This window comes from Buteo buteo, chromosome 12 (genome assembly GCF_964188355.1).
Source record: "Buteo buteo chromosome 12, bButBut1.hap1.1, whole genome shotgun sequence".
In the NCBI taxonomy this organism is placed as follows: domain Eukaryota; kingdom Metazoa; phylum Chordata; class Aves; order Accipitriformes; family Accipitridae; genus Buteo; species Buteo buteo.
Window position 1 is genome coordinate 9,647,794 of NC_134182.1, and position 69,983 is coordinate 9,717,776.

General features: G+C 39.5%; 1 protein-coding gene across 1 annotated transcript; it reads right to left on the reverse strand.

The window, feature by feature from the left end:
* Positions 1–5,919: 5,919 nt before the first annotated feature.
* On the reverse strand, positions 5,920–28,370 carry RRP15 (ribosomal RNA processing 15 homolog). The gene is made up of 5 exons (XM_075042623.1): positions 28,270–28,370; positions 24,751–25,025; positions 22,758–22,855; positions 21,709–21,910; positions 5,920–6,189 (listed from the first exon to the last, which is right to left on the reverse strand). Exons 1-5 carry the CDS (start codon positions 28,331–28,333, stop codon positions 6,037–6,039), a joined length of 792 nt encoding a protein of 263 aa, XP_074898724.1. The 5' UTR covers positions 28,334–28,370; the 3' UTR covers positions 5,920–6,036.
* Between the last annotated feature and the right edge of the window lie 41,613 nt (positions 28,371–69,983).

Genomic DNA, 69,983 nt, shown 5'->3' on the forward strand with positions numbered 1-69,983 from the left:
GCTTCAACAGTAACTGAACTGAATGATAACCAAAGACAATGGTCTGTCTCCAGTAAGCATAATATTGACATTATAGAAAGACACAAAGGTAATTAATTTCCCTTCTTACTTGAACTATCTTCTTTACAGAAAATGTATTTCAGTTCTGCTTTAATTCTAGGCAATGACACCAAAACTTAAAATAAAATAATGCTCCAGCAGTTTAAAAAAAAAAAAAAAAAAAGACAATAAAGTAACTAATGGAGCAGATGGAGAGAACGGCAGCAGCACTGGCAATCCTGATCTGACCTGCTGATTGTACTGGTACAACGTCAGAAAGGTGTTCAACATCTTGCAAGGCACAACTGGTCCCTTTGCTAATGCAGTCCACAAGAATGAATATCCATATTTCATCTCCCCAAGCTGGATTTGTTTGGTCAATGTGCTTACTAGAAGTATATTTATACTTACGTCTGATACGTTGTTTTGGCAGAGTAACAAGTCCTTAAATTGAGGATCTTGCTTAGTTCTGAAAAGTCTTCATAGTCTTTTTCTGTTATCATGAAGTGACACCCACTTGAGAATTTTATGAAGCCTTTGCTTAATAAAAAAAAAAATTCTTTCATAAGCACATAACAAGATTTCAGCAGGTACTGTCAAGCATTTCACTCAGCTAAAAAACAACTGTGTACAAAACTACACTATTGTTACCAACACGTAGCTGTGTGACATCCTTTATTTATGAACCTTAAGCTCTTTTGAAACTCATTGGGATAACTGAGGAAGCAGACCTACACAATGGTGGAAAGGCTGACAATGTGGTTTTGATCGCCCTTCACCTCTAAGGAGCACTGCGAGGTGGTGACTGTATGGATGTGACAGGCAGGTACGTCAAAGTCTGAGTTACAAAAAGCAGTAAGCTCAGGTACTCAGCCCTCCAGTAACAGTTTTCATTCAGCTGCCTGAGTTCAAGCACCCTTCCTGAAATGGATGCAGACCAGTATTTGACCCTGGACATAGGGTACCCTCAGTACAAGGCTGTTTCAAAAGCATACTCTTAGAAATCTCTGCCATTGGCAGAGCTGGGAATGAAGCCCAGGACTGTTGATACCTCTACGCCTACCGGCAACTTCCTTACTCTCCTAATACATCATTGCCCACAAACTGCGATTTATGGATCACTTGAAAAACAAAATCCTCTTTAAATAAACTGTACACAACCTGAAAGTCAATGCAACATCCACATAATCAAGAAAGCTTTTCACTACCATTTTGCTCGGATCAAGCAACACTTGTATTTCTGTTCTGAACAAGAATGGGAATGTCCTCTTTTACTGGGATAGAAAAACCAAGTTAAAAGCAACAAAGTGACTGAATAGCCACAGGCTCTCAGTCACAATCTCCAAGATTACATTCATAATGCAGTTTATAAACGGCTCATAAATGGCTACTGGAATCTTTAAGTACTTCAATATTCAAACAGGTTTTAAAACTATGGCAAACAACCCTCGCACCTTCTACTTGTGATCACACATGCCTATAACAGACGTGATTTAAAGACAAGATTAGTACGTTAACATCAGCAGGTTGTATGTTTAACCATTTCTAAACTACGCATTAAGTTTCTGATAAGAAGTGTAACCAGTCTATCTTTTAAACGAACTATTTCTATTAATTATTTAGCTACTTCTGAGAACACTTATGTTTGTAAGAAATCCTAGTCATATCAAACATCAATGCAAGCCTGATCCTGGTTAGCAGTTCACAATTAACACCAAATATACTAAAAAGAGAATTAAGAAACACTAAGAAAATGTTGCAAAATAATGCTCAAAAAGTTCACTCACTGGCATGAGAGAATGGGCTATTGAAAAGACTGAGGCACTGTGAAGAAATAATGCTCTTCATGAGTATTCCTAAAATCACCTTCCAAAGTGCCTCCTGGAAGTCATTTGTGCACATGAGGTCACATCTGAAGGCTTGACAAAAGTGCCCCAATTCATCCTACAATTTGATATCCAACAGATTACACATGGATTTAAACAAAAAGAAATCATTCCAAAGGATGAAGCATTACACTAACACAAGCATCTTTGGTGTTGAAGCTAGTCAGTTTGACTGGAGTTTTATTTCAACATATTCCGTAAGACAGAAAAGCAGTTAAAAAGATGAATTTGAAAACAAAATGCTTTGTCTAAGAAGTATTAGCCACCCCTATCAGTCTGAAAAAGCATGATTAAGGAAAAGCCCTTATCTGCTAGATCATCTACAGAGGTGAAACCTTTGAGGTTTGCATACTGACAAAAGCTTAAAAGCCACTGCTTTAGAACTGTAGTAAATGAAATCGAGTCTTCCACCACGTGTTGCCCAAGAACTCGTCTGGTCTCCAGTGTCTGCCACTGAGGTCCTACAGTCTAAGTTTAACAACTTATTTAGCACTAGGATCCTATCTATTTAACAAGATCCTAAGAGTCTTCACTACCTCAAGCTTCTCCTGGCTCTCTTACCCCTTACCTCAGCAAGTCTTGAAGAAATCATTGAGCAATTTGCAGGGGTTGGAAGTGAACAACATTGATGACTGCTCTGTGTGGATATTAACTATGCCAGGACTCATTTCATAAGAATGAGGAGTTTGTCATTTTAAGATGTGCAGAGTGTTGTGTGCCAGATGACTTCTGCCTTCCTCCCTGGAGACTGCTACTGAGCCAGCTATTAACAGATGCAGCTTTACAGACCACCTTCTTCTGGAAGCATCAGATAGTCAAAACACTTTTATGGTCTCCAAACAATTCATTTTTCTCTTCAAAACAAAAACACACACAAAAAAGCCCTATCTCCACTAGGAAGTAGCTTCCAGCACTTTTGTTCTGCTTAACTTGTGAACCCAGGAGAACCTGCCTCACAGCTGCAGAAGTAGGAGCTCTTCCCACCGTATTTTAGCAGGGAAGACGCTGTGCTGCAGTAGCATCAGGCACAACAAGGATATTCCACCACCACTCCCAAAGTGTTTCCCTAACAGCAGGCTGAAGAAAAGCAGGGGGAAGATGGTTCTTTTTTTTTTTTTCATAGGCCAACTCATGCTTTCCTTGCTGAAAAAAGTTCGCACAATTAATGTGAAGAGAAATTAGACCAGAGGGTAAGAGACATGGGGAAGAGCTGACCCTGTGCCTTCTCTTATTAAAAAACCCCTTTGTTTCTTTGCATGCAATCCATAGAATATTAAACTCTACATACTCTGGAGTTGGCTTGAAGCCTAACAAAACTGGAACCACCCCATCCTTATTGGCTTTATATAGATAGGTACAGAAATATACAAAGTTGAGATGATTCATGCTTTCTGGAATGAAGGGCAGTAGCGCAGCTTCGCTTAAGCAGAGATATTCAAGGGAGCAGGCAAAACAGACCGAGTACTCTGACAGCTAGGAAAAGCCGATGAAGGTTGTTCTTGGTAGCTATCAAAAAGGAAGAACATTACTGAAAGAGCAGGTAGGCAGGCAAGTAGGGCAGCTGATCCCACAGCTGAGAGAGAAGACTGGAAGGTGTTGGGGCCAAGGAGGGTTTAGCTCTTCTTCTGAATTGCTAGTCAATTAAAACAAAACTTGTGAAATAAACCAGCTGCCAAATGACCAAAATTAAAATACACCACTCCCACCTGCCATAAGAGTCCTGAGCTTATTATTTCTCTTTGGAGGTAATTACCAACTTAAGTTATTCTGAGTTTCTCTGCATATGGCACAATCAAAGGACAAGGCAAAGACAAGGTACAGTATCAAAATTAAAAACCTATCCAATACACATAAAAATTGGAGTATTATACTTCTTAAAAGGCAAGAAACACTCCACTTATAGGCAAAAAGTACTGCTATGCACTCTAAATGAAATGGAAGCTGAAGATATTTTTAGCAATATCCATATATTCCATGTTTTTCTTAAATACACAAGTGACACTTCAGTGCTTTAACCTACACATTACTTCAAAAATGCACAAATAAAACTCAAACACCCAAGTATTCTTGAAGCATTCTGAAAGGATTTTGAAATTTTTAATAATCACCTCAATATGTCATAGTTCCTAAGAAAAACTTTTCCAAAAGTTTGATCTCAGAGATTGATGATATCAAACTCAAGAACGACTACAGATTTAAGGGTGCTGATGTAATTTTTCCACACAAAGTAACTGAACTCTGTAGAAAGCAAGCTATGTCAGATTAGACTACTACGCTGCTTTATAGACTGAAAATTCAATGTAGTATATTTTTGTACTGCACTAATGAGATGCCAACTCTCACTGAACAGCTATACAGATGTCTAGCCTTCAGAAGCCGGGATAACCATATGTCAAACTTCTGTGGTTTTGCCACTTGATATTTTGGGTGTATGCCTTCGTTTGTGATAATAAATATCAGGCCACAAACTAATGTCTCCTCAGATACCTAATATGTTTAACACTCAAAACAGCTTGAAAGTCTAAACATTTCTGCTGTTAGCTTTGAGTTCTCCTCAAAGAATTATGCTGCAATATATACCAGATGAATAGGCTAGGGATAACACAACCATTGCCAGTTGTTAGGATGGGTTTCTCTGCCATTTTGTATGTGTATTTTTTATCCTGCAGCATACACAAAGTTCAAACCCCCTCCCCTCCTCAATGCCTTCGTTACAAAAATCTGAATCCACTGTCCTACTACACATTTCAATGCTGAAGACTGAAAACCTGAAAGTCGCTCCTAATCCTATCTTGTGTATAAGCAGGTACAAAGAAAGGTTTGTACGTAAGACAGAATAGTACTATGTATTTTAAATTTCAATTAATAGGCCCCAAAGCATTTTCTTCACATAGCAAATGGGTAAATGCAACAGCAAAGTTAAACAAATGACACAGCATTAGACAGCCAGTCTGGAACAGTGAAGGAAGCAGAATTCAGCCCCAGCCTCTCATTTAGAACACCTTAATCACAATGTACTTCCTTCTGTATGCATATGCTTATATAGAATATATTCTTATCATGTATGTTAGCTTCTGCACCTTTACAACCAAACAACTAGGAGAAATTGCTGTAGCTTAAACAAAGCCAACAGTGGTATGCTGGCAGACATCTTCCAAAATTCGGTACTGTTCCAGTACACACCTAAGAGGAAAGACTTTTGTCTGACCCTTTACAGACCTGTGGAATTACCATTATAGCTGACTAAACCCACAGGATGTATCTCAGAGGTCCGGCTCCTTACTGAAAAAGGCCAGAACACCAGAACTGCAAATGAAGCAACACTGCATATAATTTTATGCAGTATTGCTAGAAAAGCCCTCCTTCCCCCAACAAAAACAATAGCAATGACTGTCCTTTCCTCTCTTACCAGTATCTTAGCTTATACAATTTAAGACTTGCACTGCAGAAAAAATACATATGTACATATATATATAAAAAAATATAAAAGCCAATCAGTAGGGTCAAGTCTCTTTTTTTACAGTTATGTTTCCAAAGTTGTCTCCAATCAAACTAATCCTCCAAGACCAGAACTATCACATTAATGGTTACTTTTCTTTATTATCTACAAAACCTTTTCTGGCCAAAGTAGTAAAGACTCTATAGGAGTCCGATAACTTTACAAGGTGACGGCATTTCTGTGTTTATTGTAAGCCATTTCTACTGCGAATCGCTAACAACTTTTCAAAGTGCAACACTGATTTGGAAATGCAGGCACATTAATACATCAATTGCCATGACTAATGTATAAACTTTTAATGACCTTGGCAAAATCTTTCTTTCATTGGGCAGGTGCCACTATTTTGACTGTACAAAATGTTTTGGAAATATGTTGAAAATTATACATGTTTTGGAAAATATTTCAGGATTTCAATATAGCAAATGAAGCTATATTTAATAAAAGTTTGACATGGAGGAGAAAACACTCCGAAGTTGTGCAAGTCTTTTTAAAAAAAAAAAAAAAAAAAAAAAAGAGATATCCTCCAAGTGTTGTACATTCACAGAATGCTGACTTTTTATCCAAACAAAGTTAAGAAGATAAAACATTATCTTGAATGGTTTTCAGTTTCATTCAGTCACTGTCATCTTCTTGTTTCAGACCACCTCCTTGTTCAGTATTGCCCTCTCCATCGCTTTCCTTGTCCCAGTCTTTCATAGATGCTCCCATCATGAAGTCATCACGCAGTATATTCCATTCTGGCCCCTCCTCGGACTTCACTTCACCCTGAATGTTTGAGTGGGGGAGAAGAGGGAACAGAGGAAGATGAGATGAACGTGAAAGGCAGTAAAAGATGGAAGCTCCTCATGCAATCAAATAACACCTCTCACTCTTATAATTTGCATCTGCAGACCTACTGAGGGCTAGCTTTTTATGTAAATGGTACACAGAAAAACACGGGACAATCATAAGTGACTTGATGCTAAAAAGCAAACTTGTTTTAACCAATGAATAAAAGAAATATGGAAACAAAACAATTATTCCTCATAGATGAAACACTCAACCCTGGGCACAGCTTCCTTTATTAAAATCTTTCTTGGCAATCAGAATGGATTCATGATATCATTTATTAACCCCCAGGTGCTGCTTCATTAGAACACTTTTTGGCACATTTCTAAAACACAAATATGGATTTAATAAAAGCTTAAAACCCCCCAAACTTAATATTTAACATATTCTGTGATACGTGAACCAAATCCCCTTTATGTGGATTATTACCTCACTACCTGGGCTTGTCATATGGTGCAAAGCTGCCTCTAAAAGAAACAAAGTTGATCTACCCTCAGCAAGCCAAACAACACCTTACTCCAAATTTCCTACCTCTTGAAAGTGGATAAACAGAGGCCACACTACACAAACTGGTGAATAATAAAGAACAGTGACACGAGTGTAGTTTTAGTTTAGCACTGAAACCAGGGCTTGGATGCAGTTCATCTCAGTGACTGTTCATATTTGGGCAGTGCAACAGCCCCATCCTGTGGCAACAGTTTTAAAGAACAGCTTGCAGCTATTGCTGAAGGAAAATACTAAAAACTGTTCAATATACTGAAGAAGGATTTCAGTGGTTTAAGCTTAGTAGCAAAATACTTCTGAGGAACAACATGTCTCAGTGTCCAGCAGGCAAGCAAAAAATTGTCCTACCAAAACGGTATCAGGGACACTGAAAACTGTAATTTACTTTTGCAGGGTCCTTGAAACAAAGTTAATACAGGCATCTCAGGTGTGCTTTTCCCACTCCCCTGCTCAAAAGGACAGACCTCAACTGACTCACCCTAGTTTAAGTAACCAGCACCTCCTGATACTCTACAGTGGATGGCGGTTATCCTTTACAGCATCCTCTGGAGATGCAGATTTGCCTACTAGATGCAAAACCTGTAGTAAATGTGTGATCACTGTAGACATTTGTTCATGCCTCTAGGAATATGCGATACATAGAATCATAGCATATTTAAGCTGATGTCCGTGCAATCTTTGGGAGAGAGCAGCATACAGAATTCAATAGCAGAAGAAATAAAGAATAGAGAATGCAGGTCCATCACTGTAAATTTAACACATCATATCACACCAACAGAAGTTATGAGTGCAAAAAGTCTGCCAAACAAGATTTGTATTTTTAATAGCTAATCAAAGCAGAAGTGCTAAATGTGACTTCTCCTGCAGTTCTTTTTCAAAGACTACTCTCACAAAAATAGGGTAACAAGTCCCAAAAGGCATCTCCCAGGGCCCAGTTCAAAAAAAGAGAAACTCTACAGCTGTTCCTCAAGATGTTTGCACTGTGTTTTCTTTTGTGTGGTTTTTTTTTGTTGTGTTTTTTTTTTTTTGTCTTCACAGCTGCTCTCATTAATGCCTACTCCTAAGAGTAGCTCTCCCATCCCAACAATACCCCTTTTCCCCAGGGTTGTGTGTCCTAACCACTTTCCACTCTTGCAGCAATTTACTTCAAATGCTATACCACTAAAGCCTGAAATATCTCAGACTGGGTAAACAATTACCTGGAATTAAAGAGTTACAGATTAGATAGATCCCTAGGCAGACCTTAAAATGTTCACATGGGAATAATCTATTTTAGTGCAAACACAGCTACTCTGTTCTGGGACACAAGGAGAGGGTAGCTTCCCCCCCCCCCCCCCCTTTTAACTGTATTTTCAGTTGTTTTATATGTTTACCTTTGCAGAGTACAGAAAAGTCAGAAAGATTACAAAAGTCACCAAGCTTTTTTTTTTTTAATCCCAGACCTTTTATAAATCACTGTCTGAACATGCCACAGAGTAAAATTTGAAATACCTAAATGGAAAAATCCCACCTTCCTTACAAAACAATCCAATTTTCTTATTTTTTTTCAATAATAATAAAACCAACAGAGGTCCGTCGTCCCCCCAAAAATGCACAGAACAGGCATTTTTTTGTTTTGTTTTTTTTAAACAGCACAGAAGCAGTAGATTACTGTCAGCAATGACAGTGAAAGGCTCAGGGTTTAAAAGCCCAATGCTCAAATTCATCACAAGCTACTATTCAGCAACCATTAGCTGTTCTTTCTGGCTATGTCAAGTGAACAACAGAACAAAAGCAGGACCTCAACAAAAGAGGGATGCTGATCCTCCATAGCATTACCGACTATGTAAGGCACCACAAAGGTTTGAATAGTTTTACAACAAGCCCTAAGGAGAAAGACAGAGGTAGCATGTCCATTCCTCAAAGATGAAGATTAAATGCTCGAAAGCAAATATTTAATCAATTTTAAGCATGCTCCCAAGTGAAGAAAACCCCACGTTTAGTATCTTCATTCCTAACTCATTTACTGGTCTATTTTCCTCTCAGAATAAAAACTCCCCAAATCTATCGTATCACAAAACATTCCTGGAGTCAAGAAATTACGCAGCAAGACTATTTGTATAATTAACAATTAGTTCAACTGTAACATTGCTTCCCAACTTGCTTTATGTAAGAATGTTAATACACTTGGTTTTTCAATGCCATAATCTGGTTTCATCTAAATAAAACAAACCTGATTCTTGGCACACGGAAAATAAACCAGCTTTCATTCTATACAACCGCTTTTGAACTTCCCATCAGCTGTTCATCCACACCTCCCACATTTCACTACAACACTGAAGTCCCCTTTGAACATCCCCAAATGAAAACAAAGCAGGCTATATAAACATTAGTGTGTAACACTACATAAAGTGGATCCTTCAGTAAGGCAAGGAGTGAAAAGTTCTGGTGTTGCTTTTTTACCCCTCTCCCTTTTTTTACACATACATTTGAATGGGTTTGCTTTTTGCCTGAAGGTGTGGCAACCTATTTCAAAAGGTCTGAGAGGCAGCAGTTAGTAAAGTATCTCAGGAGTCACTGGTTATATGGTGATGCACTTGTTATCATGAGCTGAAGTAAGACAGACCAAAACGTGCAGTGTGGTTACTCTAGTGCAGATACTTATTTGCTGGGACAGACTGATAGCCCAGTTGAAAAGAGATCATATAAATAAAACAAACACCATCTTGCCTGCTTGGTATGCCACCTAAGCTATCACAGCATTAGCTCAAGTCTGACACAAGTAGGGCTCTGTAGTGGGGACATACTTCCCAAATGAATTCTGGTTTGAAGACATACCCTCTAAAATCTGCACCAGGACAAGATGAACTGAAATTCTTAGCCAAGCCCTAACAAAACAACCCACCCACCCAACAACAAAGCTTAGGTCTGTCACCTAGAACAAACGGCCGTCCCTTGCAGGATCTGGGCTGGAATTGCCTCCTGGATGCTTTGGGAGGAAGCCGTCTATGAAACCCTCATGGCACCAGCAGCAGCTATATGATCAAGATCAAGCTAGAAATCTCCCTGTTTTGGTTCATTTCTTTACCACTGCAAAAATCTGGAGTTAAATAATTCACTCTTGATAACTGACATTACAGTAAGTATCTTCAGCTGAGCCCTGCCAAACTCAACACTGGAGTTGCAGCAGACTGCACTGCCACTCAGGTGGGAGATCGATCCTCTCTACCCCTTCTGAAGTTGTCAGAAGCAGCAGCAGGATACTTGTAACTGCACATAGCTGCTTCAGTCTGCAAATGAGTGCCTTAGCTCAAAGGCTGCTTCCTTTGAAAGCTTAAGGGAATTAAATTCAGTCTAAGTCATAGGATGTTGTCATTTTCATCTGTTGCTTTAATGGCACAGCAACATCCTAAAACCAGAGCAGGAAATTTTGCCAGAGCTTTTCAGAACCTTACGCATAAGCAGACCAAAGTCCCATAATGCTTACTGGTAAGTAACAGCATTAAAAGATATGTCTTGAAATCAGAGCCCACAGATTAAAGACAGCATTTCACTCTGCTTCCCACCAGCTCGTGTCACTTGAACATACCCTAGAGTTTCTGCATCTGTAAAACAGCAACCATACCTACATCACCGTAGAGATTCCCCTACAGCCTGCATCCAGAAGACAATAACTGCAGGGTATTAACAAATGAACATTTTTCAGACCTAGGAATTACAATCAGCACACTGGGCTCCCATGCCTTTGCTCTGTGCACAAGATGAAATGCCAGAGCTTGCAGGGGCATCTCTCTTTACCATTACATACAATAAACGTTTATTTGTACCTGTCAGGGAAGGAATTTCTAACATAAATATCTCTCAAACAACAAATTTAAGCCCTGAGAAAACAATTCTAACATGTCTAATTAATTTGAACTGCCTCCCCAGGTTCCTCTATTTTGCTCAATACAAACATCTAAGACCTTGAAATACAGGGAGGTTTTTATCATGACAAAGAAGTTAAAAAGTGTAACTGCCAAAACGTATTCTCGCATACATATGACAATTACCTTCCCTGCCAGCCTGCATCTTGCTCCAAACAACTGCTGCTATTCTGTTTCTCATCCCCAAGCAAGTTGGTTTAAACCTAGCTCAAAAAAACCCAGGATAGGTATACACTGAGGTATGTTAAATATAAATTTAAAAAAAAAAAAAAAAAAGAAAAAGAAAAAAAATCACTTGGCAGAGAAGCAGAGAGAGGAAATGGAAAACAAAGAACACCAGCATAATCATTCCTCCTAATTCGTTTTCAGGAATATCCAAGATCACAGGCTAAGACAGTAAGTTCCCTCTAGGCTAGGAAGAAATAAAGAAAACTGCAGCTGAAGTATCTAAAGCAGCAATAGAAGCAGAAACATAATGTAATGATTTTTAACAGACAAATGACACTTGGGTTTAATCATCAGTGCCACTTGCTACTTTATCTAATTTGAATTACAGTGAGTTCTTGACTATAAGGTTCCTATGTACGCCTGATCCCAAGCAGACAAAAACACACAGATCTGGAAACCGAGAGCATATCCTGTGCTGCTACTATCTTGAACTTCTGAGCTGAAGTCTCACAGCAACTCACTTTGGGAAGCATTTTCAAGCTTGCAGAACATATGAGCTGCACAACAGAAGTCTATTCTACTGCAGCATAATTCCGCATAATCATTTATTCCTTAGGGTGAGAGGTATTCAATACCCATTTGCATCCTCTCTCAGAAAGAGAAACCAGAGCAACTGAACTAAATTGCCTTAGTGTATCTGAACTGATGCTATACTGTGGATATCAACAGGGGCACAGGAAATTTACTTAGAGCACAAGGTCTCTTGTGCACACCAGAATCTACACTGGCATTTCTAGTAAAAAAAAAAAATCTAAGAATGATTTTTTTTGACAGTGTTTTGAAACCTGCTGTTACTGTTCAAACTTCTTTGCAAGTAACGCACTGGAATTATTACTACAAGCACAACAAATACTCATTTTCCTTTTGAGCACAGCCAAAAGACCACCCAGAGCTTAATGACCTGCATGAGGAATCTCCCCATCCCCACATCCTCCTCACATCCTCCTCTAGGGTTTACTACAACTGGGGATGTATGAATGAGAAGGAATGCTTTGGGTTGGCACGGAGAGGCTTAAACATGCCCCAACCTCAGAGGGGTCAGAACTGAACTACAGAATTTCAAAAAACAAGCATTCATCTGGACTTAAGCAAAGAAGTAAAATCATTAGCATTGTTATTAAATGCTCAGTTGCAAAGAATCACAGAAAGAGCTTATGAGAGAACAGATTTCCTCAGCCTTAGTTCATCAGAAACCTTATAAATCAGTATTTGTCAGAAAAAGCAAAAATATTTTAAGAATTCAAGCGTAACACAGGGCCCTTCTGCCTACAGGACACTCTGGAACTCCTCAAGCCTGTGCTGTGCTCCAGCTCCAATAGCAGCTGTCTCAGAAATCCTTCCGCTGCACAAGGAATTTTACCACACACTGCTGCAAGACAATGCCTGGCCATACTGGCATCAAGATTCCCTTTACACATTTTAATGACAGGATGAACAGCATGGGCATACAATACCCAGGAACTACTCACAGAAAATAAAAGCTCGTAAAATAAAAACTCACCTGAAAATAGGCCTCACCTAATGAAACGATCTTATAGTTAAGCTACAACACAGGTATGAACTGTTGCCTTTACCCATACTAACAATTCTCCTTGTGGAATATATTCTGTAATTTGTAACTCATGTTCTGTAAAATACAAGGAAAAATGACAATGTTGTGAATATCAAGTAACTACATCACTGTCTTTCCAACTGTCAGGCCAAAACATTCCACTGACATAAAAAGGAAAAAAAAAGTCCACAAGCAAGCATTTTTAAGTAGGTACCAAATAAAAATTAGCTGAAAGTAGACTTCAAATTATTACAGAGAAGATACCTGGAAAGAGAGAAATGACACATTCCCTGTATTAAGTTATCAGGCAACACATCAGGACAGAAAGTTTCCAGACAGTATACTCTTTCAGTATGCCATCACTGCTCATTTTCAGTCATGTTTGTTTTTTTCTCCTGTAAAAACAAAACTGCTTCATCATCCTCATCTATGTGCTTTTACCCTCACATCTGCAATGCCTGTTTATCAGCAGTTATACTACTGACAGTAAAATTACTGTCTACCATACTGGCTACTACTATCTCAGTATTCACCTGTTATTCCTACCCTTTCTTCATCTGTAAGTCTCCACACAACTTTCACATTTCATCTACTTGAACGATAGGATCCTTAGAGCAAAGACTGCACAGCACCAAGATCAATTAACTCCCAATGAGTACTGTGGCTGAAAACAACATATGATCAAGACTTCTATTTAAAGCAACAAGTTATACTTTGATTGCTTATCAGACAAAAATTTGTATAGCAAGTCATGGTATTCAAAGTAGCTGAATCATAATTCTGACTTGGAAAAGACAATGCTGTCCATCAGAAAGAATAGCTTTTCATGCTAGCTAGTCATGAGCCTCACGTAAGCAGTCTGCAAAATATTGTTCATTTTGTACCAGGAAGCGAATTGGCTCATTACCAAGAGCAAACTTACATGGAAGTCTCCTTACCAGCTTCCATCGTTATTCCTAAAAGGAAAATAAAGAACCAAGAATTTTTCCTGTTTAGATGGGATTCAAAATCAAGGAAGAAAGAACTTTTCTAGATACTTAGCCTTTCAACCCCAAAAGAAATGCCACACAACTTCTCGCAAGTGATAAAAAAGAATTCTCTCTGCCAGCTGGTCCTACATTTCTTAATGCGTATTTCTTGCAGTACTGAAGACATGACAGAGCTTAAAGATCAGCCTAAACATTACGCAGATGCACAACATCCCTGTTGCAAGTTGCACAGTTCCCAACTCATCAAGTTGTACCTGGAAAATATGCAGATACAGCAAAAGTGCCTAGTAGGAAGCATCCGGTCAAGACTAAGGCCTTCAATGTGCTATCCCTCAGAAGTCAAGTACTAATGTCTTTCAACAGTCTACTTTAGACAAACATTTCCAAGTCACAACAGATTTTTCTCAGATGTCACCCATTTATGCAAGACACTTATGCACTGTCTCAGCTGGGTACCTAAAATTTTCTGCAGGTTTTTATAAAAGCTTGCCTGTTGGCACAGTAAGGAAACACGCAGGCCCACAGCTGTTTGCTGAAATCATCCACTGTTTTTCATTATGATTCAGCAAGAGGCATAACAAAGTGAGTCCCAAAAGGTTGTCTCAAACAACGAAGGCTACAGTAATGACCAAGCCCTTCACTTCCAGCACTTAAGAAATCATCTCACAGAGTAGCTGATGAGGAAGAATTGGGGCTATTAAAAAGCCCCCTCTTCCTGTCTCAGGACTTCCACTTACATTTGAGTCCCAAAACAAGTATAGGGATCCAAAAAACTATGAGGCAGGAGGGGGAGAACAAAAAAAACCCCAACCCACAAAGAACTAGGTTTTGTGTATTTTTTATTACTAAGTATGAAATACTGAAGTTTTTATGACTACTAAGCAGCTTGTCTGGCTAAACCTTCCCTACCCTCATTGCCCCTGCCCCTACTTAAATGGCTTTTGCAACATATCCTAAATGTCTGCAAATCCAAGTCTCTTTGATTTTATATTCCTGTAATTTCCCTCACGCTATCGTGGGTGAGTGGTAAACTCATTAAGGAACAGACCATACCCCTCAACACTCCTAGGCTGCTTTCTAAAAGCAGTTTAAACCTGAAGAGGGAATATGTAAACTGCCGTGATCCCAATCCCTTGCCTTAGCCATTTGGCTACCTTTTCTCTCCATTTCCGACCCTTCCACCTCCTTGTATGTTTCTGTATGGGTTTTCCCAACGCCTGCAGGTAGAGGGAAAAATGACAGAGACCACATGCAGAACACTGTCCAGGGTTCAGCAACAAACCAAAAAGAGGTCAGATCTTCCCAGGAAGACAGCTTTAGTATCCCTTGTAATAACAGTAGGTAAAAAAAAAAAAAAGTATATTTTTCTAAGATTTCAGTAAATTTCAGGAACATTTATTAAAAACTGGCCAGATTTTCCCATAGAAAAAAAATACTGAATTCAGCAACCCTCTAACCATTGGAAGCTAGAAGCAGTTTGACCCACCACTCCTGAAGTTTACCAAGATAAAGAGATGAGTATGAGTAGGTGCCCACAGAGGTCAATTATAATACACATCTGCTAGTTCAACACTCTGGAAATCAGAATTTTTTTACCTTAATACAACTTCAAAGTAAAGGAATCACTTTTCAAGATAATTTCCAATAGAAAATGCTTAGATGGAGGAAACAAACTGGTTAAGACAGACAAACTCCACCCAATCTTTCTTACTTCCAGGGAACATTTTTTTAAAAAATACATTTTTGATACATTTTTGTCTAAGTACACTGCCCTGCCTATAAGAGTTATGAACAAAGCCAAAAGTGGAAAGCTGCTTTTGTAAGGCTTCCAACTCAATTTACCAGATAAAAAGTCTAATAGGATTTGACTTTTTGTGCTTTGTATACTTACAGGAAGATCAAAGAAGATGTATACCACAAGTTTTTCAAATGTGGTTGTTTTAGACATAGTTTTACTGAAAAAAAGCCTTGCAACATCTTCTGGAAAACAGAATACCATGATAGTATCATGTGCACTAATAATCAAATAGCAAGGCAAGTTAGTTTCAAATATGACAGATGGAGCTGTCTCAGTATTGCCTGACATTTCAATCAGAAGTCCCTCTTTATATTCATTTACAAAATTTGCCAAACTTCAACTACTTCAGGCTGAAGCCTTCCACTATGTTTCAACTAAAATCACTTCATCCATTTTCACAGAAAGACGAAATTAAAATATTTTGTCTACAGCTCTAAGGAGGACGGAAAGAGACACTTCCTACAGGCATCCATTAAAACCTTGCATCATTCATTCTTTTTGAACTTAAAAATCAGTTAAGGATGTATTTTGGAGCTGGGAACATGTCTTTTGCTATCTCCACAAACATTTTCCTGGATCTGGCCAAGTAATAAACATCTGGAAGACTGCCCTCCCCAAACCTGAGGTCATCACCTCAGTAGATACGATAGGCATTTAGTATCCAAACTCTCTTAAAATATCTGTCCTCACCGATCACACACTATCTACATCTTAGAAGACAGCATTAAACTAGACCACGCGTGACTCCTGATGACAAACAGGGAACTGGTCTTTCTGTGTGAGCGGTTGTCAGGGCTGCACTCGCATTAGGCACCAGGATGCTGGGCTGCATGCTTGGTCCTCAGGTGCAGGGGGAAAGAACTTGTCAGGAACATAAAACATGAAGAGGATAAAAAAAAGACATTAACAGACACAGAGTGTGAAAATCACAATCTTTTTCCCTTCCTGACTTCTGATCAAGTATTTGAAAAAGAGAGCAGAAAAGGAAATCTTAGGATAGGAAAAAGGGGGAACCTACTGAAATACAGCCGTTACACAGCCCTTAATCCTCTCATCTGGAGTTGAACTCACTGTGTCAAGTTCTTGACATCTATCAATCAAATACACATTTAAATATTGACAAAGATCTACATTCCCATGTTAACACAGATGTGTGTTACCAGCCATGGCAACAGATAGCGAACTGAGCTTGTACATCTTAAAACCTAACCCTGCTGATGACCCAAACTGGGTAAGTCAATGTATCTTCCTGTAAACAGATTTAAAGTAAAAATGTCACCATCAAACAACTTCTAATACTGCACAACAACCCTATACCTTAAAGAATGTAAGAAATTTAGAATATAGCAAACTGGTGGCAGGCTGCAGTGCATTTATCCCTATGGATAAAAATCTGAATACAGCATGCAATTAGGTAGTCAGCAACCTTTTGGTACAAAACCAAAAAACTACATTAAAAGCATCAGCTCCAAACATATATACGTGGTGACCTTCACAAGAATATACATATATTTGGGAAAAACAACTACAAACACACAATTTATAAAGGAATCCAAATTAAAAGTTTCTGTGCATGTGATGGGAAGACATTTATTAAAACTGGGAGAACACATCTACTCTGGCTGCAGCTGAACTAAATTAATACTTGGCTGCCCCCTCAAATCTGCTGGAATACATGCGCACTTGGTTACTCCTTCAATTAGCTCTGTAAAACCAGCACACAACAGCTGTAGTAATAAACTTCTGCTACTCTGCAATGTCATTATCACCTAAGAAAAAAAGTTTCCTTTTAAGATTAAAAGAGGTGTTGATACACCTTACCAAATTTCTAGAAGTCACCTATGCCTTCACCCATACCTCAGAAACAAACTATTTCCTACAGCTGGTTGAAGCAATTGTTCAGACTACTGTCCCTCCAAACAGGTATATGGATGAAAATAATCTGTTGGGATTTTTTCCCCTCCCCATTTCTACACTGTGGAAAAAAGCAGAACATGCCAATGGCCAGTACCTAACGCAGCTGCAAGAATAAGAAAGCAGTCACTGTAACAGGCTTTAAACAGATCTAATTTTTAAGCTGTAAAGCACATTTATATCCCCATCTAACTTGAAAAATGAAAAGCCCCCATGCTACTTCTTGTGTCCCAGCAAGAACAGCAAAGTCAAAAGCACAGAAGTCCTCCTGCCCTTGAACAATCCTCAAACTACTGTTTAAAATTAAAGTATTTATAAATATTAAGTGTCTTACAAACAAAAGAAAAATCTATAGTAAACCTGACTCTAATCACTGTGTTTACAAATAACTTACCAAACACTAGAAGCATTTATAAAATACACTTCAGGCAGAAGGAACTTTTCTGGAAAAGCATTTTATTTCAAGTCTCATATGAGCAATAGCTGATATGAAATAGCGCTTGTATTCTCCGCTCATCTTCCTTCCCACCAATGAATTATTTTAGAATAGGTACTATTTTGAGACCAATACACCAATTTTTTCCAGATGCCATCACAACACAGGACGCAAATTGTACCTCCAAGTCATGTAGTCAGCACAGTTTACAGAAAAATTACCTTGCAGAATTTGGATCATGGCTACTGAAGTAGACCAGGAAATCCTGCTCTCACTTCCACCATTGAAATGCTCTGCAATGGATCTGGTGTAAGAAAACTTACAAGTTGGAGTAAAAACAGGTGATTCAGAAAACCATGCCACAAAGGCCTAATTCAAAATTAAAGGTCAATGAGTGCAGGTTATGCTTATCACGAAGAATATTTGTAACTTCCATGCCAGTTATTTGTATGTCAGTAGAAAATGTTTTACCACCCAGTAATGCTTTACAAGGAGTAGCACAAATGACAAGTGAAAAGTCAAGATCAGAGCTCCCGGAACTGAACGACCCTGTTGTAACTGACATGCAGCAAGGGAGAAGAGTTGAGGCTGTTCCAGTAATGTTAACTCTTAATTTTTTTGTCTTCCTACCATTAAGATTTCAAGACCTCATTAATTCACTACATCAGCCAACACATCTGTGCACCTCTAAGAGAACAGAAACTTCACACAACCCTTCAAGCAAAGGTACTTCCCTAACTCACAATCCTAAGAGCACACAGAAATTTCTTAAGGACCTAAAGAAAACAAAGGATTCCTCAAGGAATCCTTTACCACCACTACCTACTTCTGCATTTCTTCTATAGACATAAAGATGACTTCAGCCTCTAGGGCTGGAAAGACAGCATCTCTGATATGTACCTTTTTTATACCTGTAGTTTAATAACATTTCTTATAGTATCCTACAGGTGGGAAGCTGCAAGATACAACCAACACATACTGAAACAAAAATCTGGTCTGGAAGGATTGTGTTGGACAAGATTGAAAGCTTTCCTATCTCCCAATAAATGCTTCCCCCCAAAATCACCCAAACAACAAACAAGTGGGATTTTTTAAAAAAAGAAAAATATTACATTTTTCTTCCATGCTGCAAGGCTTTCAGATAAGGTGGTGAGGGGAGGTAAATTAGAGGATCTTACCCTGAGGCAAGCATCATGTACAGTATCTTAGAAAAAAACAGGGAAAAATATTACACAAGTCAGCTGGCTCAGCAAGGATTAAGAAATACCTTGATAAACAGCTAATGATATGAAAGGCAAAGCTTTTGGCTCCAGCTCAGAAAAGTAATTACTCCCATCTGGGTACACAAAACCCCAAGAAGGGCTACAGTTTCACATGGCACAGGAAAATTTTCACAGCCTTAGAGTCTTATTTTCATAGCCACATTGGGTGGGTGTACACCGAGTAATATTTAGGCCAATGGCTGAAGGTATACAAGACTATAAACAATGTTCTCACAGGGCACAGCTTACCTGTCCTTCCCATCCACGCATGAATCTGATAGAGAACAAACATTTTTAGGTGGTTGTGCTACCATGAAATCCCACTGCTACTGATTGGCCTTTACAGAGCATTTAATCTCTTTTTCTCATGCACACATATACACAGTCAACCACAGCAAAGCTTTACAAGGGGTTTCTTCAACAACCCCTGACATTTGGAAGAAGCCACCAAGCTTTCAAAAATACGGCAGCAAATCTTGCATTCAAAAACCACTGTAGAATAAGAAAAAGCATTTGCCCATTCTCACAAACAGAGTCAAGTCTCCTTTCATAGTGCAAGGCTTAAGTCAAGAAAGGTTTGCTTTCACTGGTAAAACTTTATTCTGCTATTTTTCCTGCTGACTGCTTGCTTTATGTGGGTGGGGTAGTGTTTTTATTGTTCTGGACTGCATTTTAATTGATGGCAGAGTGCCTGGAGTTTGGGATTGGCATCTCTTCCACTGTTTTTGTTGCGATAAATAAATGTATTTCCCCCCTGTTTGTTAAAAATGAAATACACGCCATACTCTCAAATGCTAAAAACAAAGCAGGCTGCTACAAAAAAAAAAAAAAAAACACACAAAAAACACAAAAAACCCAAACCCACAAAACAAACAAAGACAAGCTTTCAGATGGCACAAACAATCTACCAAGCTCCTGCTGCAAGGAATTCACCACCCAAAAGCCTCATCCCTGCTTACTACTCTCTGAAAAACCCTCAAAGACCAAGAAGTAGAAATATGACAGTGGAGACCAGCAGTACTGTTCAGTGGCTAAATATCTGTGTAATTCTGAGGAAGAGACTGAAGATCAGATTTTGGCCTCAACCTCAGGCATCAACAACTACAAGGATGGGAGCCCGCTAAACGTGTAAGATATGTTCTCAAGAGAAAATAAGACAAATTAAGAACAGCTTGAAAAGGAGTTATTAAAGAGTTTGGTTCAGTACTGAATGGAGAGTCACTGAAGCAAATGCAACAAGGGAGAGACGGAGGGGGGTGGTCTACCCAGGCAGACAGGGCTATTCAAAAAAAGCCAACCCCCTTCCCAAACAAAAAACCAAACCCACAAATATAGACTTATATTAATGAAAAACGCCCAAATCTGAAGTTTTTGTTCACAAGCAATGTGAAAACAGCACCTGTATCAATACTCAAAATCAACACTAACCAGCCAGCATCTAAAGCATCTCCAGAGCACTTCAATGGAAATATGCTGTTACCGATGCTGCCAAAATATGACTTTTTTTTTTGTAGTATAGAAACATTTGTAATCTGTTTTCTGACCTAGTAATTAGAAAATTGCCCTGCTACAATCTGACACAAAGAAAAAAGGGTCCTAGTTTTTTCTCAGCTGTTGATTCAATGCCTACTACAATAGTAGTTGGCACTGCTACTGCTATCACTCTTCTGCTATTCCAGGGGAGGGGGGGAAGTGGGGGAAAGAAGAACCACACACACGCACCCCCCCCCCCCCCCCAAACAAGCAAGCTGGAATTATTTAAGGAGAAATAAAGTGTCAGCACCAAGCTAAATTGTTCTCATTATCCAAAGAATTTTAAAAAAACACTTTAATATTACACTTGCATGAAAATTGTATGAGCTGTTCATGCCAGGCAGTGTTTCAGCATGCTCCCCAAGTGCACACAAACAAAAAACATATGACAAACTGTTGTCTCCCAACTGATTAAAGTATTTCTTTCTGGCACAGAAAAGCACTTAGTTAACTGCTGTGAGTCTCAGCCAACAGAAGTATTCCACCCACTACTAAGCACAAAGTTCAAACCTGAACACAAATACGCTTCAAAAACGTGCAGCTTCTGAAATACGAGAAAGAGTATGTCTGAGCAACTTGTTTTCAACCCTGAGCTACTTGGTGAGTTGAAAGAACCGATAAAGAGTAGCATGAGTCCAACTACACTGTGTCTCTCTTGAGCACATTTGGAAAAAGTGCAATGTGTTAAAATACTTCTTTCCAAAACATCATTACAGCAATAAAGTCACATCAGCCTAACACACACACACAGAATTAGGGAAAGAAAAGCCTACATAGAATGTTTAGTACATCTCAGTTTCTTTCTGTTGTGGTATTCACTTGCATGGCAAAGCCCTTCCATTCCATATACCATAATCATCCAGAGGAAGCGAGTTTGAAACGTCCAAAACTATGGGTACAGAGAAGTAGTAGAGTTTAATACACCATGTAAGATAAAAAGCCCCCACACCTTTAACAATTTTAAAGAGCTGATTAACTACTATTGGCCAAATTCTGAATGTCACAACCCACTAAAATCTAGCAGTTTGTTCTGTGGTTGGTGCAAAATCCAAGATAAAAATCCAATTTTTCATATTCTTTTTTTAAACACACACCTAAACCAAGTTATTTGTACACAAGGTTTGATGTCTTATCAGAAGAGCTTCCAGTGTTTTGTACCTTGACACTCAAAAAGACAAGGAAAACAGGCTAAGAGCTACTTGCTCCCTTCCTAAGTTGTTTCAAAGAAACCCAGGCACTTGGACCACAGGTGTTCTGAAGAGCAGGCACGTTAATGGACAGCAATTATACTGAGAAGGTAACTTGTATGTATTTTTTCTCCCAGACAAAGCCTACCTGTTTACTTTTTGTGGCCTTTCCAGCAGGATTCTTCCTTCCTTTAGCACCTTCCATGTTTCTTAAAACACTGATGAAATCTTTCTTTGACACAGATGACAGTAGTTTAGCACGCTGCCTGTCAGAGCTCCCAGCTTTCTTCACCTTCTCATCAACATTCCTTTGATGTGTCCTCACAGCATTAAATAATTGTACAACACCTCTAGGATGGGGAAAAACAACAACAAAACAAAGTTTTTAACTCAAGTTCCCTTTACGGAAATTAACCCTCTACCAAAGCAACTAATCAGAGCAGATGCTGGATGGTTTCTAACTCCCCAAAATGGTTACTTTGAACCTCATTTCAGTTAAGAAGTAACATTTATTACAATGTAGCAGTCTTTAAATTTTCACTTTTCCTTCACACTTATTGCTAGGATCGAGAAATTAACAAATCCACAAATAACTATTCAGACCCCAACCTAAGCAAAGTAACATGGCACTGAGACCAGTGTAAGAGCATGTTTCGTCCCCAGAAGCATGTTACTCATCTACAATCAGCCATTAAATTCCTCAGGCAAGATCTTAAGAGCAGCTAAAGCCGGGGGACAAGGCAGAGGAATGAGTAAGGAGACAGATACAGACAGCACATCGAGGTGCGTCGCAGAACTAGGGGAACCAAACTACTGCAACACAGAACAGGCAACTGAACTTAAACGTGGATCTGGTGAATCCTCTGCGGAGAAGGAAAAAACAGAGTAGTAGAAACAAATGTTCTCCATTTTTAAAGCATTAAATGAACAAAATGAGGGGATCCAACAAAGCACTTCTGTTAAGCAAACATTACATTCCCATCTAAATTTTTACTCTTTCATAAAGCTTCTGAAATCTTTTGTTGAACTTGATACTGTACAATGCAGACCTGTATATAAATCTCTCTGCTCCTGCTAGTCACCTCTTAAGAGTTCAATCTGATTAGAAACAGATCACCTGCACAGGCCAATTCTTCCCCTTTTCTTCCTTTTTTCACTATACATATATTGAAGGAAAGCACTCAGAAAAACTCTTACCTCGTGGCAATTCTCTGAAGATTTCTTTCTCTGTCTCGGTCTTTGACAACATCTGGCTTCACTCGGCACATCATTTCCCACTCCCGCTTTTTATCAAGCTGCGTTATAAATATTGTTATGTGAAACAACATGGAGCATTGGAGAATGCAGCATACTCTGATAGAGTATGTAGCAAGAGTCAAAAAAAAAAGATAAATCAACAAAACTCAGTTTGGTTTGAGGCTAAGGGGAGTTCCAGTATAGGTCTGGACAACAGGTCTGAGGCAAGTCTCTTGCACTGACACACCAGGGGCCACAGTCAAATCTCAAAGAGTCACTTGCTTTCAGTAACAAAAACCAGAAAAGTTGCACCAGTGTGATGCCTCTGGCTCAAGACAAGCAAAAGGAGTCTAGAAAAATGCAAATGCTTTCACGCTGACTGCTACAAACAAGGAAATTATTCAAAGACATCTTTCAACTCCAAGACTCACAAGTTGATCACAGAGAAATTTACACATAACAAAATCCTGGGTCTATCAAGACAGGTATGTCACATTTTGAGCCTTGGGAATTTGACTTCCCCAGCTGAATTAATTGTGGTACAGCTTTGTGACAGACAGTGATGCATGGCAGTCTGTAAAAGGCAGAACTCAAACACCAGGAAGAGCACCAAGTGCCCACTGGAGAACAACTCCTGTGCACAACACTGATTTTTGTCCTTTTTTTTTTTTTTTGAGGTGCTCTCTTTCAAAAGCAAACTGATACACTTTCCCATTACCAAGGGCCACACCACCACCAGCTTCTTTTCTGCTACAATAGGAGAATACTGTATTTCCCCATCCTCTGCTTCAAGAGTAAGGTAGTGAAATATTTTTTTTCCCCTTTTAACAATTTAACAGTGTTCTAGGTGCGGTGATGTTGCATTAAGTCTGTTTTACGCAAGAAGTCTTTCACGGAATTTCAGAGTCCTTATCTTTGTAATACCAGGCAGACTACCATGCATTTGTGAGTTTATGACCACGTTTTGGCCTTTTATCAAAAGAACTGTCCTATTCTAGCCTCCATCAGCAAGAAATGAATAGAAGGCAGACTGTTCTCACGTTTTTCCAAAGGTAAACAAGACAGTTTGGGGACCTGCAGCCCAACTCTGCTTTGCAGTACTCCCACATATTTACTGGATGAGAACAGGTATTTGGGACAATCATAACTGAGCAGATGCTGTACTGAAGCTCTGTATTTAAAAGGCAGGCCGTGGCCTAACAGCAGCATGTCCCAGACTGTCAGGTGGATAACCTGGTTATTCTATTGAAACAGAACTGGTAAAATGAGACATTAGAACTATTAATGTATTTTTAGCCTGAGGGTAAATTAATCACAGCCTGGAATTAAAAGTTCCACTAAAGACACACAAACAAATGACTTAACTGCCAACATAGTTTTGTTCTCTTCATAACAGTTTCAGAACCAAAAGCAATTTAAGGCACAGACACTGTAACAAAAAACCCCTACCAGGAAAATCATTGAGGGGTGCAAACGACAATTCACAACCACATGAATGATTACTACAGTCTCAACCTAGAGGCCTTTGATTTTGGAAGTCACAGCAGAACTTAAATGAAAGCAGTTTTCTCCTTCTCCCTCTCACTTTCAATGAGAGAGAACTATTTCAACTTGTAATGCCGACAAAGTGAATTATACCCCAAATTAACAAGAGCAATTAGAAAAGTAGCTGCTTTCACCCTCTCAACAACAAAACATCTTAAGCTGACAGACTGGAACAGTCCTGCTGCCAAAGATCAGCCTGCCTGATGGCCCAGAAAAAGCAGTGAAGGAAAAAGCCCTCCAGCATGACTGTCTGGAAAGTAAAAAAATTGAAGCTACTTCACATCACGGTGGAGGAGAGATTCCGAAACAGAAGACAGTCTCAGAGCACTCTCCCAAATCCACCCTGAGGGGATCTTGCATGTACCACATCTGGCTGATTGTACAACAAGATACAGCATCTTTTTCTCACCTTCATTCTCTTCTCCAGCCTTTCTTGTTTTTCCTTTTCTCTCTCCTCCTCCAGTTTTTTATTCTTGGCCAAGATGGTGGACTTATTTTGTGGAATCTTTTTGTTGAGCACTTTTGCCATGGCATCTGCCCAGCCTGCACCTGGGCCAGCTTTGGAGCTTGTTGCCTTTTCAACCACATCACCAAGGGCTGCTGTTTCATCTTCATCATCACCATCCAGGGCTTCACCTCCTGAAGAGTAGCTGTCTTCTGGAAGTCCTGAGCTTAACTCAGAATCTAGGGGTAAAAAAAAAAGGAACAAAAAAAGTATCAGGAGTTCTGTTTCTAGTAAGGATCCATCACTAGCTTAACTTGCTCCATTTGTAAATGTTATCCGAGTTCAGGGCCATGTACTACTTGCTGTTACAATTAATTCCTCAAGCAGGCATACACCACCATAACGCATTTATTAGAAAGTATCCAGTGCAAATGCTTGCTCATCTCAGTGATGATTTAAAGTGATTTAAGAGGTTGGGTAAAAGGGAAAAGGCAGCCTTGAAAATTTATTATTAGATTAATGAATATTTTGACTTTTAGGAGTGGCAAGTTTTGGGAAAAAAACTATGTTTTCCAGTTCAAAAACTATAATTTATAAATGCATATACACACACACATATGTATGCATTTATGTATGCATGTACATACTTATACACAAACTGCAACAGTGACATCTAGTGTTTAAATGCAAACAGCCACATGAATTAAATTGAAGGTAGGGCAGCATTTCTTACACGAAAGCAGAATCTGCTCAAGAAAAATAATGCCAGCAAAAATACAATTACCTAAGCATAATGAACACAGAGGGGAGACTGCTTTGTGAAATAAAGAATCAAGACAGTTGCTGGGTAGTTCAAAAGAAACCAGAAGCACTGAGCTTTTCTGGTATAAGTAACTGTTCAAGGTTTTGAGACAAATAAAACACCCCCAATTTCAAGTTTCCTTACCCTATCCCCCTTCAAAACAAAAAAGAAGGAATTAAAGTTAAAATACTGAAGTTTGGAATCAAGCAACAGCAAGACAGGAGAGAACAGCCAACCAGACAGCAAATCAAACACATGAAGAATACACCACTTCCCTCATTAGTCTGTTCAGTGGGTCAAATACCACAAATAAAGTCTTTAACGGTGCAGATGACTAACTAGAATGAAACAGGCTGCAAGTTTAGGGTCTGCTAAAATATGTTTGGTTATTTCAGTGGACCCACTTTATCACGTAATCAAGAGCAGAGCATAAAAGTGTCCTGCCACTATTAACTACCATTCCACTAATACTTATGCCACTCAAAAGTTTTAAATTAATTATGTTGTATACAACTTTCAAGGCTGCAAATCAAGCACTCGACAGAAGGAGGCTGGTCTCTAACACTGCAAGTCCAACCAGCAAGGGGACAATTCCCCACCAACTCTGAGATACCAGCTGACTGGCTTTCATCCATCTACTACTCTCATACTACTTTAAAACGAGTATTTTAAAATCACAATGTTAAGTACTACTGAGCCAAGTGCTTTACTTTGTAAGCATTACTATATCCCGTGAACTACCTTTATCAAGCAAATTATTAAGAGAATGAATTCAGGACTGCTTCAGCAGATCCATTTTCCGTAAAACCATGTGGACAGCTGTTAATGATCTTCCTTATTAATCAATTGCCTATTTAATTACTTAACAAACATAAATATACACTCTGTTGCCAGACTAACTCTTTACTGTGCCTTCTCCACATGCCTTTTTGAACCAGCAAAAAAACCAACGTAGCAGCAAAACAGTGGTGTTAACCAATTTTAAACAAAGCCTCTAATGCCCAGGCGTATTTAAAGACTGAGGGCATTTAGTTATCGTCATGGAAAGAAGCAAGATTGTATGTTTACATCACAAATGTGGAAGCGAAATACTGAATACTTGCTCATTATCTGTATCAGTACGATTTTTACTACCATGAAGGTGAACAGTGTTGTGTCACGCTCCACACAGGATAAATTACAGGTGTTTTTTCAACAGTCCTTACTAAAATTGGTGATTTACAAGTGGCAAATTTGTTCAACGCATTCAGAAACTACTAAAGACTTCCTTTTTATGATATCAGTATGTCTCCATATCCTGATTGCCAAATTTAAAAAAAAAATTCAAACCGTTGCATGTAAAGAAGTGCATCACCACATCCTGGTTCCTACATGTAAAACAATTTGTCAAGTTTTCACCCCTAAGCCTTGTCCATGACAGAATATTGCTATCTAGTTTTTAAACAAGGAATTAACCCCTGCTTGCAACTTTTTCATACATACAAAAGCTAACAGCTACAAAAGTCCAAACCTGAATTCCACACACTGCTTAGGACCAACTTCCACAGTTAGCCATAAACACCAGATCAGACTTATAAAAAAGAAAGTGCAAAAGCATGTATTAATCTCCTTTACTTGATATTTCCTGGCAATAAAATAGGAGGATAATGCCAGATAATACCAACAACATTTTGCTCTCAACAATTACAGAAAGATGAACAGGGCTTCAACAACCAGCCATGACTTATTCTTTAATACATCCGAGGATCTGTCAACAGCATGACATAAAGCAGAGGTATTTCAAAGTAAACTAGATTAACTCTATCAGAAATAGGAGCTGGGGCTCTATTCTGAATTGCAAAGATTGAAGCCTGGCATAGATTTAATGTAAGAAGTCCCAATGGGGGGGGGGGGGAATAAATATACACATATATCGCCATACTTTATTCTTCTAAACTTGCCTGGTGATCTAGGTGTAGACAGATACAGTTAAAACCAGCAATCGTTCAGAAATGAGCTCTGAAAGAAGCTCTCACACAAGGCCTCCCCTTGAGTTCAGTTTTGACCCTCAAACCAAACAGAACCACTGAGAACTACGGCTCCAATGGCCACAAACTTGATTCCTGCCAGAATAAAGAGTAATAAAAAAAAAAAAAAAAATCCAGTTACATGATATAATTAAGAAGCGATCACAACTAGTTCGGTATACCCTCACAACACACGAAGAAGCAAAAATGAGTGGAGAACCACGTAGAAAGGATGGAGTACGAGCACGTTTATGCTGTGTTTATACTCCGTGCTCTCCTGGCAGGTTACTGTAATTGGCGGATCTCAGGGGTTTCCTCCGGAGCAGGAAGCCGATCCTCGTCTCGTACAGACAGACACACAGCCGGGAAACCCACCCCACCGGAGCCCCGCGGGCACCCCGCGCCCCGCTGCCTCCGCCCCACCGGCAAGCGGCTTCGGCAGGCGGCTGGGCCGGGGCCTTAGCTCCCGCCGTCCCCGACAACCGGCTCCAACCCTCGGGCCAGACTCCCGAGGTGGGGGGAGAAGGGGCTCAGGCCCGCCGGCGGGCTCGGACGGGGCAGAGAGGAGCGGCCGCTCCGGCCCACGGCGGGGGCCGGGGAGGCCTTAGCAGCCCGTCCGAGCAGAGAGGGACCCAAACCCCTTCCCGCTCCCGTTGGGGAAGCGGCGCCCGTTACCGCTGTCCGCCTCCTCGCCCACCGCAGCGCCGCATCCACGTGGGCCCGCCGCGGCAGCCGCCATCTTCCCCGCGGTCCACCCAGTATCGTCTCCCGGCCCGGCCCCCGCGCCGCGAATCTGCGTTCCGTCTCCGAAGGTTCCGGGCAGGCTAGCGGAGCCGCCGGCTTCCGGGGCGGGCCGCGGGCCTGGCGAGGCGCGTAGGCACCTCGGCAAACGTGAGGGGAGAGAGGTCTGCCTGGGCTTCTCGTCTCCCTCAGGCCCGGGGAGGTTCGTGGGTCTCGGGCGCTGGGCTGCTGCTCTTCCCAGGAGCGGGCAAAGCCCAGCGAGACCCTGCGGGCCTCTCCTCCGCCGGCTGTTGGCGGCCTTCAGAGTCGCCATTTTGGGGTCACCGCCACCCCGGCACTGATGCCTGGCCTCGCGTTGCTGTGCACTGAGAAAGGCTGTGTCGGCCAAAGCGTGGGGAGCACCCCCCGCAAAAGCTCAAACCCAGCAAAGCCCGGGCTGGTTATTCTCTGCTGGTTGCTCTCTTCCACCTCTGGGAGCTGCGGTGAACATGGCAATGATAAAAATAAATTGACGTCGTGTTTGCTGTAGATTGCAGAGCGGGAAGAAGAATTTTGAAGTCCTACCTTCACAGTGCTGGCAGCCCTAAGAAAACTTAGGTCAAGGCCCAAAAGGAGGACAATTTTTAGCATGGGGAAGAATGAAAATCTAATTATCTTCTGTTGGCTTTTCTTTCAACTAGATTTAAAAAATCAAAACAAACCAAACCCCCCCAAACATTTATTACACCCTCTTGAAGATATACCATTTGCACAGTCATGCTTCCACATGCTCTTTTGAGTATGGTTTTTCTACACTAGAGATGTTCTCTGAGGCTACTCGTGCAAGGGTGCTCTCAATCTTTAAAGTAACTGCGCTAGCTGATATTTGTGGAGTCAATGGGCTCAAACCCCCTCAGATACCAAAGGCCACATGGGCCCCAGACAGGTGGGTGAGTCCTGGACCCTCTGTAAAGAATTCTGCTTTTGTTCTGCGTATCCAAAAGGACATGGTCCACCACAAGTCTCCTCTGAGGTGTTATCCTTCACATGACAGTTACTGTATTCACCCAAACTACATTGATCTGATGCTTAGCATGAGTAGTTTAAGTCCTAAATCACTGGCTATGCTTTACATTCTTTTACAAATTTTTCAGATTAAGAGTTTAGTATGCTAGAAATTTTTGCAAACTCCTGTTTCATTGATGTACTGAAATCCCTTTCTTTTAATGGTAGTATTTGTTTTTAGCACTGGGTGTTCAGAAGAGCAGGCTGTCCACCATGCGTAGATAAAAAAAAAAAAGTCTCTTACCTTAAGTTAGAGAATTTCTGTCACTTCACAACCAGTAAATGGACACACAGATTTTAAGGCCAGACTGTAGCACTACCAGTTATCCAGATACTCAATTTGATGCATCTCTAAGAAGTACTTCTTGAAAAAAGCACCAGCTAGAACACCAAAACTGTAAGAAAAGCAAATCTTCTTAGGCAACTTCTTACTTAAAAGCACTCTAAACTAAACAAACAAAAGTTGGTTATCAAGAACTGTTGTTATTGTAACAATTAAATATGCTGGTAGGCAGAAGCTGCAGGGTTCCTTGGAGCCCTAAAGGTGCAGTACAAATAACCTTGGACGTTGAAAAGTATGTCTGTAGATAGGAATATAGCCAGTATTGTATCTGAGAAGATTTGCCCAAAACACTTGCTGTCTTAGGTCATAATCATTAAGCATGATCATATGGACAAAATACCACACTCCTCTGCACCTTCACTGACACCTTAGAGAGCCTGTATACATAAATGTGTATTAAAATAAGGAATCATGGCTCATATTGTGAATGAGGTACAAGGCAATGCTATACTTAGATATTAATGATCTCAGACTGGTGATTTGATTTTAAGATGACTTTGTTGTTTTTTAAAGCTCAATTATTGTATGATGGTGCCTTAGAAAAAAATTACTACAGGAGAAAAATGTTACATGTAGAGTATTCTTCAGTATTTTGCAGGTTTTAAAATCTTTGAAATGCTGTTTAATTTCTACAGCTTGTATTTTTGTAAATAAATAATTGTTGTCACTACCCTGCACAGTCAGCGAACCGTGTCTTTGTACTTCTGTCACTCCATGTTTTTTTCCTAATGATGTGGGTGGCAGCCAAGATAGCAAATTCCTTTTGTTATCTCAGTATCAGGTGGAAAAATTAGAAGTTGGAGAGAGATCAGAAAAGAGTGACAGAAATTATTACAAGGCCGGGGAAGCTGTTTCACAAGGAAAGATTATAAAGGCTAAACATGTACGTCTTGGTTAAGTGCTGGCTAAGGACAAACAGTTTTGGACTTACTGTTTCTATCATAAGATGTCCTGCAGAGCAGAGCTATGTGGAAAGAATTTCAGTCCAATTGTTACAAGAAAAGAGAAACCCTGTGCTGAAAAATTTGGGCCTCTGCTATGATCTGCAGAGTAAGAAGGAAACCATAAACATCCTCCTGGGTGTTTAATGAAGAGGCCCAAGCTTTACAGGAGACATAATTCCTAATGTTTTACACTGTAGGATTCAAATCCTAGGGTGTCTGCCAATAACAAGCACTAACCATTTGGTCAAGTCTGCTATGCGATGATAAAGACACTTAACATTTGCTTGGCATGATTCATCTCTGAATCACGTTGCATCAGAAGAGACACTGGTAGGAGAAGGTTATTAAACTGCATAGACAAAGAGCTCTTCCAGTATGGCAATTACAGTGCTCATTTCCTAGTACACACACCTTATTGAACATGTCTTACTCTTGGTAGCATATTTGTCTTGGAAGTATGTCAAAATCTTCAGATTAAGTCCTGTAATGGGTTCCAATAAATGACGGGTCTGAACCTTCTTCCCTCAGACTGAATTAACAAGTCACATCTCTGATAGCATACTTCTCTCCAGAAGCATTATACCGAAGCATTTGTCAGCGAATTTGTTGCCAAACCTCATTTCAAATGACTGTCATTGTCTCCCATCACTCTGGCCTGAATGTTTTTCTGTATTGAAATTGTGGTCTGAGGAATTCTGGAGATAAAACCACCCTACAAAATCTTTCCAGTCCAGACAAAGCAGCAGCTACCCCCCAGTTTATCATTGTCAGAAGCGTATGAAGAGCAGCAGAGGCACAAGCTGGCATTCTGCGTGTACAGGTCCATAGTAAAACCGTGGCTGATGAGACAGTGCATGAAACTTTGATATGTGGATGCAGCAGAGTCAAGGTCTGAAAAAAAAGCTGTAGAAAGCACAGCACAGGGATTTGCAATCCTAACATTTTTTTCCTAAGATTTTAAATGTGTTAAATTTTGGGGGGCTTAAAGTTTAAATATCAACAATACTGGGATACAGCCCAGTTGAAGCGGTTACTGTATATTCCTCATTACAAAAATAGCAGCAGAAAAATGAAGCCAAAATGTCCCTTTGGTTTCTTTTTGGAGTGGTAGAGCTCCTTTCTGCCCTGGTCTGTTCTAGAGTTAGAATGAACACATAGATCCCAGCAACGTGCTAAGCCAAGTGACTGACTTCTGCCATATACCTGTTGTCAGTTTGTCGCTAGGAAGGAAGTTTGCAAGATGCATTTCAACACAAATGTACTGACACACATCCAAATGTGCAGTGGGCTTATGTAAAAGAAAACAAGGTCAGAGAAACATACCTTGTGCTTAAACAAGGTAGTAAAGTTTTGTATGATCCTTAGTCCTTGTGGGACGGTGCTCCACAGACTTGTCTCACTCTGTGCAAAGGTACTCTTGCCTATGCAGACAGAATTACCCTTACTCTAAAAAGTTCAGTCATGCTGTAGTTATCAGCTGTGATCTTCATCCCAGAGTATAGCCTGTCGTGTACCCGGGCACAGGCCACTGAGAGCCTTAAAGGTAGGAGTCCAGGTCTGACTTAATTGGATAGGTGTGGAAGTAAATGCAGAGGCCTGCTGCCTCCAGTGGCCTTTGGATCAAGTTCTTCATGCTGAAATGTCAATAGAATAGAAATGAAAAAATAATGTAATTGTGATAATTTCTAATATAATCCATTGTTCTGTGCTAGAAATTGTTATTGGCATCCCTGAGAACTTAGCACTGTAGCATCCTTCATACATTTCTGTGGTGTTATTCTGAGCTTCCCAAGTATTGAGCCCTTATCCCAACAGAACAGCTCAGTGTTTCTGATCTGTCTGGCTGTGTTTTCTTTTCCAGCTTTCTCCTATGGCTGCTACTGCTCTCTTCCTCTTCACTTTGTGAACAAATTGCCTTGACTTACACATATCCCCCGAACAATTGCCCTTTCAGTTCCAATGAAGGCTGAATCCCAAGCCAGTATACTAAAGTTCAAAATCTTTGCCACTTTTACAGGTCATATTCACAGCCTGATTCCTGCACTAAGAGAGATCAATAACACCGGACAGAAGATGAGCATGATAAAGCTCTCCAGTGCCCCAAGATTTAAACATGTTTATTCTCATTTCCATTTCTTTGGTTTAGCTGATGCCATGTTTTCCCCGCACCTCTGCAGGGTATTTGCAGATGAAGAAAGAACGGCAGTTCATGAGTAAATCACAGAATACTGCACTGTCATATAATAACTACTGCTCTAATCTCATATTCAATAAAACTCATATAAACTGACATTTAATAAATCATAATAAAATACTACCTGGTCCTCTGCAAATGTTTTGCCTCATGAAAGTTGTAGTCCAGCTCCCAGCAAGGTCAGCTAGAAACTTCCTATTTCTTTCTGTCGGTATTCATTTGGCCCCTGAGCCTCACAACCACCAGGGAAGTAAATCTTAATGGGTTTAAGAGGGAGACACAGAGGGGTAAATACAACATTTTCAAACATTTATGCCTATATTTGTGAACATAAATGCATGGGTTTAGCCTTAGCTGAATACTTGTGCAACTGTTAGCTACCTAAGCAATGAAAACCATAGAAAAGCCAAGAAGAACAACTTTCATGTACATAAGAAAATGGGGGTTGATTCTAAGGTTCCGAGTCATGGACTGAAAAATTTTGCTAAAAAGAAATTGTGAAATCATGCCCATTGAATGCAGAAGGTTTTCACATTGCATATGCATGGAGTAATGCTGGGTAATCTTAAATCTGTGTTTTCCTAAATTTAAGTGCTTGAATTTGCAACTATCCATATTATTTGACACAATTTACTCTGCATGTAATTATTGATTATTATATATTGGCTTGCAACCAATACCATGGTGCCATTTGAAATACAGCTTCCTGGTTTAAGAGATATGTTAAGTTTATATGTCATGTGGAGGAGTATTATTTTCTCCCATACCAATATGAGAAAATGAAAGAGATAAAAGGGCTTAATGTACCCAGTAGCTAAATCTTAAATTCCTCTCTGTTTCTTCTTCACTAATTCCATTCATTCATTCAGGCTCAATAGACATTCTTATATTTCATAGGAATGAATTATGGTAGTGATATATTACCTGACATAATTGAGTTCAAAACATGAACTAGTAACTGGAATTTTAGGAATTCGTGTCAGATTTTCTCCATTTTATCAATATCTGAATCACAGGAGTTAGCTGGAGTTACAATGAGCAAATGAGAAAAAGAGCTTGTGCCCAAAAATGTGGGTTTATGTCCTGACTAGATTTTAAATGTTTAAGGACTTGTCAAGGAGGCAGATGGGAGAACAAAACAGTCAATGAATATTTTATCCAGGTCTTTAAGACTCTGGAGGTTTCTTTTTTCGTTTACATTATTGTCAGCCACATTCATCACATCTGATACTTTTAAAGAATTCTCAGTAATGGTTAAAAAAGAGAAAAAGCAAAAATTGTGAGTATGAAAAAGGAGAAAAGCTTAGGTAAGCTTAGAAAGTTGTCTCCAGCTCTCTGGAAATCACAGAAGACACTGTGGCTTGAGCCTGTCTGTAGTAGAAGATAACCCAAATGTTTAATACCCAAATCATAATAAAAGCCTGCAATTGTGACAAATGTGCCAGAATAGTGACTTAGCTTGTATGCACCGAGGGTTGTACAGGGACAGTTCCTGTAAATTCTGACAATGGGAATGTCACACCAGTTATAGAGCAACAAACTACAGAGAAAGATAATTCTGCAAGATGATTAATTTAAAGATGAGTCATTTATTGCTACAGAATAGTCTCAGGAAAGTTTATATACATTTTTATTTAAAATGATTGTCTATTTATTACCTGAATCTTTTAAAATTATACCTAATTGCTACCTCAAATTGTAAAATCTTCCTGAAACTACTTTGTTAATTATTATAACAGTCTTCACAAAACCAGGTGAAGCCTCAGTGCAGTGATTTCACATCAGTCATAAAAGTAATTATAAAATAGAGGTGCAGAAGGGTTAGCCAAAAACAGTATTGTAGCTACAAAGCAAAAACTGTATTGGGAAAATTAAGGAGAATGAGATAATACCCTTGTACAATGGTGTAAGAGCTAAGGAAAGATTTCATGCTAAACTAACTTAAAATTTTCATAATGTGTTTTATTTAAATATAAGACAGGGAAATTCTGGTTTTTAGCTGGACTTGACCTTTACTTTCAAACTTGTTTGCACAAGATCAGCAACTGCATCTATTTTTACACTTCATTTAATATCAGATTTTCATACACCTACCTTCAATAGCACCTGATTACATAAGTTATCCTACTCCAACCAGTAAAAATAAATAAATAAAAATTAAAAAAATGTGACTTCAAAAAGCTTTTCAATCCCTATTCGGCAAGACTCTTTTATCCCTGTGAATTCTCAGCACATGAAATCTTTCCATGAGTACTTGTGAGCTTGAAACGTGCGCTTACTAAGCATGTGTGTAATTACTTTGGTGAAGCCTGAATACGTGAGGTTGTGGGCATGTGAGCTGTAACTGGGTTGTGCTACTTGCACCTGAGTGCTGATGAAAAGCCACGATTCTCATATCAGCAAATCTGTTGTAAAATGATTAAGTTTTAATTTTTTTCTCCTGACAGCTGAAGTGCAATGGGAATTGGTTTACAACTGGTCTGTCATACTCTCAGATTTTCAAGTAATGGTATGTTTTTAAGAACCTGAACTTTGCTAGTAGTAAGGTCGTAGGAACAATTTAAACATAGGAAACTAAACTTTGCATTCGGATGTATTGCTGCAAAGTAATTTATTTCTAAAAATCAATTCCTCCTTCTCCACTCCCTTCTCCTTACAGTGGAGATCATCTACAAATCAGTGAATCCAGCTAATACTCCTTCAGCTGAATGAGAACTTGGCTAACAACTGTAGTTAAGACTCATTTAAACAAGGTGAGATCTATCAAGAACCTTACCATGTCTGGAACATATTCAGAGGGACCTAAATTCTCCAGTGAGAAGTATGTTATGTAAGCTTAGAGATGGAGAAGTAAAGGGGTAGGAAGAGGTGGCTTTGTCAAACAAGAAGCCCATACTGTTAAGATGGCTGCTGGAGAGGTTCATCATCTAAGCTGTCTTCATCAGGTTTTTTTTCCTCTATATGTTCTTGCAATAGGCACCCTTCCAGGTAACATTGGGATTATTTTTTGAAGTGTTTTAGGAAGCTTTCATCTTTAATAAAAGACAAGTGGATAAATCTGTGGTTGCCCTGAAGTCAGTAGTGAATCTCCCACTATGTTCAGGGAAAACAGAATTTCACACTATATTTTTATTCCCTGTGCAAAACCACAACTACTAATGATTGTCAAGTTAATTTTCTTGCCTATAAATCTCTAGTGATCTACCTTGATGATGGAATTACTAATAGACAAACCTGTTACAGTAAAACTACTCTTTCAGTTTTCATCTGAATGCTAGCATTAACTGAACTCGAATCACTTTTTTCTTTTTTTCCTTCTCCAGCCCCAACAGAAATGATTATTGCAAACGATCTCCCTGAATTCACTGAGCAATTTTCCTGTAGATAAAGATACTGACTGGAACAAGGGGCTTGGCTGAACTCATGTACCTGTTTGTCATATTTCAGAGCAAATGGTACTTGGGTCTACTTGCTTTTCTCAGGTCCGTCTTTTATAGAATAAGCTTTGCTACCTTTACCCTCTCTGCAAGCAACCACCTAGCCCAATAGTGCATGTGTCTGTGGGCATGGTGAGCACACTTGGCTTCTATCAAACCTTCAACTTCAGGGCTGTGTGGTCTTTTGGTCATTTGCCTAAGGTTTCATTTGAGCCTCATCACCACATTAATCACATTAATTATGAAGTATTTGAGAAAAAAATAACATTATAGACCTTCATCTGAATCTATAAAGGAACTGGACTGCTTGATTTAGCGTTGTTTTCTTTTGTTGTAATGGGTTTGGATGTTTGGAATGGATCTAAGGAAATTATTGAAAGAATGCAAAGTCAGAGAAATAAGCTTTACTTTAATTTTGAAAGTGGTTAATTCGGTAATTGTTCTTGGTTTTGTTTTGAGAGTGAGTTCTATTGAGTAGATCAGGCTTGTGGAGCTGTTCAGCCTCCTGCCTGATCAAGCCTCCCCATGCTTGCAGGATCTTCATTTGCTCCACAGGAATGGGGCTGCCAGGGCGTACCATGGTGGTAGCAGGAAAAACAACTTGGCTTTCAATATCTGGACAGAAACATTTAGCTAGCCTGGGATTTGTGAAGAGCCAGCGTGGAGGGTTTATGATGATTAACCGATAAATAGACAGACTGCTGCATTTTGTATAAGAGTCGGTTTTCAAGTTGCCTGTCTTCATTTCTGGATTTAAATATCTCATTACTGCCCCTTAAGAAGAAGAAGCAGGGCGGGAACTGGAGAAAAATTAGAAGCCTGGCAGAGGGATGTACGGTCATTTGGGGTTTGGGTGGGGGTTTTTTTTGTTGTTGGGTTTGGTGGGGTTTTTCATTATTTGGAGATAATCTTGACTCTCTCAACCTCATTTTTCAGGTGTGAAGATTCACAATTCTAGAAGGAGTCAAAGTAGGATGTGTATGTGCATTACTACTTAAAACCTGACCCAAGGTTTTTAGTACTGTTGATAGCAATAAAGAAACATACCCACATCTGTCTGAGATGAATGGTGATCCCACATACATGTGTGAGTTTCTAATGAAGCTCTATGGAAGCTCTTTCTGCCTTTAGAAGAAAATGTTTCTGTTTATCCTTAATAGAAATCCATTGCATGTAGCTATGTAATAGAATCTCTCATTTTTTATTTGCATCTGTTAGCTTTTTATTGCAAATAGGGCTCTAAATCTTACTTTAGAAATGACTATTGCACTATATGTCAGTGCATGTGCAAAGGAAGCCATTAATAATGTTCGTTATGAAAACCTGATCATAAGTGTTTTTAGTCCATTAGCCATTCGGCTTTATTTATGTCCTCTTTGAGGAAGATTTTGAAGCCAGAATTCAAAAGATGAAGTTTGGAAAAAGAGCCACACATGAGGTCATAAAATGCTGTAACTTTCAGGATGCTAGAAAATTCTTTTCTTTCTTCAAGGTTTTCAATAACCTTTAGAAAGAGGAATGACTATTCATCATCTATTGCTTTGCCATCATTAAATTACAGTGCTTTTAGGAAACAAAACTCTGGTGAACCAAACTAAAGTAATCTGCTAATTTCACAAAATTAGAATGTGTCCTACTTCTCCAGGCTGTTTAAATGTACTGCAAATAGCAGCTCTTACAGAATCTTAGTCTCTTCCCCTTAAGGCTTACATGATGTAATTTTATTCTTGAGTATTTGTCCTGACTGCCAAAATGTGTAGTTCTCTGATCCCTTTTAGGATACAAAACTTTAAAAATAAAATGCTGAAAACCATGTAGTCAACTTCCTATCTTCATGGACTTACTTCAACTGACCTGCGTTTGTTTTCAGTATTGCTGAAAAAAATTAGGCCCTAGCTCAAAAATGTCCCTTGGTCCTAGTTTGCAAAAGACACCATCAGGAATAAAATTTTGCACTAAAAAAATCCTCATATTACGAGCTGGGTGAAAGCATAATCATATTCAAAAAGGAAAAGACTTTTTCTCTCTCAAATAGCAACTTGATTTCTCTCCCCTTTTCTTTCTTCCTAAAATACTGTGGGATTTGCATGATTTATAAATATAAAACTGCTTGTAGTTGCTGTTTTATCTGAAAATAAAATCACCTCATACACGGAGCTTGAGGGGGAAAAAAAAAAAATGTTTCTTACAACTTCCTTGGAATATAGTTACTGTCAGCTCCTGAGATTTCTCATGTATGTTTACTGTTTTAATGTATCCCTGAAGCTACAACTTGATCCTGTTGCGTTTAGAAGTTGAGTTTGGGATTTGAAATGTCAGCAGAGGGGCTGCTCTCAATGCATCACTACTGCCATAGGTAGCAGTGGCTGTGGCAGCTGCTTTCAGGAGCTGCTGTTGTTCATATTTCACAAAAGCCTGAGGAAAAGAGGCTATGTGAGAAATAGGGCAGTGTAAAAAAGAAATGGTCTCAGCTAATCTGTCTTCATCTTTGGTTAACATAGTAAGAGGCAAGTTAATTGTGTATGATACAAATTATTTCATGATGTATAGGGAGACTTTTTTTCCTATGATTTACATAAAAATGCAATGGTTAGCCTGATGTAATAATTTGGCATTCAGTGTTTTTTCGATCGTCTAACACTGAAAGGCTGAAGTGTTTGCATGAAGAATAGGTCTCTAACTTCTGAATTAATTTCTGTAGGAGACAATATGGATGCAATGTTTTTAAAGCTTAATTTAGATTCAAATTAATGTGAAGACAAGCTCCTTGAGTCACCTAGTCTTTCTCTGTGGAATCATTTCTAATTGAATGTTAAGATCAAAGTTTAAGTTTATAAGAAAGAAAAACAAGTGCAGATAAATAGTTATTATCTGACATCCTTATGAAAATTCATGACCTGCCGCTTTATCAGAGACCTTTTAAGAATTCTAATTGTGAAGTATGCATAACTATTAAATGGCTAGAGCGCTTCAGTCTCTTGATAAGAAGTGAGTTAAATAATTGTCCTGTTTAACTTGTGCTTGTTAACCTTTAAGGTCAACTAGTTTGAACATACGTTTAATGAAATCCTGGAGCCAGAATTTATGATACTGCTGCTGAATGTTAAATTGGACAATTTACATAAGCAGGACATTAACCTTCTGAGCACTAAATAGCATTTTAGCACTTAGCCGCTGGGGACAATAAGGGACATGTTCTATATATTTGTGATTAGCTTGCCTGGAAACTCTCATGATGACCAATTGGCCTACCAAGTTTAGCAGCATAATTAAATGAATGGACTCAGCCTAAGTAAATTATCAGTGCTGTGTACAGTATATCATTATAGTCCTAAGGAAAAAAAAAAAGATATGAATAATTTAATATTGCATTACTAATTTATCAATGCTAAGTGACTGTGAGGAGGCTCTTTGTAATTCGTTGTTTTAAATTTGATATTTGATTTACTGCTGGTGTGATTAAACTTGAACCTACTTCATTTCTTTATCAGAAATTTATGGTAACAGTAGACTTTTTTCTCAGGGTAATGGATGTTTTTTTCATTTTCTTCTGCTTTGACGATAATAGCAAATACAAAGTATTACATATTGCCAAACTTGTAATTAAGCAGTTTGTCATAACAAGGCTTGTGTGTCATCTTTTGGCTGGCAGATCTTGTAGCGGATAAGGGCAGCAGACTTGGAATTGTCAGTGCTCTGAGCTGGAGGAACAGAGTAATAGCTGCTTAGGGTACGTTTTTCTCCCTGAGCTGAAAGATGGAGCATGATATCCATGCTCTGCCCACCCAACTATTCTCTTAGGGCAAGTCAAGGCCGTCTATTGCAAACAAGCAACGTGGATTTTTCGGGGTAGGTGCTGTACTTGTTAGGACAATCGCAGTTTATTCTGAGATGGTGCCTCTTGTCTGTCTTGTGTTAGGTGCTGCACAAACATGACTAATGACATGTTTTGAAGGACAAGTTAGGACCTGAGCCATTTCCCAAGGAGGATGCCAAGGAAGCAGCTGGTTGCTTTTGTTCAGGTGCTTGCATTAGCTGTGAGATGCCTTCACGTGGATGTTACCTCTGGTCAGGGCTCTGCAGGTGATCAGCCCCACACCTGCAGGCAGGAACCACACTGGCAGGCAGCTGCCTTGTGTGCAAGTATATCCAGCTCCAGCTCAGCTCAGCATCTCCGCCCGAGAGGTTACCGTCGGTCAACAGAGATAGGAAGGGGACTTGCGTTCAGGGAACTGGAGCCAAACAGGAGAGGATGGATCTGACTGCCACTTCTGACAGTTGCCTGTACTGCCTGTAGACTGGGAAAGTGCAATTTTTGCAGCTCTCGCTACCCGAAGGCATTGCCACTGGTAAAGTGCTTGCATTACAGTCTGATAAAAAAGGACACTGACTTAGGGGACTCTTCACTGAACAAAAGAATCAGGACAGTGATGGGCATGTAGTAAATTAATAACTCATGGATGTTTCAACACAGAGAAAATAGCCCCAAGATCTAGCTCTGGAGTTGTACAATAACGCTGGCAGAAGATGTGATGGCATTGCTGTCCTTCCCTTACGGGATGGAGGGAGGGAGGCTGCTGAGCTCCACTCTGTGTGCCCTGGGGACTTTGCTGAGGGTGCTGGAGCAGCTGAGCATTACTAGCAAGCCCAGGCTGTGTGTTGGTGGTGGTGGGGAAGAAGCACTCAAGATCTGTGATTTTCTGGCATTCCAGTGTCCTACTTCAAGTTCTGCACTGACCAGTTTCTTCACCTGTAGAGAAAGGATAACAACACTAAGTATGAATTTAGGCATTCTGTTGATGTGCCAGAGGAGTGTAAATTTAACCCACTGGTGAATTTACTGCTGGATGGCTATGTTGTACTCGCAGAGCCTAGATGGATGAGGCTTTTGTGCTCATTCAGCTACACTCACTTCCCTAGCATCATTTGTTGTGCCTGAGAAAGTAACAATATGTGAGAGAAACACGATATAGTTCGTAACTCCATGGATGTTCCTAGATACTGTCTCAGTAAGGAAGAGAAGTGGTTCACATTCGTGGATGCTCTGAAGTTGCCTGGCGTCATCCAGAAGTAAATGAGCACACAGTCAGTGTCTTAACCTTCCCTCCTTTTTATGTCTTTCTGGCAATGCATGGGATGAACAGAAAAGCTGCTTTTCATTAGACAGAGGATCAGACTGGTTTCTTAAGTCCTACTTGTTCCAAGTATTTTTGGTAGCAGGGAAAAGGGAGGAAACCTATGAACTCTGGTGTCTGAAAGAGCACCTCTCCTTACAAATGTAGTTTTGGTTTCTGTAAGTGGTAGAGTATTCATGGGCAGGACAACTTCACAAGATTCCTGCCTGTTTCCCTGGAAACCAGCTGAAATTATTGCTAAAGATGCAATCCTGCCCTTGATATTTTTCTTGAATTTGTAAATATTTCTTGATTCAAAGTAGAATAAATCAGACATTCTGGGAAGCTTGTAACTGGTTAGGAAATTTTAGTGCTTAAAAAAAGACTTAACCAAATCCCTGTGTTTTCAACAGGCTAGACAAATTACTTCTGTTGGTATTTTGGATGCAAGGGCTCTTAGCCCTTTCCTGGCGAGCTGATGCATGCCAGCCTTTTCATTCTCCCTTACTGATTACACTGTAGTTAGAAACTATTAATGATAAAATAGCTGAACAGGAAAAAAACCTTAAAGCCATCAATAGACTTAATATGCCTGACCATATAATTCTGAGGATTATTCAAGGTGTCATCTGGCAGCTGTAGACATTTGGTAAACCTAAGAACCAACTAAGAAGGGAATTATGTGTTTTCAGTAGCTGGTTTGTCTGAAAAGAAAGCTCTTTCAATTGCTGATTGTTCCATATAGACAAACTTGGGTGACCCAAGTTCAGGGCCTTGTTGTGGCAGAGAAGTTCATGTACTGTTGGGCAAGTCACTGAGTTTGAATGCATCAGCTTCTGAGCCCAAGTCCTGCCGTATACAAAATGTAGATAAGTGTTATCCCTCCTTCAAATAATTCTGTGAGGATGAATGCACCAGAACTGTGAGCTACTCTGGTGCTGCCATAATGAAAGCTGTATAAGTAATTCCCCTTTCCAGTAAATAGTAAAACTCAGTGGAAAAAAGTTAACTTTTGTGATGAAGAGGTTTCGGCCTGCTGCATAATAAATACACTTGCATCTGAGGAGAAAAAAAAAGGATGAGAGACAGACAAAGTCACGCACCAGCCCTTTTTAGCCCCAGAGACTCAAACTGTTAAAAAAGATACATTATCGGCACAGCATGCATCTATTTTTCTGCTCCATTTTTGTGGCATCAGTGCTTTCAATCAACCATCACTGGGACTACAAGGTGCAAGGGTCTTCAGAAACAATTTTAAATGAACTCGTCTATATATGACAATCACCTTTCCCCTCCCCTGTTCCTCCTTCTGGATATTTGTCATTTGAGACATTTCTCTATACATTTTCAGAAGAGTTTTACAAATGCAGTCAAAGTTCTTGGCTTCCCATTACTTGCTGTAAAGGAGAGCACAGCCCATACAAAGCACCAACACTGCAGCTGTACAGAGAGGAGAGTCGCAGGGGAGGTGAGAAGGGAGAGCTGACAGAGGAGGACAGAGAGGTTTGAAGAAAGTGCCTGCTAGCACCAGACCTTCAGTATTTTTATTCTTGTAGGAAATTGTTCGTAATAGGTGTGAAGGGAGCAGAACGTAGCTTACTCTACACTCAGGTTGTCCTTAATATTGTGTCTGTGCTGTTTGGTGGATCTGCTGTTGTACAGAGCCAGGGGTGTCGGTGTGTAAGCGACAGGGAGGTGAGAGAGGGACGCTGAGCATGAGACTGTTGGTTATATTACTCCCCAGGTGTTGCCCTTGTAGCCCTTTTTCTTTTCATCAGTCATATTTACTGGTCTGAAATGCTGAAGAGACTGGTGAGGGTGTTAACTGGTATTAAAACTAGGATTTTTAATTTTGTGATCACAGACAATAGGATTACACTGGTGAGATTAAGTCTTGTTTGAATTAGGAACAGATGAAAGAAATGGTGAGTTCAGATAGTACAGCTGGTACAGATGGAAAAAATTAAGGTGATGGTAGCCCACAGATAGTAGAATAGCACAAATCCACATGGGAAAAGATGGGTCTTTTTTAAAAGACTTAGTGGTTATCTCTCACTTAACCTCATCAGCTTTACTCATGGCAAGATTAATTTACACCTCTTCTGTTTTTCTTCTTTTCACACTGTTCAAATTCAATGTAGTTGGACAGCTATGTGGTTTTGGGGTCTGATTCCCATCCAAGTGAATTTAGCCTTTCAATTTTTCTCCTTTGGTAAGCCTAGAAAATCTCCTACCTCCCCTCAGTCTTATTTTAGGATGTTTATCTTGTTTCCACTACATTGGAAAACTTGTGCTCTGGTTCAGTTGTCTTTTTTTCTCCTCTCCATCAAGGAATGTTTTAATTCTTCTGAAGCAGACAATCCCTCTTAGGGAAGTAAACTCACTCAGATCTGTGAGCGTTACACCAGGTGATACTGAGGAGGGATAGAATACCTTTTTTCCCCCCCATTAAATATGTGACTTGATTAAGTAGAAAGACAGACTTTTCCTTCAGTGGACCACTTCCCATAAGTCATGGTGCAACCTGTTTTGCTTAAGTCCTAAGCTATTTGCAAGTATTTAACTTTTCTAGTTTTAAAAATGCAGCAGATATATCATTTGAGTGCATCAGGTGAGAGATTTTTCATCACACCTTTAAAATTGCCTGCACTAATTCACAGCTACAGGAAGCTGCATATTTAAAGTTACTGGCATTGCTTTGTCTTCACTTTTGTATGCATTTTAGATTCCCTGTTTAATGATACCATCAGTTCCTTAAATATCCCTCAGCTTCTATTTAAGCATGCTAATGGCACTATATATGCAGAAACTGATATACATAAAGAGTTGTTTTGTGTTACTGGAAGCAATGGAGTCTCTCTGCATCCTTCTCTCTTCCTCTTACATTTTCTACTTAGTAAAAGGTTGTATATACTATTGCTAGTTAACAGCTGTATGAAATTATATGTTTTTAAAAAGCTTTAAAAAAAATCTAGTCTTAAAGAACTTCTGAAATGAAATAATCTGTGTAGCACTGTGGCAGACTGTTTGAAGAGATTTAAAAATTCTTTCAGCCTGGCTGTAGCTGTAAGACATCTCCCCACAAAACAACTGTTATCTTTTAAGAAAAAAGAAAGACATTTCTCTGGCATGTTTTCCATACAGACATTCATAAATATAATCCCTTCTGTTGCTTTGGTAAGTCAATCATGCTAACAGGTACCAGTTATTCAGTGACTGCCTTGGGCTAAATAGAGCAAGTGACAAAAACACTTTTAGGTTGTCATGTGTTAATGTAAAATGCCCCCAGACCCCAATGCTTATTCATCTTCATCTAGTTGACTAATGCTTTTCCCATGTTGTTACATGTTGGTAAATTAAAGAAGCCTTCCAGACAGTTCTGTCAACAGTTTACTGAAATGTACCTCATTAGTGAGGTTGAGCTGTCACATGAGTGTAATTTAATCCTATTGAATTATCACTCAAAAATGCTTGAATACTAGGCCTTTATATGGTGAGAAAGAAGTTTTTCTAGGAATACTGTCACATTGTAAATTGATTAGATGTGAAGCATGCAAAGGAAAAACCCCAGAGTTTGGTGTTTTTATGCTTGCAGTAAGACTTGAGACAGCTCTTTCACTGCATCTTGTATTTTTGAGAACTGCATAGAGCCAGGTGCAGTTCTTTTGAGCATTTGTTTCATATCCATAACAAAGCTGGGAGGCTAAGTGCCATGCTTAAGATGGAACATTATTTTTCTCACCCAAATGGGGGGGGGGGAGCAGAAATAGTAAGGAACTAAAAGCACAAGGATGGATTTAAATTAGGAGCACAGTAAATCATACGCATTTAGTACTCCTTTTAGAGAACACTGGGCACTTTGAAATCCTTGGAATCAGTTCTGTGTTGTTAGACTAATGCATGTATGATTTAATCCATGAAGTCTAGGATCTGGTTCCGTATGTGTCTGGGTGCATGGGGTCTTTAAGCACACTCTGCTCCTACTGAAATCACAGAAATGGGCACCATCCGCAGACTGAGCGTGATATGCTTGGGAAAGCTCAAACCCAGCATTTGTCTGAAAAATCTGTTTATTGAAGTAGAGCACTTCCTTGACTTACCATTTTAATAATGCTTTCATTAGAACTGGTTTGGGAGGACTCGGGAAAGAATTTTGAACCAGAATGAGAGACAAGGGTAAAATCTGCCCAATGATGGGCTTTCCTCGGCCATGGTGGATCATAGTTCAGAGGCCAGCTACACTGCCTACACCCTACCTATATGCTCAAAACACTAGATGATCAGATTCATAGCAGAAACAGCAAAAAATCATGGATACTTCACAGGAATGGTCTTTAAATCTTATGCAACAGCGTAATGGTTTCTTATTCACCCCAGCAATCACTCCCAAGCAAAGGAGTGGCATGATGGATGAAGCGTGGTGTCTGCATGTATATTTGTCCATTATTGACGAAGAGGGAGGGGAAATGGAGAGGTGTCCAGCAGCTCACCTTGCTGGAGAACATCCCACAAGACTTCTGCCACAGTGCAGGAAAGCTCACCTACGTGCAGTCCTCTCCCCACTGAAGGTCACCAAGGAGTCTCTGTGGAGCACGTCCTCTGTGCTTGGGGCCAGCCCTACCTAGTTTCCTCTCCTGGTAGCTCTGCTGGCTTTACATATTTAATGAGATTTTATGGTTTTAGGCATTGTAAATTATATTCGCTTTCTCAGACCTCTAAGACCTTCCTCCACCTACCCTCCCTTACCTGTCAAGTTTCACTGGGTATGCTTTAAATTCCGGAGAGGAGAATACTGACTTTGCATAACATAAATGAAAGAGCTGGAAAGCATTACATTTTCATACAAATTACATGAAACACCCAAGATTCTGTCCTTGAGGGGAGACAGCAAAGCAGCAAGTGTGCAGAGAAACAACAGCTTTGGGTTTGTGTGGGCAGGGAATAACATTTCATGTACTTCTCATAAGGAAAGGAAAACTCCTGTGCTTTGCAGGTAGCAGTTACTAGGGAAAGCTGGATTCTACTTAGTCTTCTAAAACTAAGAATGCTTGCCATAATTCTACACAGGAAAAGTTGCACATATGTGTGGGAAGTCTGTCTAAAAAAAAAAAAAAAAATTGCAGCAATTTCTCATTTGGACTTCTACGCCTGTAATTTATTCCTCAGTGGAGCAAGCACTCCCTTTCACTGGGCATATCAAACTTTTCTTCTGCAACAGAGGCTGCTACAGGCAAAGCATTTTCGGTGATGAAAATGCAGTGTTACATCTTGTGTATGTGGCTGAACACAGCAGCTGAGCTCAATAGACTACTGCTGAGAATGTGTAACCTGTATGGAAAGGTTTTCTTTTCAGAGTTACTGTATCGGAGGTAAAGAGAAATTAAGACTGGTGGATGGGGTTATCAGCAGAAAACTAATCACTTCCTTGCCACTCCTAAGACATTATTGCCAGAAAGGCAGTCAGCTTTGGTCTTTCATCACTCTGTATGATTCAATTGTCTGATCAAAGTTTGTCTAGTGATTTGAAACACTTCCTTGTAAGTGAACACTTCTTTACTTTTCTGAATGCTAAGCAGGAACAGAACAAAACAAAAGGATCACATGCTTTCTGGCATAGGCCAAGGTATATGCTGAAAGAGTATAGTACTCCATTGTCTCAGATAATGTTTACTACTTTGGGTTCAGGAATAAATTGTACACGTAATTCTGAATTCATACACAGAATAGTAGGAAAAGTAACATGAAGTTAAATATGGATCCTTATGGACCATGGATAGGAAGTATGCAACTGCTTTTCAGTAGGAACTCTCCACCCAATTTGAAGAGAAAAAGTAATTTTAGGGTTAAATGGAGTAGTTCCAAGCTATCAGACCCTGATTCCTTTTCCCATTAGTAATGCTTTAACTCATAGAAGCTCCCATGGCCACCAGGGTCTGAAGTTCTGAAGTTCAGGTTCATATAAAAAGGATGCTCTTTTTTTTCAGTTGGCTTTGGGGAAACAAGAAGTTTTGGGTTGTTGTTTGTTTGCTGGGGTTTGTTTTTCTTTTTTTGTGATGTTCATTCCATGTTCATGAAAGTAAAAAGGTGAATAATTATGATGCTTTCTTGGTTTTGTTTTAATTCTGCCAGAAGCGCCACATGCTTTAAGTATGTGGAACTCCAAACCAGTATTTCTCTTCTGAGCTTGGAACTAGCAGTAAGCTTCTTTCCAGCTCTGGCCATAAAACCATTCTCTAAAAGAAAAGCTAAACAAATTGCATAACAGCTTGCCAAAATGCACCTAGGAAAGCCCAGAAATTGAAAGACATTAAACTTCATTATTAGCTTCAGAGCTAAAGAATACTGAAGTGTAAAAAAGCGTGCCTGTTTCTGTATTGTCTTTTCTTGACTTCTCTTCAAACATTTCAAATCACAAAAGATAATGCTGAAGTAATACTGTGACTTTAAACTGTTTAAAAAGTATTTACTCTTTAAACAGTATCCCAGAAATTTATTAGTCAAACCATGTGTATGGTTTTTTTAATAGGAAAGTATTCTTCATTGTCTACTTTTTCTTTGCAGTTCTATGTGTTCCATCTATCTCTTTCTAAGATCTAAAGGAAGAATAAAACTATATGTGTAGTTTTACTGGACTTCCATTTTATAAGTAGGTATATCAAGTTGATTGTGGCTTTCACCACTTTAGGAACTTTCTACTTCCTAAAGGAAAAGCATAAGCAACTGTAAGTGTGATAAGTGTTGTAAGAGTGGGAAGGGGATTTTTCTGTCCATAGAAAATGAGGTAGGAAACCAGATACTCTCCTGCAAATGATGGGATACTGATCTCTGGGTCTCAAAGATTTTTTTTTTAAATTTTTTTTTTTTATTTGTATGTTTTCTCGAGGTAAATTTGGAATCCTTCCCAATGATTAGATGCACAGTACGTTCATAGATAATTCCCAGAATTACTGCATTTTCTTTTACCAGTTGCCACTCAATGCACTAGCTAAATTATTGAACTGCTTAGATTTTTAGTATGTTCCTGGAATATTTTGAACGGTCTAAGAAAAAAATACCATATACACTCTATTTTCTGTTTCTAATTATATTAGCGAAAAAATACCTCTTAAATTCAGTCATTTGACTCCTCACAGAAAGCCCATTGAAGTCAAAGGAAAGATTCCATTTACCCTAAGAAATTTTGCATCAAATTTTTCTATGGGAGCATCCTATCTTCCTTTTTTAATTTTTTTTTTATTTTAAAGTGTTGTATCTCTGATAGTTGCTAGCACAGTGCTATTAGTGTCCTTTCTTTTACAAATAGTTTGCCAGTTCTCAATCATGGGATGAGCTTGTTATATTACATACAGAGCTTTGGTTTTTGATTTGGTGGGGTTTTTTGAAACATTAATTAGAAATGTGTTTTATAATATCTGAAATTCCTATAGCTTCCGAGTGCAGTGTGCTTTGTTTCCAGCTGCACTTTGTACTTGCTACTCCTTTGCAGGGAACTTGGAGTTAAAGTATAAGGTGTAGGTCCAAATCACGTAGCTTGTGTTATCCAGTATCTTCTGTAGCATGTGATGATGCTGGAAAATGAGAAGTCTTGTTATGTGATTACCCTTTAATTTGTTGGATCACTGCCTTTTCTCAACAAATTAAAACTGGGTTTCATCTTTCTACCAGAGGGGTGCTGGAGAGTTCTTATATTTCAATTCCTATTTAGGGCATAGGTTGATGACATCAAAAGGCTTGCTGTTGTTGAAAGGGACCGTCCTGGTCCCAGTCACAGTTTTGTTCCCTTAAGCCAGCTCTGGGGCTTGTCAGATCCCGTAGTGAGCCAGCTCAGCTCACTGTGCAACCAGAAAGCTTTCTCCTTGCCAAGTTAGTTGTTTATTGGTGTGATGAGCTGACTCCGTAAGGTATTGGGGAGTGTAGGATCACATGCCTGGGAGAAAGGGAAAAGATTCATTTCATTGCAACAAGCGACTGCCTTGGCTTAGCCATTAATACAGCACGCTTAACGCAGTACCTTTAGCATCCAGCTGGAGTTAACTATAACTAATATATTCCAATAAATTGGGTGAAACATGAGCATCACTGCAGGCAGTCAGAGTTTTCCCGTTGTCCTTCCTGAAGTCAGGCTTTTGCCCAAGTATCTGCTTGGTGGCATTGCTGGAGGACTGTTTTAGACCTTTATTCACATTAGCTAGTCCTGATAGGCACTGTGAGAGGCACAAAATGGCTAACAATTTGTATTTGAGTAAAGATTTAGTCCTTGGCCATGTAATCCACCACACTAGGAAGTTCTTTCTTAGTATTCAAGGAGTGTATACTTTCAAAACAGGAATAAAAAGAGAAAAGGTGTTGCCTGAACCTTCTTCATTCAGTAGTCCACCTGTAGTATAGATGCATAGTAAAATAATATACTGCAATATCGTCCCGTGATATTAGGATCATAGCTTTTTCCCCTGTGAAAAAGCAGAAACTGAATAGCTGGGCACAGAAGTGTAACACAAGAAAAGGGACAGTCATTATTCACAAAGAAAAATGAGAATATGAAAGCTGGTATGCCTAGGAATTTTTGCAGAGGGTGGGCATGGTCCCAGAGCAGGCACATGCATGAGTGGAAGAGGGCATTTGCATTTTAAGACAGATTTCTGCATGTTTTATTCCTCTGCTTTCAAGTAACAATAGCTTGCAGAATTAGGTGGTTTGAGAAGGAGGATTCAACTTCCAAAAAAGAAAAAACAAAACAGAAAACAAAGGCCACCATGGAAAGGGTGACAGTGTTGGAAGGCATGCTTAAAATGGGTGCTACTGAAAAAGAAATCTAGAAAGACTAATTTTTGTTCTTGTTGTTGTTGTTCTGACATGCCTGTAGATCTAGTACTTAGGAAAATCCTTGACCTGTCTTTCCCACCATCTTTCTTTTTGAGTTCATCTTGAAATCTGTACATGCTTAAAGACAAACTTTGAGAGATTATTTTTCCCCCACCCCTCACAAAAGGGCAATGCAAAGGCAGCAATGTGAATGTCATCACCCCAGTGATAAACCATCTCTTCAAGCAACCTGTCCTCTAAGTATGAGAAGAAATAGCCTCCAAAACCTTCAGTTCTTGGTACATGGTTCTGTTTCCCTGTGCCTTAACAGCATTTTAGTAAAATGGAGGCATACTGAAATGGTAGTATTTTACATGCTTTCCATTTGCCTTTGTAAAAACTGCCCCAAAACAGGTAACCTCATCTTTTTCTCTTGATATATCTACTACAGTTTCTTCTGGAAACATTTCTGTGGTGGTTCTCTCTGGCAAGGCTTTTGTCTAGGCTACAAAATGCAAATACGCTATATGGTACCACTTTTGGGCCATGAGGGCAGCACTTCTAAAGTTTTGTCTCATCTCACGGGTTAGGCGCTGCAAGCATCAAATGAGGTGCAAAGCACCTCTTACCCTTTTAGCGATATCATATAATGAGGCATGGAGTAGTCTTCATTAATTGAAATGTGGCGTGACCTAAAAAAGCTGAAAGAGAGCATGTTAGGAATGTCCATACACCAGCGTAATGCTGTGTGAAGCCATCTACAGTAACTGTCAACAGTCAGCAGGAGCCGGACTGTCCAGGCTTCCCACGGGGACGTGTTAACCCCTGAAAAGTATCGTTCCAATACAACTGTGCTGGCCTCATTACCTAACTCGTTTTGTTCAGTCTAGCTTGGTTATTTCATGTTGTACAGATGTACCCAGAAAAACAAAACAAACCCCACAACATTCTGTGCTCACCAGCAACCTGTCAGGGAGCAGCAGGAGCAGGCTGCTTCCCAAGGGCAGACGAGACAGCAGGCGAGGGTAACAACGAGGGAAACCCAGGCAGGGATTTCTCAGCCCCACAGGACAAGAGGAGCAAACCGAGTCCAACAAAAGCAACCAGGGTCAACCAACAGTCCCAGTCGTTACAAAGCAAGTCCAAGGACGAGCCAGGCCAACAAACCAGCAAGGCACACAGGCAGGTACACTACGCGTAGGAGGCTGGTCAGGGCACTGGGAGCCTGTTGGCACGCTCATGGCCCTGACGTGGCCATCTGCCCCGACTCTTTAGATATGTGGTTTCTTGTATCAAAATTGTGTGGTCAGTGGCGAGGAGGAGCCCAGCGCCCACTTCACCGCTGCGTGCCTACTCTGGCAGAGCAGATGTGGGCAGAACAGCGAGAAGTAGGCCTCTGCTCCCCGTGGCGTGCTCCGCTGAGACTGTAAGCAGAGCAACTTCTAGATTGTCTTAATTTACATCTGGACAGTGACGAAGGCAGCTTGAAAATTACAAGGGCATAGCCACAATCCTGATGGCTTCCCCCTTTTCCTTTATCAAATAAATCTTTGCAAGGGAAATAATCTGTCCCACCTGCCTGTAAACAGAGCGTTAAAGAAGGCTCTGGCTTTTCCTTTGTCATGACTGGGTTGAGTAGGTGTTGAGGAAAGACTTTTCTTTCTAGCAGGGTCTAAGTCGATGAGGAATCCTTCAAAGACTTGGGAACAAAGGAGTACAGTTGAAAAGATATTACTCTTCGGTTCTTCATTGGGTTTGCTCTTGTTTTTTCTCCTTCATTTTTATGCTCACGAAAAGTGCTAGGTTGACAGAGTTGGAGATGAACTTCCCTCTTTATCCAGCTGTCCTGACAATGTACTTCTTCCCTAAGGGACCACTTTTAAGGGGACTGGATGGTAGGTTGATTCCTACATTATGCGTCTCTGCCAGTAACTAACTGCCTGTGAGGAGATGACCTAGTTCTGGCTGTGAAGGTGATGGGATTTTGGTGGCCCAAAGTCCTGGCTGCAAAAAGTTGAGCTTTTAATAATTACCTTAATCTGTAGATAAGGTACTTGTTTGGTTTGAGTATAGAGAGGGATCTATATGCACACAGACATAAAATATATATATTCTTAAATGCCATGTACTTGCTTTTTCTTATAGTACTATTCGCTCTGTGGGCACAGCCCATGGAATTATTATCTTTACAGCTATTTTGTAGTCATGACACTGTTATTACCATGCAGGAATGGGAAAAATATTATCTTTTTGTGTCAGTTTTCATTAAATTGCTAACATTTTTATACCAAATAAAGAGTGGAGACTGTCAGCCCCTTCACGCTTTTTTATCATTGCTAGGTGAACATGAGGGGTTTTTTTACAGATACTGAACTGTGAAAAATGATTTTTTAAAAGGATAAACAATTTCTGTATAAAATACAGTACATTAATCCTGCTGCAGCTTAATGTAACTATACCTGAATTTGATCATTTCTTTAAATCCTGAAATCAGTTGGTTCTCGGTTACTTTTCAATGACATTTAACAGTTAGACTTAAAAATACAGAAGAATGCATTATAAGTTTTACCCAAAATGATTATGGCAGTCATTTGAATAAAATACAGATTTTGCAAGCTGTAAAGCATATCATTATACTATATACTGGTCTAACTAAGGTTTGGTTCACAAACTACAGTGCTCTAACCAAGTCATTAAATCTATCTAAAAGGGCCTCATTTGAGAAGCAATAAAATTTTTAATCATTTTATTATTAAAAGAGTGTTTAATATGTAGCTAATTAAATGCCAAAGGCAGGTTATCTGAGTTTAACCTTCAAAAAGAAAATGATGTATCAAAGTCTGCCTCTGGCATCATGGGATAGAAATGTCATCCTCATAATCATTGCGTGACAACTAGCTGGTGGCCTTTTCTAGAGCTATAGTTAAATTACCTGATTAAATTAATAGCCATTTAGATGTTTTAGGAACTGCACAGACCTATACTAAATGAAAATTAGGTCCATTACATTTTCTGAGTGGGCTAGATAGACCCTAAAATAAAACACGTATGCCATTGTCCACATTACTTAGATTAAGCAATTAAAAGCCCTTTCTTAAAAGCTACTAATTTTCCGTAATGTGCCAAGAACTAGGTTTACACTAATGATCAGAGAGAGAGTTTTTCTCTGCTTTCCCCCACCTTTCTTGTTTATTTTACTATTAAAAAAATCCCAGGGACTTGTGTGTGCACGTGTTAAACATATCTCAAATGTGCAAGTACATTTGTGTGTTGTGCTGCGTTGAGTTCTCTTAAAGCCTGACCTCTTGGGGGAGCAATAAGGGAGGATGTTGAATGTTCGAAGTCCCACAAAAATCATGATGGTCTTCTCTATTCAAGCTGGACTTCTTCAGCATTGGACTTTGTCTCTGTGACAAGAGGAGGCCTTGCCTGGCACAAGTGGGTGAAATAATGAGTTAAGAGCACAATGCATGTGCTTGCTGTGCCAGATAAGAGTGCTTTCATCTATAGGAGAGTGACTTTTAAGACTCCAGAAAGGATGTTTCTCTTGTCTCAGTATTCTGCTGGGGGGGGGGGGGGGAAGGGAAGTGTATTCATTTTGGATAAGGTCTAGGTGGTTATTTGCAGATGGCTTGATTTGTATGCAGTATTCAGTAGGAAGCAGTTTTCTCACTGCAGTGCAAGTTTGGTTTAGGGGAATAGGAACTAGAGCAGGTGGTGGGAATTCCCATGGACTGGTCCAAGCTCTGCTGTAACACCAATAAATTGTTGTAGCTGTGGCTCTGCATCCTTGAAAGTGCTAAGCAGCCTTATTATCCTCAGGATCTGGCCTCCAGAAAGCACCTGTGGAGATGTGTACCTATCTTTAAAACAAGTATGTCTATTCATACTCCAATGGGAAGACTGCCATGCGGTTTATGAATTCATCTCTGAACTGTTTGGGACCAGTCTACACAGTTGCTCAGTTGTTCGTACAGTTGCATTCCTTCATGAAATCCTAAAGGACTTCCTTGCTTTCCCCTTCCCCCCCCCCCCCCCCCCCAAGAAATATAGTTTATGATACTGTGCTTAGGAATGGTTCAGATGTATTATTTGGGGAAGTTGGTTGGGAGAGCTGGGACACACCCTAACATTGTGAGCCAGACTCTGGGGATGGTGTTCAGTGAAGCTGGAGGCACTTGCCCTTCCTTTTGATCCCTGTTCCCAAAAGTAATATTGTTTTGTTGTCTGTCAGATTTCCATGTCCCTCTTCCAGTTGGGCAGATTCCAACCACATCCATAGCACTGGTCTGCTCTGAGATCTTGGGCAAGTCTGCTTATCTGCCTGTGTCTCTTTCCACTCTTACTATCTTTTTCTTGCCAATTTTTTTCTTGCCCAATACATTCTTCATGGCAGGGATTTTTTTTTACAATATAGTGTGTAGCACTGCAATGCCTCAGTCTCAGATGGATCTCACAAACCATAGTGTAGGTAACATCTGCCATCCCCCCCGCCCCAGAAAGTTCAACATAAGCAGTTCCACAAACATGAAACTGTATGTTAAGCACCATGTGTCATTATTTTATAAAGCTGCCTTTCTTAATGTTGGAAATACTGTACTTGTCTGAGTTTTGACCTTCCAAATAGGACTTCACTGCAGTATCAGATCTGTAGACACATAAGACACCTAATCCTGGATAATCTACTGCTATGTGCCAGGTACGTGTTCACCGTACGGGATTTTCCAAGTACATAGGGTTATCTAAGTGCTTAATGCAGTTAGAACTGTGCTACAGTTTTGATTTAGATATGCATTTTATGGATGCTTATGCTTTAATCCAGATGTCAATATTTTGTACGGCCCTCATCCAGCAAAACACTCCATAGGTGCAGGTGTTTAAATACATTGAATCACACTGAGTCCAGCAGAACTATATACACACATTTGAATTTGTATGTACATACTCTTAAAGACTTTTCTGAGTGACATTATAGATTTTTTTGTATCCAAAAATAAAGGAATCTGTTCAAAACCAGACTCTTACTGAGTGGAGCTGTCTGTTTAATAGATCAAGTCAGTACATTCTGTAAGTCAAAAGTGTTCATCGACCTGGTCTTTTTTAGCATGTTAGATAAAACTGTTTTATACATTAGGCTTTGAAGTGATGCAATTTTAACTGGATTAGTAAATCTAACTGTGAAGCATGATTAAAAAACAAACAAACAAACAAACAAAATACAAAACCAAACCATACTGTTTACTATTTTATATCTAACTCCAGCAGTGTTTTCAGAGTTAGAAAATGAAACATGAGACAATCTCATGGAAGAGAAGCTCTCATAGAAGCTATGGTTTAATAAAACATGATTTAGCATTTCATTTTTTCTGTAAGAATTAGAAAGGCAATAACACAATATTTATAACCATTCTTGCGGTTTTAAGTGACGCTTGCATTTTTGTTTGTGGAGTTTTCCTTTTTTAACTCTGCTGTGTAAGCAAGTGGTTTTACCAGTGATGTATCAATAATATAAAGAAGTTCTTACAGAAATATTTTAACTTTGTGGTAAATTATATGCATCAGGTTGTTAGGTGCTCATGAGATAATATTAATAGTTGTGCAAAATGCCAGCACCAGGTTTATTTGACCTTTAAGCTTGAATGAAGCTTAAGGACTTCCTGGAGAGTGTACTGCTTTTGGATCAGTGGCATGTCTCCTCACCATTGGAGGGCAAGGACAACAAAATCTGGTCTAGTCAAGAAGTGGACTCTCATTGGTATGCTGAATCGTATTAGGACTGTATGCAGTTAAAAATATCTACTTAGAGGCACCCTCAGTATTTACAAAAAATGTCTTTTTGTATCTATCCTCAGAAAACAAAAACAAAGCCCAAAGGCCTCCCAAATCACTTTTTCTTAAGTGAATTTGGCTTGCCATATAAGTGCTATGGTTTTGAAGGCTACTGGAACAGCCATTCAGTAAATGGGGATGGTTATTGGAAGAGAGGGGCTTAGGATAAAGAACAAACTTGAACTGAGTGTGGATCTGTAGAAGAAAGTGAATCTTTTCTTTGAAATACTTCATCTTAAACTGTCATCCCTTGTTTCAATTTGTTTTGCACCAAAGGCTTGTTGCTGTTACTGGTTTTGTTGTTTCTTTTGTATAAGTGCAAGTATTGATGCGTGGGTGTTTCACTGAATAATGAGATGACCCGTACCCTTTGGATTTTCTTTAGGAGCCCTTGGAGTAAAAATTGGTTTTGATAGGGATGATTAAACCCTGTCCAAAGCAAGGGTGAGCTCCACCAAAGAAAGTGAGCTCCTGAGTTCCTTAGGGAGTCCCCCCAGCACGTCTCTGGAGTCCCCCACAAGTGCTGCCTCTGTTTGGCTTTGAGCAAGGACACACATTCTTCTTTGGTGCTTGCAGCATAATCCTTTGTCTCTCAGTACTGCTGCGTTTTTACCTCTCCTCACAGAAATATAAAAATCAACACGTTGAAGGAGATGTTAAATAACATCTGACACTTTAACAGGCCTTTTCATTTCATGAGGAACCCTATGTGATTTGCAGCCTTTCCCCATCAAACAAGCAAAGGAGGCATTTCCCCAGCGCTACAAGGGGACCCAAGGGCCATCTGGCTGTGCCCAGCCCCTTGGTGCAGCATCGTGGGGACGAGTGTGAAGAGAGGCACTGTGTCTGCCTGAAATAGCTGGGATAGGCACTCGAGCAATGGTTTTAAGTGGGCAGCGTGTAGTTGACATAGCTGGGATTTGGCAGAGGCTCTGACCCAGTCTGATTTAAAGTGGGATTCATCTGAATTTTTAAGTCTTAGAGAAGATAGAGCTGCTGGATAGGGTGGACATTTCAGAAATGCCTCTATTTTGAGCTTTAGAAGCCTGAAATGTGAATTAGAAGTTATCCCCATGTTGAGCAGTGGATTTATGCTGATAATCCATACATTAGTATCAGCATGAACTGGTTGCATACATGTTGCTCGGTGGCGTGTAGGGTGGTGAGAACCACTGAACTGCTCTGATGCTGCCACAGGAGATGTACCCTGAAACACCAGCAGCAAGCTGTGCTAGCCCTAAGAGGAGCTGAGATAAGTTTGTGTGATGAAGATTTATTGTACAGAGCTAACAAACTGTCATAAAATAGCAGTTTTATACTTACACGATGTCTTTCATCTGGAGAGCCCAACATGTTTGGGAATATTGGAGCACAAATCATAACAGAATTTAAATATTACCCCTGTTTTAGTACTTTTACTAATGTGTGAACTAAGACATAGAAACAAATGACCATTTTTATTAAAATTTTGAGTCATTTGTAACCCCAACTGTTTAATGGACACTCGGTACAGGCTATACAGATCAAGCAAGTAAAACCAGCCTTGCCCAGGGCTCTTCACCATCCAAATATGACTGATTTTTTTCATGAAGGAAATGCATTTCTTAGAAAGATACCAAAGGATGAAAAATACGAAGTATACAGTGGTGCTTTTCCTGTTAAGAGACCTGTGGGAGAAAAGCAGTCTAGTAAAAAAAATTCTGAAGAGTATCAAACACAGGCCCCAGCTGAAGAAAATACCTCTGGGAAAAAAGTTTTAGCAGGGCCAGTGCTTCAGAAATACATATTTTAGGTGATTTTTCTCTAACAGTAGCTGGCTGACATTTCCAAACGCTATGTTCCTTAAAAAGACTTTAAATCTTCCCTTAACGTCCCCACCTTGCAGGGGCAGGGCTCCACCATACCAAAATTATACTGGTGGCACCACGCTGAAATTTACATCTCTTTGGTGAGGCATCCCTTTGAGAACAGCTGAATCTGTGTTCAGGACGCTCATCTTCAAGTGAGGCGTAGACTATTTCCAGGTCAACCTTTAACAAAGAGCTTTCCCATATTCTTTGCAAGAACCCTGCGTGTCTTTCCCTTTAGCACTCCAGTTCATGGCTATTTTGTGGGAAAGAAAAATGCAGGAAGGTGAGCAGAGTTTCAGCCTGTATAAAACTAGTTACTAGGCTTTCTCTGGGGCAGTTCCCACTCCCCTCAATAGCAGCTGAGCTTAAGGATGATAACGATAATTTATTTAAAAGTCTTCAAAAGTTTCTTTCTTTAGTTAAGAATCATATCCCTGTGCTACACTGAGTCTTGCCGTACTAAGTAAACCATCTCATTGGCTTCACTGGAGCTACTCAGTATGAGATAAGATGACAGAATTGAGCAGCAAATCATTATTCTGGCTAGGAAAATGTGCTTTAAGCTGTAAAATATTAACAGTAAACACAAATCAATGTGTTTTTACTGCTAGATCATGATTTCAATAATGGGATATTGGATTTGATAAGCAATGCAAGCTGCCACAACTGATGAGTTAAATACTAGAAAAAAATGCTCATGGAAAGAGAACAGCGACAGACCTGTTAAAAAAACAATTTCTGAAGAAAAATGGAAAGGCAAAGGTGCAATTTAATGTTTAGGATATGATTGGAGGTCACTTACTACCAGCAGGGTACTGAAAATGCTGAAATAAAAATGTAAGTGATTTTTAAGTGTAATTACAGTGATTCCATTAGAGCATCTCATTTTCAAAGCCAATTCACTGTTAAGATAGACTTGCCTTTTCAATGCCAGTGCTACTCCAAACTTCTGGATATGCCTGTTTTTTCCTTTTATGAGAGGAAGTCAATAAAGAAAAATCATATACACACAATTTAGATATTTGTATATTTTTATTTCTTCCATCCATGTATTTAATTGTGGATTTACAGTATTACAGCAGACCTGGATTTCTCTGTGGCATAAGAACAGGTCTTCTAGGTGCTGAGAGCTGACTAAATCACTTTAAGTTTATAAGAAGGGATGGGTGTGCATGTGTGGTCTAGGCTCACTATACACTGTAACCCAGCTTGTGGATTTTTTTGAGGAGTGCATACAAATGCAAGAGCATGGGAGCTGCATGTGGCAGGACCTGTGCCCGTATTGGAGAATTCCAAAGTGCAGCTCTATTTTTTCCAATTAATGAAGCTTTTTGATGAGCTGTCATTGCACCTTAGAGGTGTCCGTACAGGAACGGAGTGCCTGGAGATGTTCCTGAAAGGTAGGCTGTGCCACCTGGCCACTGGTTCCTGCATTACTGGGGTTTTTCTTCAGAACGCTGGAAATGGGCAGTTTCTTTCACTATTTCACAGAAATAAGCACACTTATTTCCCAAGAGTCCCATGAGGTAGAGTTATTTGGCACAAGGAAGGGGTGAGAAGTCTGCTGTGACCAAGAATTTGAATATTTACTAAAATGTCCCAGCTTCTTGATTTCTCCCACCCCCGGCTTGCGGGAAACCCAATGTAACTAAGCCTGGGGGCTTCTGATACCATCCAGTTTTCTCTGCTGAATCAAAATAGGTAGTGCAAAAGTACAGTCACAAACAGTCTCGAGCTGTTAAGTTTATTTCCAGCTTTCCCAGTGTTTACAGCTATTTGGGTCTTTGGGGTGAACTCAGTAAAAGTGTTGACCTAGCGCTGAAGACCAACCCTGGATTCAAGCAGAACATGCCACAAATAACTGGCTTTGCATTTGGATCTGCTCTAACAGGAGTCAAGATTTTTTTTTCTTTTATAGTTAGTCCAGTATTTTCCAAACTTCCATAAAAGGCTTGTTTTGATTTTTGGCAGGAAGTTCGGGGTCAGTTTTTGGAAGGCAGTGTTGTTTACCTTAGTTTGAAGCAGTGGTCAATGTCTCATAAAATTTCAGTATGTGGGATAAGTTACCTATCTCTTTGCTGATGCAGAACAGTGTTTTGTTTTAACCTGGTTTTGCTTTTTTGGTGTTTTTTTAAACCTGTGCCATTTTTTTAAACATGGCATTTGCTGGCTGCCTGCACTGCTCCTTTAAATACTAGCTGGGAGATACAAACATGCATTACCTATTGCCATTTTTGAATAGTATATTTATCATTTTTATTATTTATGTTTCTGGCTTGCAGTGTTGATGCAAATGTATTAAATACTGTTAAGACCTGTGTGCTTTAGCATCTGTGGAATATCATCACACCTCCAAGGCTAAGCCTGCAGCTAAAGTGTTTAAGAATTTATATGGCCATTCTTTTTCTCTCTCTGTGGCATTAGAGGGAGGAAAAAAAAGCAATAATGAAATGCATAACCTACATCCACAGAAAATATAACTGGCCTATTTATGATTATGATTCACAGTTCGGTCACTAGAAATATACTGTTCTGCAGGTTTATGCCTTTAGTGGTTATTTGTTAATGGCAACTCCTGCACACATTTTCCTGCAAGTCTTTTGGATTTCAAGAGAAAATTGTCCTTCAAACAAGTTATTTCTTTGAGGGATCTTTCTGTAAGTGGGTTCCGCTGTGTATTGACTACTCATAATATTTTCTGTTATCATCTTGTCAGGGTTCAATTCATTACTCCATTCATTATTCAATTTGTTGGGCCATGAGCATCTGAATAATTGAAAACTGCAGAAGTATTATAAATTATAGTGTCTCCATGAAATCCCAGTTTTAGGGTTTATGGCTTGACTTTAAGAAATCACTCTCTGTTGAGAGTTGGCATATGAGGTCTCATCTTTAAAGCAGAATCTTATCAGTGTGCTGGTTTTTAATATCTCTATTGTTGCACACTTAAGAACTCAGGTTGCTTAAGTGTATTAAATTATGGACTTTTTTAACAGTTTATCTTTTTTTTTTAATTACTATTGCCATCTCAGTGATGTAGACTAGGGACAGATAAATTAATTTATTTTGAGGTTAATAAGCAATTTACAGCTGTTAATGAAAAGTCCTTTTTTTTTCCCCCCTTTCACTAAATAGAGTTAAAATAGCGCCCTTATATTAAAGACAAAATATTTTTTGTGGTGTTTTGCAGGTCGAAGATGTTCCTATACAGAAATATAGGCTGACATTTAGCTGTTGTTTTAACTAAGTACAGTATGTCTTACTCAAATGTGTTATTTTAATTTTATTTTTAGCTCCTGTGTTTTGATTTGGAGTATTATTATATTTCTACTCTCTGGATAAATTATATTAAATGGCATCATATTTATTTTAAGAGAACAACTATTTAATTTCGAAAAACACGAATACCTCATAGACTACATTCTTCTCTTGATTATGTTGCTGAAAGATCAACAGAATTGTACCAGGGTAGTGTGTATTTCTTGTTTCTAATTTTTAAACATCGACTGTCTTTAGGTTATAGGCCAAATTTGGGAATATATGCCAGCAGCAGTGAATCTGCTTTCTGTGTGAGTCTGACATTAAGGCTACAAAAGAATTTTTAGTTTATTCCTGGGGTGATTGTTGGTAGCCTCATATGTTTCTTCATGAATAACTGTTAGGATCATCTAATTTTGCTATTATAATATAGGAAAGTTTATAGTCATGCTATTGGCAAACTACAAAATAGCAAGAACGACACGGTGAAGAAGTCTGCTGTATCAACACATATATTACCACGTCAACCATATTCCTTGGTTTGGCCACAACATCTCGCAGAATGCAAGAGAAGGATGTTTTCCTGCGAAGGTGGGCCAGGACTCACTCTCAGCTCTCGGAGCTTGATTCAGCAACCCAAACCTGGGTTCATGGCACCCTTTGGGGTTTCTCGGCTGTCCTGCGCTCCTCCGGCTCTTGGTTCAATAGGGTGCAAGGCTCCTTAGATTCTGAGGGATATCAGCCCTCTCTGTGCAAGTGGCTCACGTACCTTGCAGTCCAGCTCCTGGCCAAATATTTGAAGGTATTTGGCCTTGCCAGCTGCGTGCCCTTTGCAGCATCCCTTGTACCCTGCCCTTCTTTTGACCACTTCAGTCTTTTGTTGTGCTCTGGGTCTTCTGTGCTTCTCTTTGCTGAAGGGCCTCTTACAGAGCAAACAGCTACCTAGAGCTGGCTGCAATTTTCTATGGACAAAATAACTTGCCCAGAAGAAGCAAAAATGAAATTTCATAATAATTCTTAGAATCTGACCCTCTCCACAAAGCCGAAATGAAAACCCCTACTTTTGAGTCATCTCAGCGATGCCATGGCAGAAAGATGCCCAAGTGGCAGCTCTGGCTGCCAGGGGTGCTCCGCTCGTTTGTCCAAGAGCTGTCTCAGCAGCGTTCACAGGGATGGCTCTGTGGGAAGCCCAGCCCTGCCAGCACAGCCGGCCGCTATGTGTTGCCTTCACAGCTGCGATGGTGATGCTGCGCTGCACCTGCAGGGAGACCGAAAGCCAAGAAATGCAGGGTCTATCCTGGAAGCAGGGAAATCATCTGGGATCTCAGTGAGGTCAGGGAGAGTTTGATTTGTGGTCCAAATCCGGGCATGCATTTACCTTGTTCGTGATTTCAGTACCACTTTTCTTTGCCTTGCTTGCACAAATTATCTTGTGGGTCTGCGTCTTTGTACTAGGCAGGAATGGGAAATTTTATTCCATAAGAAAAGGGCTAGAAAACATGGTTACTATATTCTTATTTCCTACGGGCATCTAGTGCTGCTTTTCCATCATGCAGGAAGGAAATAGGGAATAGGAATAGGACTTAATAGGAGGAATTCATCCCTTCGTGAGTTCAAAACTACAAGTATTCCCACTGTTACTCGAAACTTGGATAAATTATTTGCCAGATCAAGGCGAAACATCTGCATTGTGGAAGAGCTGAAAGCAGCAGCTCAGTGTTAGCATGACAATGCCAAGTTGTCTTAATGTGGTTGTTGTGCATGTGCCCACAGGACTGCCAGCAGTTTGACCTTAGTACTGCTGAGGCCAGCTGGAGTTTTGCTCACAGCTTTGTCAGATCCAGAGTTTCACTCCTGTATTCTCTATAATAAATAACTGTAAGAGTCAGGACCAAGAAATGTCTTCAAAACTAGTCAGTAACAAGATGCTAAAGGCTACCATAAAGACAGATGATGCCCGTGGTTTCTTGTGGACAGGTGCAAAAAGGCTGGGTAAAGGTATAATGCTGAGACCACATGGGAAGCTCACCATGGTCGGTGCTGTCCTTGTACGTAACTATGTAAATACATATGTAGTTACTCAGCGGATTTCTGCACATTATTTTCAGTGAAACAGGAGAAAGTCTTAGACCTTCTAGAGCCACATATTTGTGTGGCAGAAAAAGGGCAAATTTGTTTCTACCTGCATCTGAAATCTTCGTGGTCATCTCAGCGGCATTTCTGTTTGGATACGCAGTTGGTGGGTCCAACAGATCACAAGAAATATTATCAACGCTGTTGATTTTGGAGAAATACTAAAAAATTTGCAAGAACCAGATGGGGGACACAAGACACATGGCGTGCATCTGTCTCTGAGCCCCAACTTCAGCTACTCCGTTATTCCTGTGTTACTTTGGGATGGTGGCACAGCACCGTAGAGGTATTCCAGCACAGCCATACCCCAGAGGCGTGTTCCTGATGTTAGTCTTTATATTGAACACCCATAAAGAGGGGAAAAACAGTGCTCTTGGGAGGGATGGGAAGGAGCATTTGCGCACATGCTGTCACAGCAGGAGAGGGATCGGGAGCCTCATATGCCACTCAGGTCCTTGGTGTGGGATCTGTAGGGTAGGTGGAGGAGGTGACCTCTTCTGGGCGGGTTCAAGGTTGCTCAAAGCCCCTGGAAGGCAGTGGCTGTTGAGGGGGGTTCTGGCCACACGGGACCAAAGTGAGGTGCTTAGAGAACAAACCCCTGGTGCATAATGGAAGAGGGGTGGAGAAAAAAGGGGGTTGGATCGGTGAGGGTGCAGGTAGGCACTGTGATGAGGAGCAAACAAGTGTCAAGGAACTGGGGAGCACAGACAGCATCGGAACTGGAGGGGAATGGGAGGAGGGAGGTTGATGAGCAGGGGAGAAGGTAAAAAGGTTAGCAGTGAAGTGTGCAACATCCTACTGGCTTTATTTTCTGTCCTGTTATTGACAATCTTATTTCTCAGTCATTATTTAATGGGCAGCTTGTCTGAGTAAGAAGTAAGACTGATTAGGTGTAGGAAGCACAGTGATATTAAAGCTGCAGGGTAAAAAAACGCTTTAGGAAATCTTCTGCCCACTCCCATTTTTTATATCAAAGTACGTAGCATCTGATTTAATGACACTTGCTAATAAAATAAGGGTTTAATCTGAAAACTATTTTTCTTGCTTGCTTTCCATACTTTTAAAAGCAAACCTGGGCTCTTTGAAGTACAGCAAACAGTTCTATTATCAAGCTACCATGTATCCCATTCCACATTGACAAAGTCTAGCTTAGATCTGCAAATAAATGAGTGGTTTTGAGACCTAAATGGTTTTTTATTTATGTTTTTGAGTGAACAAAACTGGGTTTGCAGTGAAAATACATTCTCATCTTTAGCAGCGGGGGAGCTGCCTTTATGCCACAATGCTACTCAGAGCGTAGGATCATATTTAATAAAGAGATATTTAGTTTGCTATTGGAAAAGGATTGCTGCAGGAAGATATAAAAGCTACTTAGATATTTTTATAGAACTTTTGCATAAATCTTGTATCCATAACCTGATCTAGTGACATAAATATTAGCAGCTTGTTTCTATTTCACCTGCTGTAGAACCACTGCTGTCCTACAGCAATAACCAGCAAGGGAATAGAGCTATTTGCTGCTGTCATAAATAAGACGGGGTGTCACAGCTGTTTTCATTTGACTGAGCAGTAATGGAGTTAATTATACTTCCAGTCTCTTTGTTTTTGATCTGTGTTTCCAAAGTCATCTAAGCTTCTTGAATTCTTGCAATTTTTTTAACCCTTTTTTCTACTCACCTGGACTAGAGCTTTTCTTTATTTTGGAGGGGGTTTCATTGTTATATTCTTTCTAGTATTTATCCATGCTTTTCTTGTTAGTTAAATTTTATTATTATATGAAAATCTCTGCTAAAAATCAGTGTATTTATTTGTACTGAGCAACATAACAGAGAGCATGGTCTGAAGACCAGACACATAGGCTTACTTTTATTGGAAAATAAATCTGTTTTCATCTCCAGCAATTCAGATAACTTGCTTTAAGAAAAAGAACAACACAGTAAAGCTATACTTTGATCCAATTAAAAATCATATTGCTAAAAGCATGCATGCAATTAGGGAAGTCAAAAGGACAGCCAGACTCGCAGGGAAAAGACAATTCTTATTTAGGAGCACTAGTCCATAAAGCTGCTACACAGCAGCACATCATGCAAAACATTGCAAGAAAACCTCTTTGTTGTTGTCTTTTATTAGCTTTTCAGTTACTTGCATTTTGGGTTTTTCCCCTTTTTAAAATTTTTAAAAGGTAATAGTAGTAGATAAGAATAAAGTGAAGTCTTTGTTTGTAGGTGTTAATGGCAATATCTTGCATGTGGCCAGGTTTTGCTCAGAGAATGTAATAAGTCTGTAGTCACGCAAAGAAATATAGATGTTGAAAGGTCTATGATGGAGGCTCTGGTTCTGAGCCAGCTTTGTAAAGTTACTGGTTTTATGGGAGTCAAGCACTGAGTGTGTATGAAAATCACACTGGACACCTATCTGCATATCTCCATGCTTAAAAATATGTTTTGAGATGTGCCTTCAGTGATTTGCAAGCAAATAAGTGAGAAAATGAAACGTGAGAGCAGCAAGTACTACAACTATATTTCTCTGGTATAAATAGTCTATAATTGTTAAGTCTCAGAAATACCCTTGAAATGGTGAGCAAGGAGGTAGCTTTAACAGTCAGATGTAAATATGATTGCTAATACACATTTAAAAATTCAGTTACTTGAAATTTAGCATGAGAAAAAACATTCAGTGGTATGTGCCAGCATCGAAAGTCTGTGGTAAGTAATCTTGCTCGTAGTGTATTTACCTAGTTCTCAAATCCAATTGCCATATTGTTATTGCAGCATTACAAGACTAAGAATTTTGTATCATTTTATCCCATTGTTTACTTTTTGACAAATAAATAATCAACAGAGCAGACAGACAGGATGAGGAGAGACAGATGAGAAGAGATAAGCTTCCTAGAAGTCCTGCCAAAATGGGCTACCACATGGTCACGACACACAGATCACAATGTGCAGGAGTGATACTTCTCGTGTGATTTTAGCAGACTGCCCACTGTGTCAAGCCAGCCCAGCATCCCTTTGAAGGGACTGCTCAGGACTGCGTTTGCTGGGATGTTGCGTATCTGATCAGAGCTCTTGTGGTTGGGGAGTGGCAGTGACACTGTCAAATACCTTCATAGAAGACAAAACCAGCTTTTGGAAGGGGGAAATCGTTGTTCTCTGACTCAATACTAGTTCAAACCAGAGAGTGAGAAGTCAAAGTTTCCATTTTCTGCTGCCGAAACCTTCAATCACCCCCCACACCTCACCCCCCAAATATGGCTAAATATGATCATGGAAACTTTGCCTGTTGATCTAAATTCTAGGATAGTGGGAAGACATTTACCCTTTGCTGAAAGGTAGGGAGAATGTTGGGGTGGTTTTTTGGTTGTGTTTTTTTTTTTTTTAAACCAGGCAAAATTTAAAATCCTGGTTGCATTGTGAGGTGTGTAAAAACTCTGCTTTCAGTAATGGATTTAGCCAAGCTACCGCCTTTGCTACAGAAGGTCAAATCTTTCACTCTGAAGTCTTTCAGACTCTGAACCCAGTTTGCATATTGAGCTCTCAGAACTATTTTCAACTACCAAGGGCATCTGAGCATGAAGAACACATTTCTTGATGTCTTTAGTTACAAATTGGCACACAGATGGGCTGCAGTAGCATGATGGGGAGGGGGCTCACATCTTAAATCCGCTCTGTTTATTACCCAGGAAGTTTTGATCAAGTTTATGGTGTTAAAGACTCCAACATATCAACTCCATTGAAGAACAGGACAAGCTATTGTAAATATGAACCATCAAAGCATTAGCCATTTCAAAGAAATGAAGCAAATCAATTGTTTTCTATAAAGGTGCCTTTCAGATCTCCTTTTTCAGGTTCTGAGATCCCTTATCAAGTTCAGCATTATTAAATGTTGGACTATGGACTGCAAGAGTAATTTTTTAGGACTTCTAAAGGGTCACTTTGCTGCTAACATGCTTGTCTTTGCATTTATTTTACTTGACCTAAACAGTTACTCACACACACACACAAATATACATAAACCAGAGTTAATTCTGATGCATATAATACTTGCTTGAGCCTTAACCCAGCAAAGTATTTGAGGACTTAAAGAAAGTCAAAGATGTGTTCAAATGCTTTTGTAAGATGGGATTAATATTTCCAGTGAAATGCATCCATTGTAATGATCTTGTTAGCATTCTTACTGGTTATCTGCATGAAAAAATTACTGTCTGCACTGGAGGAAGATAAGATGGTTTCTTTGCAGTGCACCATATGCTCACCTTTGTAGACAGCTACATATCCCAGTGAGATAGTTTCCTTTTTTGGGGTGCCCATCAGCTTCTGGAGAGATGCTGCAGAAATGCTGTACCTATGTTCTTCATATTGGGGCAATACTGGTTGTGTGTACAAGTATTCAAAGGATGGAGAACACTCCATTTCTTCTGCCCATTCTCTACTTGGGGTAATGGAATTAAAACTTGAAGTTTGTTTATGTTGGATATGTAGCTTTTGTCCTAGTAATTTTAGGTAATTTCTACACAAGAAATTTTGAGAGAAATGTAGGAATTCCTTAACTTCAAGGATGAGACGTCCATCTTGAAGCACATGCTTAAATACAAGTAGAAGATTAAATGTCTTCATAGAGTGGGGTCAGTGTTTCCAGCCTAGCTAGCCTTTCCACTATGCTTGTAACCGGAGGCGAATGACATTACTTTAACATATACTTTCTTTAACATGCCCAAGCACTGATCTGCCATGTTTCAAAGAAACAAGAGGCTAGAATGAATTATCTTCTTCCAGTAAAAAGTAGAATTTCCTCTCCAAAATTACACTGGCTCGAGCTCCATTACGCCTAGTATACTTTCCAACACCAGTGACAGGATTAAGGTCTGGTATTTGTGATGCTTAAGAGCTAAAGCCATATGATTTATACCTCTGGAAAGACTGTTTTTTTAGCTTTCTAATGGGACAAACAGAAGTTGCACCTAGCCCAGGAATGTCCAGAGTCATTGCAGCTTAGAGCTATGATGTGCATTTAAACACAAAAGTTATTTCAGGTCACTTTAAAACATGATTTTAAATAAGAGTTATATCTTTACAAAATTAAAACCGAACCTTGTAACAATTTGTAAGATGGAATTTTTTTGGACAGAATATCTATAATGTCATACATGCCTACTTTCCAAAGCATGCAGTAAAACAGAGCTTACTGTAAATTGCTTGATTGCTTTACTTTCTTCCCAGACTCAGCTCAGTGGAGTAACAATGCTATAAAATTGGTGAGAGAGGAGACCTTTCTTGTGCCTCAGTGACTGAATAATTCCAATTTTTCCACTTTCATGTGAACCTAATCCTGCTCTCCAAACTGATCCTCCCGTCAACCTGGAGGAATCAGTCAGGCAGGAGGCTAAGCAGGGTCTGTTTTCTCTGGGTTTTTTTTTGCGGGGGGGCATATTTTAGGGGGGCTTTTTTTTTTTTTTTGAGCAAAACCATCTTTGAAAGAGGAAAGTCATTTCCACAGAGTTTTAAACTGTATACTTGAATAGTGAACATTTCTTTAAAAGAGGTAATGGTAATGCTATTCTGACATAAATGTAAATCTACTTTTTACTTTTTCCTACAAATTAAAGCTTCAAAAATTATGAATGTATTCTTGCTGAATACCAATATCCTCTTTTTCTTCCTCCACATTTTTTCCTTCTCATTACAACTCCCTAAATTATAAGGGAATTAAAAGTCCATTAGATAGTATATATTAACATATGCTATTATGGTTCTAGCTAGTGAGCGTGGGCAGAAGCTGCTGTGTGATATGATTTTTCCATTACTGTGCTTTGAAGGCAAAACATAAAATTGTTTAATATGTTTTGCTATTTTTAAAATGTACTAAACTTCTAAGCTATGGCATGTGACCTAAAATAGGTAAAGAAAATACTTATTTCTAAATTACGCTTCACATGATTTGCTATGTTGAAAAAGCCTGGTTCATCCCATGCAATGTCATGGCTACAGTATGAGATGTTTCCAGACCATGTTGGAGAAGGCTTTTATAGGTGTCTATAGAGTACCTTCTCTCAAGGAAGTCTGTCTCCATTTTTTTAAGTAGACATAGTTGCCGTATGTTTTAAAGCAAAAATAACAATTTTTTAATTGCATTGCTTTTACTTCCTGTCTACTGGATAAGCCTCTAGGACCAAGTGGCTATGGCCTGTGTATTTTTATGTCCTTGACCAAGTTGGTTACCCTTCCTAATTTCACCCCATCCACAGTGGCATAATGCCTCTCTACCTCACGTGAAGGAAATCAGACTTTATATTTAAAAATTGCAAAGTGCTCAGAGAGGCTTTGTCAAATTTTTAATGTGTTTAATTGGAAACTACTACAGCTGTGCAAAATATCGCATGTACTAATGCTATGTTTTCTACCAGTTTGAAAGATATTTTTCATCGTATTACCACAGATTTAGTGGGAAATACCAGATATAAATCTGAACAGTCAAAGAAATTTACTTACAGTTGCCTTTTCTAGTATTATTGATAGCAGATTTATATCTGTGACCAGGGAAGTAGTCATCTGAATGCAGTCATGGATGATTTTAAATTAAACGTAAAGTTTAAGAAAATTCTGGCTAAATGTCATCAAGATCCATCATACCAAGCTGTCTGAGAGGGTAAAGGGCATGCTGTGAGCTAGATGAAGGGCAAAAGCGGAGCCAGAGCCAACAC

Coding starts and splice junctions, on each gene's coding strand:
- RRP15 (XM_075042623.1), bottom strand. CDS start 28,333: ATGGCGGCTGCCGCGGCGGGCCCACGTGGATGCGGCGCTGCGGTGGGC. Junction 25,026..28,269: donor GGGCGAGGAGGCGGACAGCG/GTAACGGGCGCC, acceptor TTTTACCCCTAG/ATTCTGAGTTAAGCTCAGGA. Junction 6,190..21,708: donor AGGCCACAAAAAGTAAACAG/GTAGGCTTTGTC, acceptor TCAAACATTCAG/GGTGAAGTGAAGTCCGAGGA.